Below are 72,089 nucleotides of genomic sequence, written 5' to 3' on the forward strand. Positions count from 1 at the left end.
TGACCAATCAGCTCTCTGGAAACAGTAAGTCACCATTCCTACTGGATCCCGATATGGACAAATATATAAATGGAAATCACAAAAAACGGAAAACTGTTAGGCTATTTTCGCATTAACAGACAGTAACAGTGCTGTTCGCAGGGCGACGTGTTTACAGACCAGTAGAATGACGTTGTTTTCCATGATAACTTATTCGGAGATATAGCAGGTAGGCTACTTACTTGACCATAATGGAAGTTACTGTTGCATATATTAATTGCGCTGACTTTATTTAATTGGGTTCCCGACAGTGTTTGGTTCAATGTAGGCTATTTCATATTCCATTACCGCAGCCCCGAAGAACATGAGGCCGACTTTATGAATAGAAAATCTTTTTACAGCCTCAGTGTGTCCACAAACTATTTTATCAATGAAAAATATGCCCACTGTGTCCTAATGACGGGGCAGTTCCTCCATTAATCTTCTCTAGCCTTGGAAGCAGAAACAACTTTTACTTTTCGCGGTTATGTTTTGTAGGCTAATGCTGACAGTTAGGCCTATTCATTATAAGAATTTGTTCTTCTTGAGAAAAGAACCCAATGTTAGTTGCTATCCATTTCTTTCCAATTGAAAATGTCAGCAGGAAATATTAGGGCTTATATCATCCTATAATTAGGTCTATTCTCTATGGCTTTTATTATTTGATTAGCCTATTTCATTATTTTCGCCTATTTTTAGACTATTATTTTATAGTTTTGCGCTTATAGGCCTATTCTATGTCCTTTTCCCCGCTGAATCATATTACTTTTGCTGTGCAACAATCTAATTTCCCCACGGGGATCAATAGTTTCATCTTATCTTATCCGAATTGTCTGATCTAGATCTGTCCATGTTGCATGTGATGGGCTATTTGTTACAAACCCCGCCTCTTTCATGTGAACTCGCTCATAGCTGGATAGGTTGACAGAGCCAGTTGATAACCGCTACGTGAGACCGGTTATCAGGATCGTCAATGTTAGGTTTAGTGAAGCCGGCTAACTCAAAGATACCCTGACTTTGTTGAACTTGCTTCGTAGTATAGGCCCCAGGGTACCATCCGACAAACACTGTAACATCAACAATTAATTAAATAAATTGTTCATGTGTTGATTGTTGAAGTCAAATAAGGAGCTTTGAACAAAACGGTACGATTCAACAGTAACATGTATACTGCAGCATATCGGTTCAGGTTCATAATTAGTCAGAGCACATACATGCACATGGAGTGTACAAAGTGACATGTATGAAAACAGGTGAGAGAGCCTTTTTATGCACAGGAAAATTAAAGATTGCATCCCCCCTATCTGAAAAAAAACATGTAAATATAGCAAAAATGGGCACCAATCCATTGTCCAAGAGGAACGGAAGGATAGCTGCTGCTACACATAACTGATACACAACATTCAGTGATTGTCAATAGTCAAGTCTCTCTCTTTCACGTGTTTCTCCCATATTTTAAGAGACATGGTTCAGTGCTACAATCTACAGTCTAAGACTCAGAGATACAGAAGACCAATTCCTTGTTTTGTTGCTCATATCCGGTTAGAGACTGAAAGGCTGAACCATTTCTTATCCTCTCTCCCACTTCTTGGGTCTCAAGTGACTCAATGTCAGATTAAATTTTCAAGTGTACGACAAGTTAGCTTCATCCTTCAGCCTCTCCTTAGAACAGCGAGATGAGAGAGAAATTTGGTTGCCGGGGTCATTACAGTTGTCACGTGTGGGAGATTATGGTGTGGAAAGCACTGTGAGTACTGGTCTTGCTTGACTTCCTCTTCCTCTTCAATCTCCTCCTCACCTCGTTCAAAAACCCAGTTGGTTTAGTTTATTTGTCAATTTTTAAAATACATGGTATAAATGCATTTTAAAGTGCAGTGAGATGTTTAAGAACTGTGCTGGTATTTTTCCTTTCATCCATCACATCCTCTCCCCCTCTTTGTCATTCCTGTTTTCACCTCACTATCACTTGGAATGGCATCAAAATGATCAACAAGTAAGCAGCACACAGCTAAGCCAAAGGGACGGCACTTTGTGTTCATCTCCCTCTTTGCTCCTGTCCTTTCTGTTTTATTGTTGTTGTAGTTTTTACAAAGGTGGAGTTTGGGTGGGAGCGTGCTGGAGGATGATGGGATAGCTCAGAGGTTGTTAAGCCTGTTCCACTCTGAACCCAGCCTCATTAAAACACACTAGTACAACTGTCGCATGGGAATCCAAAAGAAATAGGCGTATAACCAGCTTTGGGCCCCCGACCCGTAGTTTAAGAAACACCGGGAAAGCTTGCGCCTCCCTCAGCCGTAGCGAGGGTCCATGCCGGTCAGATGCTGGAGGTAGGCTGGTGGCTGGTAGCAAGGAGCCCGCGACGTCTCCATGAAGATCGTGGAGGAGGTGAGGCTTTTGCGGTCTTTTTTCAGCGTGTGTCTCCTCTGCCAGCGGCAGAGTAAGAGCTCCACCTGCTCTCTGAAGAAGCTGGTGGTCAGGGTGTAGAGGATGGGGTTCAGGGCACTGTTGATGGGGAGGATGAAGATGACGACCCAGCTGGAGATGGTGCCTGAGGGAGAGCAGGAGGGCGGAGATGTCAGTGACCGTGGAAAGGCCCAAAATGTAATAATTGACCATAATGTAATAACTGCCCATAATGAAATAAAGCCCATAACATAATAAAACATAATCAAATCTTGAACTTGTAACATAATACCTTTTTTGCCCATAATAATAAAAAACTTCTCACCTTATTGCTAGTTCATTACATTACAGGCCTGATAACAATATTTTTGCAAAAACCAGTAACATAATAATAGTCAAAAACATATTTTAATTACTGTATTCTTTTTGGTGTGTTGTGTGTTGTAGTTTATTTCATGCATAATTTCCAGAATTGTGATACTTTGAGAGGCTTTGTTGAATGCTTTGATTCTCTGTGCTACTCTCTGGTGCTAAGGAACACTTTATGATTCTTGTAACATGCTTTGTGGCTTTGTGATCATCGATGGTAATGTAATAAATGGTCAATAAAGTTATTACATTATGGGCAAAAAAGCTATTACGTTACGGGTTCAAGATTTTACGTTATTTCACGTTATTGGATTTTCATTGCATTATGGGCTTTATTAAATTTGATTTTTATTACATTATGGGCAGTTATTACGTTATAGTCAGTTGTTATGTTTTGGGCCTTTACAGACCCTTTTCATGCAGTAGATGTGTCTGGATTTAAGATGCTATTTATGATGCTATTCTGTGTGTATTCAGTACAGAGACTGTTATGTAATTAGAATTTCACAAGCTCACTGTACGTTGCTCTGGAAAAGGGCGCTATTAAATATGTAAAATGTAAATGCACATGTATACAGTATATCTGCACACTACAGTAGGCCTAAAAACGTAGGGTGTTGTTTTGTTTCTCACCAGGTATCTCAACCTCCAACAGCGAGAGGATTTTGACCAAAAATATGGGAATCCAGCAGAGGGCGTCAGAGAACACGATGAAGAAAAACCTGTTGGCCACAGCCACGTCTCTGTGCAGTCTGCTCCTCAGGTCCATGGCATTGATGCCGGTTTTGTAGATGGAGTAGAACATGCTGGAGTAGGAGAGGACGATCACCAGGAACGCCACCAGATTCAGACCTAAAGAGACACACATACTGTACATACATATAAATGCACATACAATAGACACATGCAAGCAGGTAAATACAGCTGCGCACCCTCAGACACACGCCCTCGGGCACGTGTATGCACTGTTTTTTTTGCACATTTATGCTCGAGTCACAATGTTAATTGCTTGAGAATTGACTTCCAAGTCTTTCTTTCTAAAGTCTTGACAAAAGACCTTGTGTTTGTGTAATTGACTTGGATTGAAAGTGATGAGATTTGTTCCACCAGACAACTGAATTTAAATTCTGTTTTCTGAATTTGTATTGAATGATTGAATTTATTGAAGTTGAAATGGTTTATAGAAATCAAACTCATGATGCTCTTACCAAGTTTGTATCCTATTAAAACAATATTGCATTGAAAAGACCTAGATATTTAGTTTTCTTGAATATATTGGACTCTTGATTTGTTCTAACTTGGTGTTCTCCATTTAGACTTGAGACTTGACATTAATGACATGGACTTGACTTGGTGTTCTACATTTAGACTAGGGACTCTGACTTGGTCACACCTTTGGCATGTACACACACACACACACACACACACACACACACACACACACACACACACACAAACTGTAGAAACTGAGTCAAATTGAGTCAAATTAAGTCATTAAAATGCAAAAACAGAGGCACCTCATGAATTGAATCCACATAATTCACATCATAAACTCCTAGTGATGTAAGTACTGGCAGCCTTTGAGGAAGAATATTAAGCTCATTCACAACAGTAATTCATTCATCGCTGCTCCCAGTCTGCTAATGTCCTGTTCCTCGGTGAGAACATGAAGTAATAAGCACTCGGACCAATCATTCATTGTTGTTCTTGAACCCTGGTGTGTGCTAAGTAACTTTCTAATGTGCCATGCTACTGGCTGGCACACAATGTTGTTGTGTAACACTGCTACTTAAATTGGGATCAGATTACTCCTGGAGCTTTGGAAACTGAAACAATATGTGCTGCATCATATTCTGCGGTACACTCCTGAGTTTTGCATACAAGTCATACAAGATTATTTTGATCCTTATGTGTTATAATATAGAAAGATCTGATCTGACTTCGTCCTCTCCCTCATGATTATAGAAGTCCTGAAGCAGGTAAAGCTGAGCATTTCATCTCAGTGTGCAATGTCTGATAATGCTACAGTGTTTTCCATCTTCAAATCATGACTGTTTCATCATATCATCACTACAAGAGGATTTCCCCTTCTCAGTCTCTCTATTTATATATATATATATATAGACATGGCTGTACACTGATCCTTGGAGCTCATCCTGAATTTTGCATTCTGAGTGCGAACCAATTTCTAGGAACATTACTGAAATTACAGTATCAATAATAAAACAATACATTTCTTTTCAATTTACCCAGGAAAATTCCTGTGGAATATCCTTTGGCGACGGGTTTCTCTTGCCTGTCGGAGTGCAGGGGAAAGCAGACCCCGTTGCGCCCGTAGTAGTTCCCAAACACGTCCTCATTCATAAGGGGCACAGCAGCAATAATGAACCCCAGCAGCCAGATAGAGGCCAGCACCACCTTGGAGTAGGACAGCAAACACAAGTCTATGTTAGGGCTCCTAACAGCAGGCTCTTCAAACCCCACAAGAAATATGATAATTTAAAGCAAAATTATGACTTTTTCTCATTATCTACACTTTCACTATTATTTAATTAACCAGAATTTACTGAAAACACATCAGCTTGGACTAACTCTAGCCCATTCTGAACTGATAAAGCAAACAGTAGGTGGCAGAGCTTTCTCAAAGATTGCTCTGTTTTGGCGCAGTCTGCCTGTCCCTTTCAGGAGCTGAATGTGCTGCTGATATATATTCTTTTTTCTTGTTTCTGTGTTTTTTTTTGCTCTGATAGAGCTCTGATAGAAACTTTATTCCTTGAGGTGTAAAAGTTTCACTCAAAATGTAAAATCTACGATACTGTGCCACCAGTATTTGGCATCTGATTTGGCAATCTGAAATGTGTCAAACAACAGTATGTTTCTGTGGCTGACTTAATCATGAAATTATCCAACTGTAATTTATTATGCAGAAGATATGATGAAGGGTGCAGTTATCTAAGTAATAATACATGAAACTGGAATTATGAACCCTCCCTGACCCAAAGCCCAGAAGATAAGTTATATGTTCCTAATTTTAGCTACAGCAGAGCAAGTTCACACAGTATTTGATACATCTGAGTGCATCGGCCGATGGCATTAATTTCAAAGGATAAGACAACTACGCCAGAGCAAATTAACATCCCGCCAGCCAATCAGAATTGAGTGTTCAGAGCCATGGTGTACCAGCACCACAGACAGTCTGTGTACTATGTTCCCTCTTGGCACTTTCAGATATAGCGATGGAAGGAGGATAATTTATCTTTCTTTGAAACCCTGGGAGCTGGAATCAAATACTCCACACTGTACTCCCGACATCTGAAGGAGAGTTTGCCCTACATCCTTAAATCACATTAAGAAGTATTAATGTGACATGGCATAGGAATAATCTATGTGTTGACAACTTTATTCTGGTGGTAAGGGCAAAAGCAGATTTGTATTGTTCACGGCGGCCCAAATCAGGCCTGATTGTTAACAAAATTATTGAAACAGCTGGCCCTAATTGACCCTTTAATAAGGTTACACATCCAATTACTTTGATTACTTTACACACCAAACAATTGAGAGAAACACCCGCCCTATGTAAACTGCTACAACCCACCAAAAATCTGACTAATTCAATGTGAAAAATTTGAAAACATGCATGAAACCTAACAGGGGGTGAATACTTTTTCACTGTATGTAGCTATATCAGGTAGAGGTACCACAGCAGGCTGTCTACAGTACAGTATTTCAAAGGAAAAATCAATCCTAAAACACAGCTAGCCTATTGGTGATGTACCTTGCATTTCTGGGCCAATTTTGTTGCTTGGCGGTGTATTTTTCTTATTCTGGATAACTAGCCAAACATAGATAATGGGATGTTATTTTCAGCACAGCTACTATGGAGTTTGATAGCAGAAAAATATCGGGTTTCAGTGTCAGCCAGGCTTCTTTCTAAACTCATCATTTTGTCAAAAGGCACTCTGAGAAATGTAGGAAATCACTAACTGAAGTGGAAGTAGACGAGGCAGATGGCAGAGGGAAAGTGGTTATCCCCAAAAAGTAAATTACAAACACTTCATCACAAAACAACTCCGGGAACACACTGAACACCACAGACTGATGATAAATAACAGTGTTAGAGTTGGTGGAATTCTGGTACCAGTCGCCGAAGGTCCGTTAATTTTCTGTGACCGGAGAAACACTGGCCCCCTCATTACCTCCTTTGTTGGGGCAGAAAAGTTGGCTGCCTGCTGAACTTTTGGATGACATCACTCGTCAGCAGCCAATAATATACTAGCAGCGCTATATGTCCCACCAGATAGCTCAAATTACCCACTTGACAGCAAGACGGCATAGTGGTTGCTAGTGATCTAAATACATTGTAGCCATTAGTGATAGAGGTTATTGTTAGTGGGTACTAAGTAGCATGACTCACCACAGTCTGGAGTTTGCCTGGCCGCAGGTTGCTGAAGGGAAAGACAATGACCAGGAACTTCTCCAGAGTCAGGTAGGTCAGCAGGAGAACAGACACCTGAGGGACGTCACCCACCATCAATCTTTATCAGGGTCCAGCTTGTTCAGCAGGATACTTGTTGCATCATTCTGACAAGGGATTCCACTGTTTTTTTTGTTTTTTTATGTGTATAGGCATCCTCCAAAATCAACAGAATATATCAACTGCACTTTTACAGACTAGATTAGTGTGTGTCTACATGCGTTAGAGCTGAACAATTAATTTGAACAAAAATCTAAATCTAATCTAATCAATATGAACTTCTGCAATTTCCAAATCGCAGAGGCTGCAATAAATTTCTTAAGGGAGAGGAGTGTCCACAATGGATTTAAACAAGGTGGTCATGAATCAAAACCTTTCATCATACTCAAACTTAGTAAATCCTGCACACTGGCATCAATTTTTTTTTTAACAAAATCATATTCCTTTAAACAATTTTAAAGCTCTAAAAAAACGTATGACAAGAAAAAGTTGTGATCATATGAATTGCAGTTGCAATTGCAATATTCTGTCAAATAATCACAATTTGATTTTGTGTCAATAGCGTTAACATGCCTGCATGCTTATTTGTGTGTGTGTCTGTGTCTGTGTGTGTGTGTGTAGTACATAAATGTATATTGGATTACCTCTGAGGAGAGCATGGCAAGGAATCCGATAGTCCGACACTCCACGCTCTCCATCCAGAGCAGAGCGTTACGGTTGTACTGCCCGCGGAATTTCACATCAAACACTCCGACGAAGAAAAGATACACACCCATGAGGCAGTCTGCACCTGAGAGCCGTGAGATAGAGACACACATGAGTTACGGTCCATCTACAGAGAGGAACGGTCTGTGTGGGAATGCCGTAGGGGGGCATTTCTCAGCTTGCGGCACTTGCTGTGGCAGCACCCGCAGTTTCTCACTTGAACACCCAGCACAGGCCTTTATTCCCACTTTCAGTGTCTAGCAGGAAAGAGCAATCACTTGTGTGGACACACACACACACATATACACACACACACATCTATGCCAGGAAACAGACAACACCTCTAATCTGTTAGCAACACCACTTACTAAGATGGGTAAGTGGGTTTGGAGTAGATAGAGTTACCTGTCATTTGTTTACAGTCTTAGATAACACCATGACTACTGAGTGATGAGACGGACAGGTTTGGCACAGAGAACAGCAATATGATGTCATTTATTTTAATGCAATTGAAATATAATTACTATTGTAAATAGTCTTAATAAAAAAATGTGTGGATGTGTGATTCTGTGAGTAGCTGTGTGGGTCAATCTTCATTATAAATAAAAAGCATTTTAATTAAGTGATTGTACATATTAAGACTTGATGAAGTACAAGCTTGTGTATTTAGTGATTGTAGGATACATACCTTTCTCTCATTTGGTCAATTCATTTTCATTATCTTGCACGCACAATTTCCTAATTCAAGGCAACAAATTAATTAATTAATTAATACTTAGTTGAATTTACTTGATTGCATCAATTTATTTAGTTTAAATCTGATATTTTGTTGAATAAATATATATTTATTCAGGCTTTTGATATTGCAGATTCTTTAATCAAGTTTTACTTCAGGTAAACAAGACTAGGTCAAAACCTAGTATATGGCTGGACCGTGTATGGGTGTGCCACGGCCGACCAATGGTGTAACTAACTCCGCTGTAGACTGTTAATAGCTATACAGAATAATAGTCCATACATCCATACAGATCTCCGTTCTAGCGCGTCCCATCTCCTCTCTCCACCGTTGTCCTCTCCACCGCCCACTTGGCCCGCATCGATCCGCCCAATCCAAGCCCCAGTGCTCTGGTACCCATCGGTGCCGAAAACACCGTTCGCCGGACACCCGGTCACGCATCGGCGTCAGGACCCCCGCCGAAATCTCGGCCGGACCACCGGGAACAAATCGGCGCCCAGCTATCAGCACTAACCCTAACCCGGCACCGTGCCCCCGGGAAACTCCGGGAAGCGTCGGCAGTAAGCCCTCGGCACGCCGAAACCGCCATGCTTGTCTGTGTCTCTCTCTCTCCGCCAACAGAACAGAGGGCTGTCAGGTGGACTGAGCTCGCGCATATGCATCGTAATAAACGGTATAATTGGATAGATTCTACTTTAGCTTCAGTTTCAGCTTCAGCTTACATGCATGATATTGGTCAGGCTGCTTACTGTGTGAGAGAAACGGGCTCCCGATCTCAGTGGAGAAACAAGATGGCGGAGAAAACGAAACTTAAATTTCTGGCTCTGTGAGCCTATGATGTGCCACGTGCCACAGCCGACCAATGGTGTAACTTCATCACTCAGTCAGTCAGTCAGTCAGTCAGTCAGTCAGTCAATCAGTGAGTGACAGACATTCGCGTTTATAGGGCTGGCCCTGCTGTTGCGGTCCAGCCAAAAACTCAAATCAGTTATGAAGGCATTGCCTTGTAATAATGGTGCAATACAAGGCATTATTGTTGGCAAGAAAAAACTGAAAAGGATATTGCTATGTCACTATGCAGACTTGAGGGATGTAATGCTTTATAAAGAATTTGTACGATGTACCACGTACCACGTCTATTACCTTATTATTATGTTTTTGCTTTTGCACAATTTGCACGCTCTTTATGTAAGTTAATGCTTCATTACCACAAAACATTTTTTTTTCCATACAGAACGGTTACTCCAACAGTCCACAGCTGGTCTATAAATGTCACTACAGGCATTTCAGAATTGCACAGTATTTTTACTTTGAGGACCAGTGCCTTAGATGTACAAGCGGTATTCTAGAAGTTCTATATTTGTACTTAATGTTACCTTTATTTTCTGAGAGTATATGGTGTGTAGAAGAGTACATGGTGTGTACCAACTCACAGCAAAGGACTTTGATGCAGGCGGCATGCAGGTTGTTCTCAGCTCGTATCAGTGACCTCATGCCAATGACAAAGATGTTTCCAAAGCAGGTAATGAAGGCCATGACCCAGACAGACACTCGCAGCACTATGTTCGCCAGCAGGTCCTCAAAGCTAGAGATGCCATCTGTGTTGGGCTTACAGGACCGGACATGGGGGGCGTAGGAGCAATACTGGAACTTCTTAAAGTAACTGGAGGGAAAGAGGGAACGAGGAGAAGGTAGAGGACGAGAAGGTGGCAGCAGGAGAAACATGTGAGAGAGAGATAGAGTAGGAAAAAGATGAGGGAGTGGGGGAGATAAAAGGTAAAGCGAATCTTGTTTGCTTATTTAACGATGACAGATGCTTGTGAGGATTGTGATTGTGACACTTGTGTAGACCTATACGTACATGTGGGAGAGGTTCTCCATAGGCAGAAACATCTTAGTCTGAATATCTGGGATCTCAATCCCCTCCAGCGCTCTGCAGAGAACACAGCACAGTTCATCAACAAGAGAACACACACACACACACACACACACACACACACACACACAAGCACACATATTGGTACCAAGGCGAACAGATGATAGAGGTACAATCTGCCCAATTTACATACAGACAATATGATGTTACAACACTGTATCCATGATTAATTTGTTTTTTTTGGGAAATGTGACACTTAGGGGGATGTCTGGTCGTTGCTAAAGAAACCGCAACACAGAAAGACAAATTACACTGCAGCTGAGCCTTTACAGCATCATGAAGAGGTTTAAGCCATCAGCTGTACACTTCAGAAAATAGAAAAGAACAAGAGGAGAAGCAAGAAAACAGAGCAGAGCTATGTGTCATCATGAACATTTTTATTCTGTTATACAGTGTTTCTGCCTTATAAAATCAAGATGTGGGAAGCTAGACTAGAGATTGCTGGCTAGCAAGTAGGACAATGTTACAAGCCCGCCTGCCACCCAGCAGAAATTTATCTTAAAAACTATAACCATGCATAGAATTTTTTCATCTTGCTTTTATTTCAAGATGAGTTCAACCAAGTTTTCATATTTTCACAGTGGTTTTGTGCTGTGGCGGGGTGGTGTGTGTGATACGTGTGTGTGATATGTGTGTACTCACAGAGACTGTAGATGGGTCAGGTGGCTAAAGTGGCCAGGGTGAATGTGAAGAAGGGGGTTGTGGGAAATATTTCTGCAACAAACAGGAAACAGATGATGGAAAATAGATGAAGCCCGGGTGAAATGTGACAGAAGCAGTTTACCGTTGGCTCTTATTCAGACTTGAGATAAGTGCATGTGCAGTGGGGATTTATCCGCAACATTGTGGTTTGGCATTCAGACTTCAGCCTCACCCATCCACCGGAACTCTTTTTTGAGTTTCCCCAAAAAGAGGCATTCCCCAACATCTCTGGGATTCTAACTTGCAATGTATTTTCTTTTCTATTATGCAATGTCTGCTCTGGAGAAAAGGTGTCGAAGGTACATCAGCCACTGTGTATTTTTGATTAGGCTTGCCTTCAATATCCAATACCATTCAATTGTTGTGTTTCACTTGTTCAAACTGAAAGGTTTAATAAACATAAAGAAAGCGATTCACTTGACCACACGTGAGCGACAGTACTAGTTTTTTATGCATTTTCAGAATCTGCTTTCGCACTTAAGCATTCGCTTAAGTGCGAAAAGTGTGATTTTCAGACCAGTTTTGCCATCCAATGGCAGTGAATGGAAAGAGGTAAAAAACGCAATTCTCCAATCCCCTCTACCGGAGCCCCAGAGCAAAAAATACCAGCGAATCAATGATTTGGGGGTTATATCATGGCCAGGAAGCTACACAACCCAAGGTACGACCAAAGTTCACCATCAGTTTAAAGGGAATCAGCTGCTCAGAGCGGCAATCAAAAACAAGTATCTTGTCTCACACAGTTTTTGTCTTGGTTGAAGGACACAGGCGCATGATTTATGTTCACCAACTCTGAACCGAGGCCTTCGTTCCTTAACAGGAAACAGCCTTTGATTAAGTTATTCGATCAACAAACAGGGGTTCAATGAAAGTTCAGTGACAAATCATTTGATAAAAAAATTAGTGAAAGGTTGGCTGAGTTTTGAGCACTCATTAAACATTAAACATCAAACATTAATTTACATCTGACTGGTGCATTTGTTGCATTTATTCAATCCTGTACTATTGGTTCATATGAAGGCATGTCAGGCGATGGATATCCCCAAGGCTTTTATGCATGGATTTGTCCCACTATTTGGTTTGACTGTTTGATTTAATGAAGCTATTTGTTTTTCACTTTGGCCACAGATAAAAGATGCAGAAGGACATAACCTCCATTTGACAAATTAGATTATAGTAAACAGCACTTTAGTAGGCAATATGAGAAGGCTGTTTGTTTTTAATGTTCGGGCACAAGGGATCTTCAAACCACACACTGCTTAAGTGCTTAACTGCTGATGCAGGCATCAAGTACACAGACTGAACAGCTTGCTGTAAACAGTATATATGGAATTTATAACAGATTTACAGATGGATGCTCTTTTCCAGCAACGCCCTGCAAAACTGACAAATCGTCACCTAATTTTGATCAACAGATATAGGACAAACAACATGAAGCATGGGCAAATAGACACTTATTCAATTGAACATTCTAATGATTGTATTCTACATTTTAACAACGATGTGTATGTTGACAGCCTTACATTTCCAGTTTCCAGTCTACTTTCCCTTTCCTAGTAGCTACTAAGCATTGTTTAAAGCATGTTGGAGGTGTTGAAAGTTACATTATATGGCAAGTGACAGCCCAAATAAAAATAGGCCAGTCACAGGAAGATTGTTGGTTTGAATCCCTAGACCAGCATTCAACATGAACAGCTGTCCAGGACAAATGGAAAAAACAGTGGCATATATTTTTCACTTGCCTGAATGGACAAGTAAAAAACACATGACGTGACAGGTTGTGAGCTTTGACAAGCCGCTCATCTGTGTTGGAGAATGAGAGGGAGGGAGAGTAAAAGGCTGAAAAAAATGAATGTCAATCCTGCCCTAAACTGTATGGTGTGAAGCCACTGGGATATGAGCTGACAGAGATGAAATGCCACCAGTGAAGAAATGCCACACAGTCGGTTGGTGTAGATGCCAAACCACATTTTGTTTACACGATACAAATAGTTTCTCCAGGAAATATTGATTAATATTATTTTATGGTAGACTGAAACAGACTGCAGTGCAGTTGTTTATTATGGACACCGTCTAACCAGAAACATCCCACAAATCATTAGGCTGAATAGAAAAACACACACATAAAACAAGGCATCAGTAAACATGTTGTGCCCCACAATTGATGAAGTAACTGTAGCCCTCTCTCGTAATTTTGAAAGCTGGACTGCAGCAGTGAGATGCATCACTTCCCCAAGTTTTGTCAGAATCAGATCAATGGTGTCTGAACTATAGACCACTCAAGTGTGTCGTCATTTTTCTGGCCAAATATAGAATTCCGGATCATAGCCAAAATTCCCCATTCATTCAAAAAACTCACAGGGTTTTAAAAGATCGTCCCTATTGGAGTCAGTGGTTGACACCGGCTTTCTTTCTTCCTTTCAGCGTGTGTTTCTCAGTAGAAATCCCTGTGTTGAGGACAGAATTTCAGAATTTTGAAGCCAAAATAAACCAAAATAAATCAAAAATTGTTTAACATTTCAGGAGGAACTTAAAAACATGTAATACATACCAAATGCAATCTTTGTCACATGCTAGGAATACTCCAAAGGGCTTGAGTCCTGATCACTGGGAAAAGAATTCTCCATTCAATTGCTCCACAGATGATCCGGAAATTTGATTTTTTTTTTTTTTAAATGACAAAAGTACTTGAGTGGTCTACTGCGTGTGACACATGGGGGAGCAAACCAACGATGTAGTGATCAGTGTAATTTTGAAAATGTGAGAATGCAGTGGTGAGAAACATCATTCCCTAATCATCCAAACAGTTTGCTTTTTTTTTACAATTCCTGAACAGAGCAATGAGACACATCATTCTTTTAAGTTTTGTGAAAGTCTACGCGACAGATGGACAGATGGATGGACCGGGGGAGACAAAGACAAAGACTGCGTGAAAAACAAACTCTTTATCTAATGTGTTCAGAAAACTATTCTCTACGTGATAGCAATTTTGGAAGGGATTCAATTTTCTCAGTTTATTCACTGCTGGAGACATTAACCTCCTCAGCTAAAGTCGTGTTCTCTGAATCCCACCTTAAACCTTGAGATCTCACACCTCAAATGCCCTAATCCCGTCTCAGGTATCATAATCCTCACATAATGAAGTACCTCCTCTCTTTCAGGTACTCACAGTTTGAGGAGGGACTTGGAGAGGCTCTGGAAGGTGTTTTTAGGCAGCTCTCTGATCCTGTTGCTGGATATGTCCCTAAGCAGAGTGACAGAGAGAGAGGAGGAGAGAGAGAGAGAGAGAGAGAGAGAGGTCATGCTGATTCTACAGACAAAAAGGAAGGCAACATACCTGCAAGTTCACTTCCCTTCACAGTTCAGTCATTCATAAAAGCGTGTATAACTACTACTTCATCTCCATACTTTCTATTGATAACTAACTGTCGATAAAACTGTTGGCCGTTAATGATGGGTTGTTATATAATTTTATAATTTTGTTATAACTGCTGGTTTCTTTTGCAGGGTTTTGGCAATCACAAATGTCATGCATCTTGGTCTTCACTGTTTACATTCACAAATAAATCTTTTCAGGAACAATAATATAGTTTTTTTTAATAACACCACATCCATTAAACCTCTATCCATTACCTTGACTCAACTATACAATGTACACGTCCACTTAAGGGACGTCTCTTGACTGGAGGCTGCAGGATACACAAAGAACAAGCTGCATCCCAAACTCACGCTAACATGCGTGTTGGTAGAAATGTTTTCTCTATAAACAAAAACTGTTTCTTCATTGAACACAACACTAGATTATCATTAGCTGGCTACTGGGGGAACTGTCCGGGGATTAATGCTGTCGACCATCAACCTCTGCCTGCAACTAAACTCTATAAATGATCATATTTGAAAATTAAGATAAAATTGTGAGCGTCATACAACATTCATTCATTCCTACAACTAGGATTACAGAAAGATCATTTACATAATCCACCAATCCAGAGGTAATCTGATCATATTAACACAGAGCTCTGACTTACTCAGGAACATTTTGTAGTGTGTACAGTAACTTTTATTAGATTTTACTAAGACTCTGGAAGTGTTTTATTCCTATCAATAAGTGACACAGCAGTTTTGCTTATCATATTTTAAATGAATTAGATGAAAACAAGCGCTTTTTCATGATTGTCCCTTTAAATTTACATTATTGCTGACTCAGTACCACAGCAAGTTTATAGTGCAACTAATTTGAATTTGGTTGTGAAAAACGCTCTCCATCCTCAGTATCAGCGATGGGAAATGCAGGTCCCACCACAAAAGACCATTTATTGTCAAAACAGACATTGCAATTTCCACTGCAATTCATTAAAGCAACTAAATAAACTGCCTCCAAAGGCTCTTATTAATGACTTTGCTTTCTGAGATTCAACTGGACGATTAAAACTGTTCCTAACTTAACTGAATTGATTATGTAAATAGAATGGGAATGATACAATAAAAGTTGGTTGCGACTCACAGCTCAGCCAGTTTCCACAGAGACTGGAAGGTGTTTTCAGGGACACTTCTGATCCTGTTGTCCATCAGTAAACTAGACGGGACAGAGTTGGTGTCAGAAATGATGCACAGTGGCAGTTCAAACCCCTGTGTGTAGATACAGGTGAATCCCTGCTGCAGCCTCGAATTGAATCTCATTTTTCCCTCAACTTCAGTGTTTTACCCATTATTTGCAATGTCTCAATACAGTATACAGCTACCAATTCCCACAGTTCTCCTTCTGGTCACGTTGACTCACACAGTATTTATTCAGGAACACCATGTCAGCTGATTAAAGTTATTCCCTGAAAAAAATACAAAAAGTTTCTATAAATGCGACTGCCACCGCTCAGTTTGCATTGATGGGTCGAGACGGCAGAATGACAAGGTTATCTGTAAATTGGATACCTGAGCAGAGCAAAACAAAGCTGCTTTATTAAATATATGATGACACACTGCACAAATTTAACACCTGTCATGGTTCTGCAGCACTAAAATGACAGAAATTAGCAGAAGGCTTAATAACATTGTCACTTCCCTCTGACTATCTGTGTAACCAACTGATTGATCCATGATTATATGATGACAAATGCCTGTAAAGCGGGAGATGAGACAGAGAAATGTCTGCCACAAAGGGACATGACACATTTGTTTTGTTTGTAAATGAAACGCATGCAGTTAAACAAAGACAAAGTCGCAGTGTGACAGGCAGACACACAGATCTACTTTTATTTTTTAATAGTTATTTTAGTGTAAACCAAGAATAAAGATGCAAAATGACAACTGACCAAAGACTGCTTTATTGTCTTAAAAGCAGGATCTGTTGTTGAATCTGTTCACCAACGTGTTAAATGTAAGTTTTCAGGCTATTTTCGTGGCCTCATTCAAATGAATGGGAAGTAAAAATCAGAATGTTTCAAACTCGCCCAGCTGCACCCAATCTTGGTGAGCAGATTATATTCTGGTTTTCATGGTGGTCAAGTGCCAAATAACTCCCATGCTAAAACTAAGTGGAATATTGCTTTAAGACTCTGAAGGCTCACCAAAGATATGCTGTGCAAGTGATCCAGGACTTGTACACAGCATGATTAAGCAAATTCTACTGAGATGCTCTCTGAAATTCAATATTTTAATTGGTGTGGCTACAAAAGCTAGTTCATAGGCCTCCAATTGCCTAAATCTGTCATAGCTGCAATACTGAAGCTGCAACAGCAAGTCTCTCAGGAATCTGACATTACCAAGTTCTCCATGTAATTCTCAGTTTTGAAGAGTTATTACCGATGTTTATCAGAGGCCAAAATCCAAGGAGTGTCCTTTAAGAAGCGTATAGCTGAGTGTTAGAGTAGCTGTGTTTCCATCGTCATATATTTATACAAATTATGATGTATCAAATTATTACGGCTGAATGGAAATGGAAAATTGTGATAAAGATTTCTTCAATATCAGGTGGACCCTGAGGTGGAAAGGTTTTTTGTTGGTCAAGAAATTCTGAGATAAATAGTGATGGAAACACATTTGTTGAATACATGATGATGTAGTGTACAGATTCAAACATTGCTGTTTTTTTATGAGGTGTTTAAGCATCATACTCACAGAACTTCAAGCTTACTGCAGGTCTTCAAGATGGAGTGGTTGAGAGTTTGAATCTGGTTTCCCTCGAGATCTCTGAGAGAAAAAGAGGGGGGGGGGGGGGGGCAATTAGCATGTACCACAAATCATAGTAACATGTGGTGTTTACAGGTGTGTGCATGTGCATTTGCATTTGTTTCAGTGAATGATCAGTGAAGTCTATCAAGATCATCAAGATGAAAGAGAGAGAGAGACAGAATGAGAGGGAGACAGAGAGAGAGAGAGAGAGAGAGAGAGAGAGAGAGAGAGAGAGAGAGAGAGAGGCTTTGACTGCTTTGGCATTACAGATAAGTGAAAGTGGAAATTAGCACTGATCAGGTGCATGCTAACGCAGAGTCATAAAAAGCTGCAGATGGCACCGGGGTCATTATCAGTCTGGTAGTCGTTCTCCAGTTTGCACTCGCTGAACAGAAATAGCTGGTCAGGCTGACCGATCGCTGTGACACCGGCTGAGGACACTTCACTCCTCATCTGCCCAGGAGAACCACTCATCTAATCCTCACATATTCAGCTCTGCAGCCATCTGCCACCTCCATCTATCAGCCTCACTCTTATTCTCTTCTACACTACCAGCCAAAAGTTTGGACACATAAATGTTTCTTTATTGTTACTATTTTTACTCTTTTTCACATTTGAGAATAATAGTAAAGACATCAAAACTATGAAATAACACAAATGGAATGGAATGACCAAAAAAGTGTTAAACAAATCAAAACTATCTTATATTTTAGATTCTTTAAAGTAGCCGCCTGTTGCCTTGATGGAAAGGCAAAGGCTTTGGAAAGAAATTCATACATAGGCATCAATTTCTTAATTATATTTGTCTAAGAAACAAATTTTAAGCAGTTAAGCATAAGCCTTTAGATCAAAATGGCTTTAACATAATAGTACATTCAATCAGGTGTGTCCAAACTTTTGACTGGTAGTGTATTTATACACACAGACACACAGACACACACTCACACACTCTCCGTCAGAGTAGACTCACAGCCAGTCCAAAGCAGGCATGTGTTGACAGAAGCTGGGATGAGAAAGGTGCTGCAGCGAGGTGTCCACCATGGATCTGAGGAGAGAGAAAAGACACTTATGAGGACAGACAGACAGACACACACACACACATACACATACACATAAACAAGGAGAGAATGAGTGTGGGACAAGGAGACAGAGACACAGACAGAGAGAGACAGAGTGAGAAATGTGCAGAGACTCCACTAGGTGACACAGTGTGGTAAACACACTGCAAATCTCGAAGGCAAAAGAACTGACACTTGTTTACCGGGGAGGAACAAAGCTGACAACGGTCATCGGTATATTAAGAAGGATATACTGTATAGGTCAGCAGAGCAGTGGCTAAACTACTAGACCAAAGACTCATTCATGTGCAAATGGATGATCTTTCTCCCTGGACGAATGTTGGCGTTCCATTTAACTTCAAAAAGTAAGACAGAAAATATAAATGTGAAAGACGAACAAACGAAAATGGTACAGAGGGATGCCATATCCGAGGGCAGCCCCTTCCGTTTAAAAACGTAACTTTCTTTCCAGGCTTAACTAAATCGAGCTAAATCTCTCTAGGAGCAGAGGAGCCAGTTACAGTCTGCACATCTCAAACCTCCCGCTGTTTTCAGATAAAAGAACTGGAGATAACCTTCATTATATCGGGTGGTAAACTAGATTTCAGGCACATGTGAGGAGAGGGGAATGCACCAGAGACGAGGGATTCTCCCCCGATGCCGCAGATGAATGGAGAAACCCATTTGCGGCAAAGTGATTGACACACGATCATTACCTAACAATTATTCCTGGAAGAGAGAAGCACACTTTTGAAGGAGCAGACAGAACGACGGTCCATTCACAAGGTATTTTCCTTTTAGAGCACAAGCATGAGAGGGAAATTTATTTGAAATGGATACAGAAAGAAAGGCTTATTGTTATGGATAGAGTAAAAAAAAAAATACAGAGAGGTTGAGTCGAGCAGAGAAAGAAAAACAGAGATGAGCAGAGGGCAGGCAGGTGTGAATGAGACAAACAGTGTCAAGGGACGTAAACAGAGATGTAAACAGAGACAAAGACTGGGAGAACAAAAGAGCGTAATCTTGCTATTGTATATATTTGAAGGTTGATCCCAAAAAAGGGCATTGAAGGAGAGATTGGAGAGAGGGAAGGAAAGTGAGAAAAGCAGCCAGAGAGAGAGAGAGAGAGATAGAGACAGACAAAGACAGATGAAGACAGAGAGAGGATGGGGGCAGTGATACCAAGTGTGCATGTGAATCTTTTGAGGGGAAAAAAGGAAAGGAGTAAAAAGATTAAAGTTAAATGCATTATTCATGAGGTAAAGAAAGAACTTTCACTGGCACCGATCCATTCTAATGTAAATAAGAAGACACAGGTCCACTGCTTTAGGAGTTATTTGCCAGTGAAATGTAAGGAAATTACATGAAATGAATGCACAAAATTACACTGCCAGGCGGTCTAAACTCTCGACCCCAAATGATTCACTCCAATGACCTCCTCATCACCTGCTCATTACAACAGAAATGGTTGAGCATGAAATGAGGCACAAAGATTACAAATATTGATTATCCAGAGTAAAACGGGAAGGAGATCAAGACATTTAATTCCTGTAAAATGTCTCAGTATTTGGAGGAAAATCTATGAGAGAAATTGGTGTGAAAAATTCCAATGTGCCTCACAGCTTGAAACTCTTCAACCATACTCGACACAAACACTGGCAAACCTATTTTTTGCTGCATTAAGCATAATGATACATAAAAGTAGATTAGAGGATTTTTTTTCATAATACTACTACTTGTGAAAGGGATTTCTACATATACGATATATGTTTAGAGAATAATTGGTTTATCATGTTTGTGAGTTTTAAGGTGGACAGCAACAAAACATTTTATGCAACGGAATTCATGTTTGAACTTTGTTTGAGGTCCTCATGTGTGTACAAGTAAAAAAAACAAAACAAAAAAGGAGAGTTTCATTCCAGAATGCTATTTCCAATTTTCCACTTGAATTCCATCTCAGAAACCGAAAAATATTGATGATTCCATCTTCAAAAATGTTTGCACTTTGTCTTCAGATCTCTTCAAGTAGATCAACTAAAATATTTGCTTTTCTATGAGTTTTCCTTTGAAGTCAGCAATCATTTTGTAAGAGCATGTGTCACTTTCTTTCAAAGTGTGGATCGTTTTTTTTGTTGAAAACGACAATTGGTGGCGCACTGCTGCAATCTCATAACTTCATTCAAATCGGCAGGGGCAGATACTGTTGCACTCGCTTTGGCATAAGAAATCAGTGACAGCCAGCACTCTGTATAGCGGATTATGACGGAAATAGTTTCTACTCACAGGTACATGAGGGACTGGAGCCCGATGAAGGTGTCATGAGATAAGCTCCTCAGCGGGTTATGATCCAACACCCTGCAAAAAAAGACTGTCTCACATTACAAACATCACACTGAACTTCACATCACATCATCTTGTTTGGGCCCAGTTGTCAAGGTGTTAGATGATTTTTTTTTTTCAGGTGATCGGTGTGTTTTAAAGATTTTTTTTTTATGAATTGTCTCCTTAGAAATTAGAACCACATTCTCTGGTATCAGAACAATAATCTCAAATTGGTCTTCTTTCATACACACTACAGCTAAATGTCAATTTACATGATTGCATTTTTTTGCAGGGGGGCACTAATGTGGGAGAACTTGTACTTGTACTTGGATAATTCAAACAATTATATAATAAAATCAAGGACTAGTAGTTGACTTGGAACATCTTTAATCCTTGACAGCCTTGTGAAGAAAATTTTACTTAATCAAATATAATTTATTAGTTGTAAATCAGTGTCCCAATGTCTATTTGGTGTGCATACTCTAAGCAAGGTTAAGATTGATGATTGACTAAAACAGGTTATGAGAGATTGTAATTGACTCCTGGTAGAATTGTTACTCTGTTCTGTTCTTATTAAGGAGAGAAGCTGTAATTTCACTTAGGTGTCTTGCCCCCTAATATCTATCTACACTTAATGGGTGTTATTCCTTGACTGTCTTGATTTAGGCAGATAGCAGTTTTGCTTATTGAAACATCTTCTCAGGGCAGAATCTGTTATGATTGGTCCAATCAGGCGACCAATCATAACAGTTTCTGCCCTGAGAAGACATTTCAATAAGCAAAACTCCTATCTGCTTGATTTAGTCCGGTTTGGACTCCCAAAAATCCTACAACATACATTAGTGGCATTTTTCTCATTTAACTCTAATTTTAGATTGGAGATGGAGTTGAAACCTTGTTGTTTGTTTTGTGGCCAAGCCAGTGCTGTTAATATCATCTGGAAATTGCAGAGGGACTATAGTTTCACTGTGTCAGGCACTCTTGTATACTGAGAAAAAATGTCTGGAGCCTTTCCACTAATACACTTTGCGTCTTATCTTATGAAGCAGCTTAGAAAACAGTAATAAAGTCCAATGATGGATAGTCCTTGAAGCAAAAAAGCACAATTAACTGCATCGAGTCCCTTTCACAGGTCTCTAAATAAGGCCGGGTAATGTTGTTGCTTTTTTTTTTTTTTTTGTCAAGTGAATCATTTCTCATTTATGATGCCGTGGAGACGATGCTATGACTAAACCAAAACCCAAAAGACCAAGAGTAATTTGGATAAAAAGGTCATACTCAGAGGATGTGAGTTATTCAGGGATTTCAAGACCTTAGCTTAAAGTTATGGAGGCCGTTGGTTATTGCTCCCTTGTAAAGAGCAAGTGCATTGGCTGACTTCCATATCATCGGGGTTGTTCTGGAGAGACTGGTCAAACTGAAGATGAGTCAGTGGCTCAGCTTTCTGATGAGCAGATGGATTCAGAAGGGACAGAACAAACGTATCAACAGATATCGACTGCTGTCCCCCACAGTGAAATTGGGGGGGGACAATGGATCGGTTTCTGTTGCTCTGCTCATTTGTCAGGTAGTTTATCCATTCATCCGTCACACACACCTCAGTTCACAGCTGACTGGGTTTTCACCAAGCTTTGGGGAATGATGCATCTGGTCACTGTGTTCTCACATTTACAAAATTACACTAATTAGCTGACTGAGCTTTTTTAAGTAATGGTGCATTTAGTTCTGAGCTATCTGTAATGGAACAAATCAGGAGCTAAGACTTTAAATCTAGCCTTAGACTTTGCTGTGTAGGATTGGAGGAAGTTGTACCAGGGGTTGTTTGTGTCCTTCATTGTCAGTAGTTTAAAAAGGAGCGTGCTTATTCGACGTACAGGTAAATAGAAATCTCTTGGGGATATACAGTAGGAAACACCACCTGGTTTCATCTACAAAACAAGCTGAATGGTATTTGTATCAAATTTCTTATGATTGCTTTTAAAAACAAAGTGAACCTGAGGTTTTGCCTTGGGTAATGTAATATCTCTCAACACAAACAGTAATATTATAAAGGAATATTATCATTATATACGTGTGCAAAGTCTTTTCTATTAGGATGAGGTGGTCAGATTTAATACGTTGAAATTTTATTTTAATTTACCAGAGGCAATCAGATCACAAGTAATTTGAATGAGGCATAAAGGACAACACCAATGAAATTCATAACATGAGTCACAGTTTGTTACCTAAATGTTATGATTAGTCATGCTTACCCTGCAGCATGCACCTTAGTGCGCCTTAATTAGTTTATATCAACAGAGCAGACTAGAATGGCTAACTCTTTTCAAACAGTGGTGTTCAGGATTATCTCCCACACATTCACTGGGCATGATAACAGCAGCACCACATATACACACCATAAACCTACTTATATGACAAGTGAACACCAACGTCATAAACACCCACTCTTTCACATCTGGTGCCACCAAGTCTAAAGTAAAAGAAAAAACCTTCATACTCTAACATATCATCGATACACCTTCGATACTCTAACATATCATCTCATATCATACTATATATCATCACTCTGTGATGTTCAATACATCCCAGGTGTTATTTTGAGATGAAGTGTTGCAATTTTCCCACTTTCCCTCAACCTGCCTCGTCTACCTCTACTTCAATTAGTGGTTTCCTATGTTTCCCATAATGCCTTTCAGCAACCCACAGAGAACAGGTGTGAACTTTAGTTGTGGGTTGTACATGACAATATTAAAGTTAACTTGATATTGAGTGTTGACTATTCTGTGGATATATTTTTTCAAATATTGAAACCAGTGGTTGTAAATTGTATATCCTTCCGTGTGCTTTTACTTGTTTGCTTTACAAGTTATTGAAGGTGGAAAAATAAATATCCACGGAATATCCAATATCAAGCTACCTTTACTCCGGTTTTGAGTGTAGGTGGAGAGAGCAATAGTGACAGCCATAACTGTTGTTGCCAGTCGCAAAAAAGTGAGCGTCGCACCCCTAATGCAAAATGCAACAAAATGCTTCTCCTACAATGGATTTCTCCCTGGTTGAACGTCGGTGCACAATGGTGAGTTTAGAAAGAAGCTCTTGACTCTTGACTGCTCTTTGACTGAAATTTTTCTCCTTTTAAACTCCATTGTAGTGGCTCTGGAAATATCTCCTTGTGACGGGCTGGGGCAGGTGACATCAAGCTCTCATTTCTATTGGATGAATTCCTTACATTGGAGAGACATGCTGAGCTTTTAGCTTTCATAAAACTGTCAATAAAAGTGACGTCAACAGCACTGCAGAAGGCCTTTAGCTTGCTACTGGACTTAGCTACTGGGTTAATGTAAAAATCTGGACCTATCATAAAATACACTTCCCCAAGCTTGCTTTTGCCCCAATTAGATCATCCGTTTTTGGTTTTATGGTACTCCTGAGTCACATGTGATTTCAGTGCACATGGAAACTAAGAGTCACCACAGGAAGCTGACTCTAATTTATGATTCATTATGGTTAAATTGAAATACAGCTCCCTTCCCCTGCTCCCAACCTATTAGATTTTAAGTGTACCTAGGGGTTTATTTTCGGGATGGACACACCCGTCCCTCCCACCTTCTAACCCACGAATTAAAGAAGAGAAGCTTGAGTTAGGGTTGGGGCTCAGGAGGCAGAGTGAGCACGCTCCCTTTTGAAAAGGAAATCCACGAACGAATTTCAACAAGCCTACAAGGACTTTCTAAAATAGGCATGTATGTCTTCTAGACAGCAAAATAAAAAAACAATATTAAAAGAAAACAGACTGACTGCCCCATACAGATACATCATGACTACCAGAAACACCTATCAGCATCTATTCTGGGAACAGTGGGCTCAAAACACACAGAGTTAGGATTACAAACGTGTATCTCTCTCTATCTCTCTCTCTCTCTGTGTGTGTGTGTGTGAGAGAGAGAGAGAGAGAGAGAGAGAGAGAGAGAGTGTGTGTGTGTGTGTGTGAGAGAGAGAGAGAGAGAGAGAGAGAGAGAGAGAGAGAGAGAGAGAGAGAGAGAGAGAGCACACATGTACACAGTCAAGCAGTGTCTCTCCATGTATGTTCCTATATGACCAATGTAATTATACTGATACCACAATCATTTGTGATTTGCACACATACTCTCGTATATTGGCATGATATAAGAGTGTATTGATGTGTGTGTGTGTGTGTGTGTGTGTGTGTGTGCGCGCGCTACTCACAACCACTGTAATTGATGGAGATCCCCGAACACACCAGGACTAAGGCAGGATATCAAGTTCTTACTAAGAAACCTGGGAGGATGACCGACAGGGAGAGAAAGGGGGGAAGGTTGAGGATGCATCTAATTTCTAATCTAGTTTCTCTAACTCTCAAAGACACAACTGAGAGCTGGATGAGAAACTGACACAACTAATCCTTTTGCAGTCAGTTCTAGCCTTCCCTTCACAGACACTAAAACAAGTAGCATTCTGTTCTCTTTGCTAAATCTCTTAATGCAAATTCACAGTGTGCAACGGTTATCTCAACTTCATAAGGAGCATGCTCATTTATAGATATACAGAACACAATTACACTACATGTCAGTAGCTGATCTGCTGTTTAACGGCAACAAACTGGCTAAAGCACCAACAGACAATCATACAAGCCAGAGGGATAGCTGGAGTTTTTTTTAATTTGTTTACGTCTACTGCTTAGTGAAGTAATTAATGAAGAGTGGAGTGATGCATGAATGATTTTATAAGATAATTACACTAAATATTGTTTAATAGGGCAGTAACATAATCCAAAGTACAGTATATACAGTAGTTTTAAAGTCAGTTATAGACTGCCAAATCTAGAATTCTCTCAGTCTGTGGCAAAGTCCTGTACAACTTAGTGGTTCTGTTTACATAACCTTATATCTTACGCCATCTTATATCTTATATTTCATATAGTCTTGGGTCGACACTTGTAAACAACATCTCAAAACCCAGAAACCCAGATAAGATCAACCGTGGTTAAGATGTCTCACTTACTCTGATATTAGATGGGTTACTGTGGCATGTAAGCATCTTACTACTTTCACTTTTGGTTTTTACTATCTGTGCAATCTGACTCGCACAGCGTTATGGGGATATTTTATATATATGTAATGTCAACAAAAAACTTGGCAGTAAGCAGTACTTACTATTACTATTATGATCATAATTTCTTTCTCCTGTATCAAAACAAACAAACTATTGCTCACTCAAAGAGGGAGAGGGGAGCTGCCGGCTACACCTTTTCTTACTTTTTTGCCACTGTTTTTTTTTGTTCCAGCTGTGGGCGGGACATCACAGGTGGAATATTCTGCTAACTGGTTTATTCATAGTAACAGGTAGAGTCACAAAGTATCAGAAGTGCCATGTATATAGCTTAAGACTCACATATAGTCAATAACTGTGGCATTATCACTGCCAGCGTTAAGGGTTTCATTCCTGCTGGGGATTTTATATCTTGCTATCAGTCTCAGTAGTGTTATGACGGCTGTCAGATCCTCGTTATATATTTTGTCGTTTTTTAAATCTCTCTGTGAAGCTCCTTGAACTCCATCTTTTGTATAGGACGTGCTTTATAAATTAATAAATAGGATAGATTGATTGCTCTCTGTCCATTCTCCATTCCAGGCAGCCAGAAAGATAAGCGTGTCAGACATTGATGAAAGTAAGAAAGTAAGAATGTGAAAGTAAGAATAAAGTGAACTGAAGGAAAAATATGCATATAGCTTTTAAAACAGGGACCACTACCTCTTCATTATTGAGGTAAGCAGGGTACTCACAACTTGTTTAGCTTATACAGGCCACTGAAGGCATGTCTGGATATGGTCTGGAGGCTGTTGTTCTGCAGGAACCTGTGAACAGCAAAAAAAACAAATACAAAACAGGAATTTATAATAAGGAATATAATAAATTGCTCTTTCATTTGCAACTCTACCACTCTATCCCTTCTCTCTCTCTCTCTCTCTCTCTCTCTCTAATAATAGGCTGTAATTTCATCATCCACTACCTGGTCTTTTCTTTCTCTTTTTCCACTCCACTAAGAAAGACAAGATAATACTCATCAGCATATTCTCCCCATCTAGACACAAATAAGACTCCTCCTGCAGGGTACAACCAATTGTTAAGATGCAAATTACGACAGTTAAAAACACATTATTAGCAAATGACCATTGACCCGTTGTGCTGGTGCGGATAGTTGTGTGAACTTTAAGACTTTCCATCAACTTTAGGACTGCGAGGCTGTGTTTGTGAATATGTATGTGTCCCCTATTATCGTTTCGACAGCGAAAGCCGTTTTATGAAAATGACTTGTCATTGTCCATGTTATTGTTCTGTTCTGTGGTGCCGGGTATGCCAGGATAGATCAGCCTTGATCTTGTCTTGTTCTTTGTTTTGTTTCCTTGTGTTTTATTTTGTATGTATACTGTGTTGCATCATTTTGTTTTGTGATTGATTGTTAATCAGTTAAATCTATGTAGGCTCGTTCTCTGTAAAGTCCTTTGAGACATGCTTTGTGATGATGTACAGAATAAACAAACACTTGTGAAGCAACTGTTTGATCACATTTTAACTTAGTCAATCACTTGAAAAAATGGGTTTTAATGTCATATTCAAGTTAGTGACCAAGAGCAAGAAAAAAACAAAAAACAAAGTGCCTATTTGATGCATCTCTAACTCTAACCCTGAACCCAACAGACTATGTAACTCTAACCCTGACCTTAGCCTAACTCCCAACCTAAGATCAACCCTAGCCCAGACACTGAATAACTGTAGACACTGAATAACTTTTCAGACAAATATGAGTATCACTTGTAACTCAGTAGACGTTTTAGTGGCACATTATAGTCACTTGATAGGAAGTTGAGTATTAATATTGGACTAACCCAAAGTCTCATGAGACTCCACAAAGAACCACTTGACACACAGCAGAGGGTGATTACCTCAAATTGATTTTGTTTCTAAAGGGAGCCGCATCCTGGCACCTCCAGGCCGCACGGAACAGCTAAAACCAACCGCTTGGCTCTCCCCGCCCTGCGGCAACCTGCATCACTCCAGCTGGCCTCAAATCCCCCTATTCTACTGTTGTACTCATTGTAAGTCACTGTGGATAAGAGCATCACCTAAAGTGCAATGTGTGTGTGTGTGTGTGTGTGTGCCAGAATGTGTAGATTGGGTAGCCAGAAAACGTATGGCTATCCAATGTTTTGCTGCCAGGAGAGCGGAGAGCAGTTATGCTATGAAATCCCCATAATTTGACACCTCTGTAGCCTTAACAATTCACCCTCTATACGTTTTATGGTGTATTTCCCTTATGGCTGCAAGACCTTATTAACATAAACTGATGATCCATTTGAAGTAGTTAATTAGTTAATCACATTGCAGGGTGTGTATATTCCTAAACAAACTCAGGTTTCATATACAATGCCATTTTTATCAGGCTCAGCAAGAAAAGAAAAGAAAACATGACCTGCATTTTCAATACAATCTCTTTCTTCCTCTGATGTAGCATCTTCCCTGTTTCTAGAGCTAATAGTAATGAAATATCTACTAGTCTAAGCTCCCAAAGGCAAGTTTGCTCCAAAGCCTGGAAACCCTGATGCCAAAATCCTGTTCACCTTCGTACACTGTCATGTAACATCAATCTGTGATGCTCAATGCATTCCAGGAGTTATTTCATGATGAAGTGTTCATCATGTAGTGTTTTGGGGCACCCACTTCCCCTCAACTTGCCTCGTTTTCTTCTACTTCAGTTAGTGATTTCCCAAAATGCCTACTGACAAACCCAGGAGAAGGGGCATGAGCTTCTTGCATCCAGCTGTTGGTTTTATGCTTGGTATGGAGATTTGAGAAAGTTGGATCCATATCTTAGGTTTAATCTGTCAAGCAAACATTGATAAAAAACTACAAACACTGCCTATAAATTTGGTGAAGCTGTTAGGTGAAGTGGCTTCAAGGCTATAGATGCCATGGTAATAACAGAATGACCAAGGATAGTCTGGAGATCTCGTAATTGCTGTGTCACAGGTGACACATGCATTTCACGGCTTATGATACAGTACTTTTAACACCTCAAGCGGAAATACAGGAGAGATGGACGACAAGCGCAGCAGCAGGCTGACATCACTGTTACCAAGTTACAAGAGTTTGCTACACTGCTGGAGTCCCACAAAACTAAAAACATATTTATTTTGTTAGGCAAAAGACTGACATTTTTTCATAGCTTTCACATTCATGCAAATTTGGGTGGTCAAAATTTAGCCACTGATGGTTAGCTTTTTGGATCTGCAACCAAACCATCTGAGAGCAGATCTTCCCTACAAAACCCAGTACCAGCAAAGATTTATTATTTATTCTGAAAACCATGAAGTCAAGTTATAGATGGTGAAATATGCATGCTATAAACAGAATAATAGATGCCTACGGAAGAGGATTAGGGCCACATGTGAAAAATGTATTTCAGTTCTGAGTTTAAAGTCAGAATTATAAAGAATTTTAAAGACTTTATTCTCAGAACTCAAATACATTTTTCAGATGTGGCCCTAATCCTCTTCCGTAGATGCCTAATGTAAGCACAATATGAATACATTTGGCACCAAAAGATTCCTTTGATGTGGGAGTGCTACATTGTTTGCTTTGCATACAGTGTGAAGGAAAAGGGAAAATGCCTCCTTAACAACAAGCTTTGTCATTTTGTCCTTTTTATCAAACAAAAAGAGCAAAAAGTCAGCCAAGATAGCTTTGTGTGGAAAAGTAACTGCCTGTGATTCAGAAACCTGTGGACCCCACTGACTCAATTGATTTTTAATTCAGCCTGGCATCACATTTTCATCAGCGATGGTTGAGGGCATCCTGCCACATCAACAACGTGTCTAGGTATGTTGTTTTGATTTCCAACCAAACAACTCTACTTTTGTGTTATCTGCCCAGGGGTCAATGTTCCAGAGGTGTCATGCCTGACTCTGCTGTTGTTTTTCAAAACTAAGCCATGTGGCAATACACGTTTGGGGGAAACTGTATTTTCTCTTGGCCACACAGCAGATTTTCTAGGGTTAAGAACAGTTGATTTTAGAGCGACAGTTAATTGGAGTTGACAAGTGTTGACTGGAGAGTTGTTTGTTAACTCACAGAGCTGATATAGCTCTTCACGGCTGATAAAGCTGTTCAAAGCTATAATAAAAGCTATAATAAAACATAAACATAAACACATCACACGTCCTAATGTGGATTGTTACACTCAAGAGTTGAATTGACTGATGATACTGCTGTGGACCCTTCCAAGAAACCCATTTTTCCAACATTTTATTGTTGTTGTTGCAGAAAAAAACCTAACTGCAATTTTTATGTTTCTCTTTTACATAATTAATCGCTTGCATAGTCATTTGTGTCTTGACTGACTTTCACGACCCTTGGTGCCTGCATTATTTAACAGCATCCAACAGATTTAGAAATGTTAGTTTGTGGGTACTTAAATCCAAATGCACGCACTCTCATTCATATGTAGCCTACACAAATCTACAATGTTTGTTATTTATAACCAGAAACAAGTGTACTGGCAGGGCATGCAACAGCTTTTAAATCAAGGAAAAAACGTCACCATAAGCATTTGTTGATCTCTCTGTGTATACAGCTTTGTATGCAGTATTGTAGCATGGTGTTCCCACTGATCAACAATCAACCATAGAACAGAATGATATAGGACAGACATCAGGAAGAGCAAGACACACAAAAACAGATTAAACAAACAGACATAACAGCCTTCTTTTATATAATGGTTACCAATGCATGTGTACTGTCTGAAAATTATCCTTCAAGGTAGCGCATATACATAAGAATAAAAACTGGAGACGCCAGAATATTTGGTAATTTGCTCCCTGGTTACATCATTTAACATCATTACAGTTTTGATAAGACTTATCAGCATGGTTAGAACGTGTCTTTGACCAATCAGATGCTTTGCTTAAACTACAGTGTCCGTTACATAAACATCTCTTAATCAATTTGTCGGCCTCAGCCTACACAGCTGCAGAGGAAGTTGCACAAGAAAAACAGACACACACACACTCATAAAATATTTTTCCAAGCGCACAAGCTTCTGTCCGACGGAGAGAGTTACTGCATCAAAGTGAAATCATGTCTCCTTCGAAGACAGAAGAAGAGAAACATTCATCCTGGCAGCAGCACAGTTCTCAGTCAGCAGCTATTATATCTTCAGTGAGTTATGGGACAGAATTACAGGAATTGCGATCCCAGAGATAAAAAAAAAAAAAAAAGATGGTACAGGCGAAATAGGACATCATTCCACTCTTTTACTGGACATTTCAAAAACAATCAACAATGAAAGCTAGGATATGGTGATGTGGCAGCACATACTGTAATAAATTTTAAGCCTGAATCTTATTTTGCATTTGATTTCAGTGACTGGAAAACAAATCTAATTTCGTTTTTTTTTTTTTTCTGGATACAAAGGATCTATCTTTCTGGATAATTAAACTGGATATAAGAACAACTTTTAATGGCAACATATTTGGAGTTGAATGTGAATTTAAAGTGAGCATCCAGTAATTCATTTATATTCATTAATTTAATCTATCTATCTGGCTAACTTTCTAGCTATTCTGTGGATTCATTCATTCAATATTCTATGTTAGCTATTTCCTTTATTTCTTTATTACCTGTACTTGACATACTTTACTTCTTTGGTATTGTCCGTCAATTGCTGCTGTGGCACCTGAATTTCCCCAAGGGGATCAATAAAGTGCTATCTTATCTTATCTTATCCATTCATTCATCATCATGTTTGTTTGTTTGTTTACTGTTGTATTACTGTTGTCTCCTTAGGCCACCGTACATGAAATCCCCCTCTAGCTCTAACAGAGTCATCCTGTCAGACAAACTGGGAGTCACAGTCTCTGAATGTGCAGGAAGAAGGCATCGATTTAATCCCCACTGATCAGTACGAGTTCGGGAAACGCAAGCAAGTCTGCTCCAGTTTCCTTAATAAGCTCCACTAAGTTCTAATCACGTGGCATCAAGTAGTGCCATAAATGTCAAGTCTTGAGTACTGCTGACTCTCACACAGTTCCTTGGACAATTTTTCAGAGCATTTACTGAATGATGACAATGGGTTGGGTAGACTGAAGCAACCGAATGTGTACTGTATGTTGTAAGCGTGCGGAAAGCAACTCCACAGATATTACTCACAGTCTCTCTAGGGCAGAGTATTCTGAGAAGACACTGTCGGACAAGACTCGGATCTCATTGCTCCTCAGGGACCTGCAACAGAAACCATGAAATGAAATAAAACACGCCACACATTTCTGCTAAATAGACAGAGTGCACATACACTCAGCGGTACAGGGAAGGGATCAGAACAGACTTGAACCCCCCAAAGGTCCTTCTGTCCTGCGCTCTGGAAAGGTTACAGCACAGGAAGATAATAAAGGCGTAGCATAAACTTAAAATGGAGGTAATGAGCAATAAAACACAAGTGATGATAAAACTTAAAACACATTCCATCAGGCAAGTGCAAATAAAGACAGCAGTAAATCTTCAGCAAACAGGCACCAACTGTCACCGACTGTCATTGAAAGTTAAAGATAAAAATACAACAGTTCTTTAACAAGATTGTAAAAATTAACCCTTCCATCTGCAAATGGCATTCGGATACAGACAACTCCATGGAATACACTAATAAATTCCATTTAAACACGGATTTACAAGGGATAAAAGAAGAAGAAGAGAAGAAAAAACAACAATGCCTAAAAAGCAAGGCCATTAAAACAGATTCATCAGGGAAACATGACCAGTAGAAACAAAAAGCAAGCCTATTAAATGGGTCTTGAGTCTTGAGACCTTTTAAAAGAAGAAAAAAAAAGAATAGGAAACTTAATTTCTTCTGACAGGTAATTCCAAAGTCTTGCAATGCTCCTGCTCACAGGGTATTGGAGTAATATAATTAGATGGTGGACCATATTTTCCTGTAAACGTGGTCAATCAAATATTATCAGGTCAGAAAGATAGCCAGTGCAGAGGAGGTAAAGAAAAAGTAAAAAAAGCAAAAAAAAAACAGATATACATTTTTCAGAGGTCATTAGCACTTAGATAGTCAATCAGGTGTGTATAAAGATTTTTTTCTAACTCTTAAGGTAGGACTGCAAGTTTAGAAAAAGGCAAAGTACTTTTCTCCTCTAGATTTCTTCTCTAGATTCGTTTGCAAAGTACTGAAGAATTCAGATAAGCTCCCTATTTTTTAAAACAAGGTTGAACAAGTGCCTATTTAAAATTAGGGGACAAGAAGGTAAGGAATAGTTAAGAGAATGATTAGGCAAATGGACCCCATAACCTTGAGAACAGGTAGAAGATACAATATTATGCAGACTTTCTGCTCAAGTAGTATTAGTATTCAAATAGCTTAAGGAAGAGTACTGCAGGAAAGATCATGTCAAATATAGAGGGGGAACATCGAGGGCTTGGCGCTGGAGGGGTGGAAGTAGGTTTTGACAAATTTTAACAGGAGAGCCAAAATGAAAAAGTAGACCTAACTTTGATCAACTGTTGCAAATATCTAGATCTCCTAAAGAGCTCTTACATGATATATATATATCTGCCCAAAATGCCAGTTATGCCTGTCTGGCTCCAAGCCCTTGATGTGATTTCTACTGCTGTAAAACTTTTCAGTAAAAAATAACATGAGCACAGCACCATTTATTTAGGACAGAGCATTTACTACACTGATTATGGTCTGGGATTATGGGATCAAACTGGAGATATATTTTTTCTCTTGAATTCTTAATGTTGTCCTATTGCATCAAGTCCTTCATATTGCTCTTGTTGAGTGAAAACCTTGTATCTAAAAAATTTTAACTTTTAAGGAACTAAGTAAATCAGCCTTGTTTTCAGCTTGAAGCCCATTAATTTCTTCAGTTTATCCACTTGGTTTTCAAATGGTTTCATAAGCCGAAGAGGCTGTAAAACTTTCCAAACCCATGCAGGACCATGAAATTGCTCAATTAAAGTTTTCATATAAATAACACCAAAATTGGAATCACAAGGTTTTCAGCCCACAGTGACAATATGCTGTTAGGGATCATGTGAAGTGCTAGACATTCCATTGCATTCAGTTGTTCCTGCAATCGCTCTTCATGTTGTTGATCGTTTATTCAGGATTTAACTCTTGTTTTTGTTTTCTCTTCACTTTAACAGGCGCCATAATGTCCAAGGTGTCCATGCAAACCATGTATCACTTGACTTATAAAATAATTAGCCTACATGTGAATCTGAGTGATTGTCTATATTAAAGGAGAAAAAAAAAATATTTGCAGTATTTGTAATAGCCGTAACTTGGTGGTTTTCATGTTTTAATTTCACACCCCATTGGATAAACTCATAAATACATGGTGGTCAAGCTAAAAACAAGGCTGTTTCTCTTAGTTCCTGAAAAGTTTACAGCTTGGCAATACAAGGTTTTCACATGACGCTGACAGTGACGATATGCAAATGTCAGAAACACCCAAATCCTTGGGGTGCCCTGGTGGCTCACCGAGTAGGGCGTGTACCATAAGGCTCAGTCCTTCCCGCAGCGACCCGCGTTCAAATCCAGCCCGTGGTCCTTTGCTGCATGTCCTCCCCTCGCTCTCTCTCCCATACCTTCCTGTCTTTCTCTCAAATAAAGCATAAAATGCCAAAAATAAATCTTTAAGAAACGCCCAAATCCTAATGCCACCCAGGAACAATATGTAATATTACATAAAGGTCAAATGCGTGCCTATGATTAGGACTTTTGGCAGACTGCAAAAGATTAAATGCCTCACTGAAGTCCAGGGATTCTTGTGCTAGCCCATGATGAAGGCAGCAGATGTGATTATTCAAGTCACCTTGAATTTGAACAACTTTGCTGTATTTAGCCATAGACTAAGAAAGGAGGCTGGGCATTTCAATAATGTCCTATTTGGTTGCAGGGTGATTAATCAATACAAAGAGAATAGGAAGCTGCTTATTGAAAGTAAAGATAAAACATTCAAAGGATGAGAGCTCCCTAACACATGCAGCACTACACCTAAGGGTGATTTTATAGATAACCACTCCTCCACTATAGTCATTTAGGACAGTTGGGTTGGCTTCATTAAGTGAGGCATAATAGTTAGGGTACCGTATAAGCAATTTTCAGTCAACTTGAGGAAATCAATGGACCAAGAGATCATTACAGATAAATGACTTGTTGCAACAGAGCAATCAATAGTTTGAACTTCCTTACTGAGATAGGCCAAAATGGAAGGGAATGGATACTAGCTTGTTCAGATTCATGCTATAAAGCAGTGATTCTCAACTCTTTTCATAACAAGGCCCTAATTTAGTCCACAGTAGAGCCACAGACCCCCATTTAAAATTAAATGCATTAAATTAAATAATGCTGAAGTTTAACAATTCATCAGTTTGCTGCGGACCCCCTGGAACCCCCTCAAAGACCCCTGGTGGTCCCTGGACCCCGTGCTGAGAACCACTGTTATAAGGCGTCAAACTAGACGCACAGAGGTCGAGGAGCTAACATGGGTCTGAATGGTAAAAATGGGAAAGGGAAACACAGAAAGGGGGGGCAGTGGGAGAGGATGAATCAGGAGAAGCCGTGCAACACTAGTCACGAGTCCTGGGGGGAGAGTCAATGGCACAAGGCTGAACAGTGTAGGTGTATGAGTTAGGCTTTGTAATAAGTGGGAGATAAGTCAACCGCTGAAACACCACAACCCATGTTCCAGTCTGAGGGAGAGAGTGCCACTGTAGCCGGGGTAAAAAACCTCTCTGTTCAGGAAGCCACACTGGCCCCACAGGGAGGGCCAGCAGTCCACAAAGTGGCTCTTGTTGTGACACAAACTGGCAGACAACCAGCTGTATTGCAAAAAAAAAAAATCCTTCTATTTCTCTCTTTTAGTTTAATTATTTTGTTTTGAAAATGTTTAATAAATCCAAGGGTCGTAGAATTTTCTCAACCCGTAGAGCAACCAAGAAATCCTTGCACATAAAACAAAACTCACACAACAATATCCTACATACAGGATGACATTTCTAATTTGTTTTTCCTTGGCTGTTATTTCTAGAATTGTCTGAGAATTGTCCTGAGAAACTCATCTGGAAGGTGATCACATATGTTAGGGTACGGCTTGATTAGAAGATCTGGAAGACAGATTTATGTTAGGTTTTGGTATTTGTTTCAACTGATGCATATTAGGGATAGAAATTTCAATAAATCTTGCTTTTGATGAAATGATGTCACCTGCTAACCCACTAGCTGGTTACTCTGTACCTTTGGAGAACACACTGGCATGCATCAATACACACAAGCATACACACACACACACACTCAAAAGACGGTGGCACTTACAGCCAGGTAACATTGGGAGAGAGTTGAGGAACGTCCCGCAGGTTGACCTCCACACACTCCACCTCTGTCTGTATACAGTCACAACTCTCTGGATACACCTGCAATACTACACATGTGCACATGGACGTGCACGCACACACACACACGCACACACACACACACACACACACACACACACACACACACACACACACACACACACACACACACACACACACACACACACACACAAATTAATATATAACCTTCAAATGGCATTTATGGATTTTTACGATAGAGGCTTATCACAAAATGTTTAGAGTAGTTCCCAGTGGTTATGTGGGACACTCCACCATCCCACCAAAAGCAAAAGAAGTCATAACGTTATCACCTCTTCCTCCATGACAAAACAAAGAAAATGCTGTATATTGCACTGGCAGTGGCTTATTATACTGTACAGTAAGTTATAAAACAGGGGAAAAAATCAGGGAGGAAGAGGTGATGACGTTACAATCTTTCCTTTTATCGTCACTCGTCCAGCATGGAGGTGTGTCCCTCAACAGTAGGAAACTCTCACAAAACATTCTGTAACAAGCCTGTACTGATAAAGCTGTGGACACACACACACACACACACAGGACAAAACTGCGTACTGACACACATACAAGCATATAGACACACACATGCACACTTACAACACTCATCCAGGAAGGAAAGGTCCACAGGATTGGCTTTCTGAAATGTTCGACCAAATAAGTCTGCCCATCCGATGTTGTCCCCTGCAAAACCAAACAAGGGAGAATTATCTGCACATCCTGCTAGATAAAATGCATTTGGAAGAACACACAGTTACAGTAGATGCTGTTGATTCTTTATCAGCTCTAAACAGGGAAATGTGTAATACAAGATAAACTGTATTTGAAATCTCTAAACTATTATCCCCAGCATAGGGGCATTTCGGGGGTACATTGTTCCAAAATACAGTGTTCTCTCTCATTAATCATTGCACACAAAAGCATTGATGGAAGCAATGTCTTTGCAACTTGATATACTTGTATAATTTATAAGCTCAGACAGATTTTGGACTGGCACCCTAAGAGGTCAAATTTTAATTAAAAAAAAAGAAACATGGCTCACAGGAGACTACAGAAGAGAAGCTGAAAACACAATTTCTCTGACTAGCTGAGCTGCTGCTGGACCAAGCCGGACTCTTTAGCGCCATGTGCACAAGAAAATAATAAAAGGCCCCACTATACATGGTGCAATAGTCTCCCATCCGTCTTTTCACTGCTAAGATAACAAAAGTGTTTGCTTTCAACAACATAACCAAACATTGAATTGAATTAAATTAAATTAAATTAAATTAAATTAAATTAAATTAAATTAAATTAAATTAAAGTACTTATTGCTAGTGCCACATTGTGCTACATTGCTTGACTTTGCTTATTAAACATTACCCAAAATGAATGAACTAACACAGCAGCCTGTGTATTGTAGTAGCATAAAAGTGCCTTTTACTGCCCTGGCTCACATTATTTGATAATAACTTTTTACACAGCACCAAAAATGAATGAATAAATGGACTTGAATGAATGAAAACAGCAGCCTGTGTGTTAAATAAATGGTACACGCTGAGTGCCATCACATTAAACTATTGCTTTTCTAAACATAACACAAAATGAATGGGTATTTCTTGAGAATAATAAGATAAATTGATTTCTGAAACATTAACTTTTGTCAGTGCTGACATTTTCCTCTTGATAACACAGTTAGAGCTACTCACACTCAATGTCAGCACTGCTGTTGCTGCCTGTTAACAGTATGATCAATGCGTGGTGATATCTTTGACAAGGCAAACACTGTGTCATCCTCAATTCTCAGTCTTGCTATGATTTAGTTTTCAGGGCTGTCGAGGCTGAGATGGCAGCTTCACATAAATATGAAGTGCTGAATGGTGTGACGTTATTTATACTCAGACCAGAGTGTCTCCAGAGTGGAATCAAACAGTAAGTCTATGAGCTCTTCCATGAGTTTGGATGAGTTGGTGGCTGGAAGCTGTGTTGGAAGCTTAAATGTCCTCAGTGAAGAGCTTGCTAATCCACTGATAAGAAGCCTGCTCCTGTGAGAGTGGAGGAGAGTAACTGTTTAACCTCTGCAGCATCTTTGACAGGTGCACAGTTAACATGTCAGCGACTCCAGATGAGCCACATGTTTTCTGCAGTTTGTTTTCTTTTGAACGCCTCGATCCGTTCACGCTGGGTAATGCTGTTTGTGTTTCCACCCGGCATTGTTCCGATGACCTTATTTGTTTCACTGAATATGTCTGCAAAGCTAAGTCGAGAGAACCACTTCAAAAAGTCTGCTAGATCAGGCGTCTTTTCTGACAGAAGGCTACACAGCTCCTCCCTCAGACAAAACTAATCCATCAGCATCCGACCACAGGACAGCCACCGCACCTCTGTGTGCAAGAGCAGTTTAAGGCTGTGAGTAACCTGGAGTTTGTGGCTCTGGTTTGGACAAAGATAACAATGTTCACAGCGATTATCCAAAACTTCATCTAGGCTTCGTTCCATGTCCTTCGCAGCAAGTTCACCTCCGTGGAGAAAGAAGTCCATAAAAGTCGCACACAGAGCGACCTTTATCATCCTTTGAACTACCCCAGAGTGTCTGCCCTTCATGGTCGCGGCTCCGTCTGTGCACACTTCAATGCAGTTAGTCCAGTTTATTCTATTGGATTTCATAAAATTATCCAGTGCTTCAAACAGATCTTTTGCAGGTGCTGTTTGCTTTCCTTAGTTCTTTTCAAAACAAAAAAGATCCTCCTCCTTTATTTCCTTTTCCCATTCATTGTTCATTGTGAGAGCCGCTCAGTCAGCACACTGTACTCTTCTGTCCTCAGACTCACCTGAGACGTAGCAACTCACAGTGTCGTCTGATATCGGAACTTTTTGATTAATTGCTTGGATGTCTCTTTTCTCTATCTCAGTTGCCCATGCATAATCAACTCTTCCCCAGTAGCATGAGTCTTTTTGTGCACAGCTATTTTCTGGGCCACAGTATAGGATATATTTTGTACATGCCATGTTTTGTCTGTAAATGTCTGATCTACTTGGAGGGCGTCATAAGGCATCACAGCACTTGAGAGCAGACGACACTTTGTGGCTGAGCTGAGCCTCTGCTCCCGGGAAACCATAGTTATAACAATCATCATATTTTCAACGTTTTGTCTGTCCAGCTGAGCATTTGTGCCTTTTATTGCTGACTGTGGCCTCAGCACTGTGCGTTGGCCCAGGGACTGCTGCATTCTCATTCTTCGATGAAGCACTAACTGAAGATGTTGTTGGCTGATCTCTGTGTTTCTGGATTAGCAGACACTTGTTTGGATGGTCGAGTTAAAAACGTATCTATTCTGTGTATCGTGAAGGAGAAACATTGCCAAATGTAGCTTTGTGCATGTGACATGGAAATTAGGCTATGTTGATCAATTAAAATACTGGTGGGATTAATGGTCACTGCATTAGATAATTCATATCATTATATGTAAATTTGAGCTGATGTGTGTTAATTATCTGGTCTAATTTTTTCTGACTTTTTCTGACTGAATGGCCAATTTTACAGCTGTTTTTGGGGGCGTTGATAGCAACCAATGACAAGACCCACCAGCTGTGCAGCCAGTGGCAGGAAATGTGTTGGGCATTTTTGGGGAAAAAAATAAAAACTAATGAATGTTCATCATCTATTTTACCACCTTATATGTAGATTTGGACTGCTGTGTGTTAAATTTTGGGTAAAAAATCATTTTTGATTTGATGTTTATTGCTGTCCTTTCGATATTTTCCCATCACCTTGCGGCCCCCCGTTGAGAAACACTGCTCTAGCTAACGTCACTGACTTAAACACAAGAGATGAGCACATTCAATGGTGGTGGAGGCTGTAGCATGTGTGTGTGTGTGAGCCAATGCTACTCTGAAACCCACATATGAAATCAAATCATAGATGGCATAATAACACTATAATAACACTGTAATGAACAGACAAACAACTACCTTTGTGACAATATGCACAAATGTGTTTCTAAAAGATATGGGAGATCTGGGAGTTTCATATCTTCTGTATTACAGTACAGCATATACAGCAACCTCTGTCTATATGACCTGTAACCTTTCTTTTCAGTGGTGGATATCCTAATTGGCAATGAAACTCACCACTCTTTCTTTAAAGCAGGAGTTGGTAAGTTTTCAAGAAATCACTGTTTGTTTGGACATCTTTCCCACATTGTTGCAGTCTTCTGATACTACCAGTTTTTGCAGTATAGGCCTTCTATTTGCAGCTCAAAGATATGTAAAAGCGAATATGTGTATTCCATGTTAAACATAGTTTTACAGTGGCACAATGGCGCTTGCATTCTTAACCAAGCTACAAATAAACTGTGTGATAATGATTAGTCCCAATGGCAGAAAAAGTTAAAAGCTTCAAGCTGCATTTTTTGTGTCTGCAGGTGGGCATGTGGCCTGAATGATCTCTCTCAATAACTGATGATGTTTTAGAGAATGTCTAAGTCTTAAAATATTACAAACTACAGCTTTGATGACATTATTATAACTTAGAACCAAATGACAGCATTACCCTTTATTTTTCCAATCAGCAGTACAAATGAGTTTCAACTGCAAAACAACCTCAAACAAATTCACATTCACTATGCATCACCATACATTTGCATTTGCACAGACAGACACACACACACACACACACACACACACTTACCGCAGTGACGCTCATCAGCTCCGTTGGGACAATCTTTGTGTCCATTACACTGCAGAGCCTGAGGGAGGCACACACTGATGTTCCCACAGGGGAACTGTCCCAGGGGGCAATCAGCCTCTACCTCTGCCCTGCTGGCCACCATCGCTGCTGCTACAGGGAGAGAGGGGAGAGAAAGGGAAGGAGAGGGGAAAGAGAGAAGAAAGGTAAAAGAGTGGGAGCTAATTAGAGTGTGAAGAGATAGAGAAAGAAGCACTGTCTCCTTAGAGTTCAATAGCACTGAATTTCAGTACTCAAACGTTTCTTCCAGTCAGAAATATGTGGAAAGAATGTGATGTGACACCAAGTCATACAAATATCCAGTTCAACCAAGACATACAAAAGGTGAATATAAACTATCAACTTAGAGGCATTTTCAGGGGATGTGGGTACATTTCTTCTGTCCAAATCAGTTATCACTGCTTTAAAATGAAGCTCATTTGTGTGCAAAACACAGTCAGGCATAAGGCTCTTCAGCTGGCCCAAAGAGCTATTTTCTGCTGTGTAGTCATTTCAGCCAGCTGTCTCTCTGGACCTCGACTGGCTTGCAACACAAACCAAAATCGCTATTCACATCTGGTGAGGGTGGGGGGGGACATGCAGCCTTCTCTTCTCTTTATTGCCTTCTTTCTACTGACAGGCTATATGAATAGACTTCGAGAAGCTCTTTCTCCTATACTTGGCTATTTTCTTTTCTAGCTAATTAATGCTGTGTCTTCCATGACATTTTCCATGACAAGTCAAAACTGGTGAGGCACAGAAGCACTGAGAGTAAGAACATGGAAGATATAGAGAAGTGTGAGTGGGGAAGAGTATATGTATAGGTTTAGTTTTGTGAGTGTCTGTGTACGTGTGTGCGTGCATGTACAGGTATATGTGACTGACATGAAAAGAGAGCCCAAGAGCCGAGTGTGTTTACATGCAAACCAGGGTTCAAGTTATGTGGGAGCCAGTGGGAGCTGAGCTCCAATAAGGAGCATAAAATCATACATCTGTGGGGGTCGCAACCATTATTTTAATCACAAATAATGCATTTTTCAATCTAATGAGTATTATTTACGTTAACAAGATAAATAGGCTAAAAGAAACATGTTTTCCAAAAGAACTACGTACGTACGTAAAAAAAGTGGGCTGCTGTGTGTGTGTGAAAGTCTTGGACCATGTAATGAGAAGTGAAGTCTCTCTCTCTCTCTCTCTCTCTCTCTCTCTCTCTCTCTCTCTCTCTCTCTCTCCCTCTCTCCCTCTCTCTCTCTCTAAAAGCGCACCCGTTAGGCTATTATTACCTCTGCCGAGGAGGTTATGTTTTCGGTGCCGTCTGTTTGTTTGTCTGTTAGCAGGATTACGTAAAAACTACTGACCCGATTTTCCTGAAACTTCGTGGAAGGGTGTAGCATGGGCCAAGGAAGAACCCATTACATTTTGGAGCGGATCCGGATCCGACTCACGAACAAGCAATAATAGCACGAACGTTGGCGGAGGTCTGCGCTCTCCGACTGCCCTTCTAGTTTATTTATTTATTTGTCTCCGCCCCTAACGTTAGTTATTTTAGAGACCCCACAAAGCTCAGATTATAACTCGAACCCAGATAATAACTAACATCTCCAATATCATATCCAGCATATTGATATTTATATATGTCTTCATAGACTGATCGAGAAGATTCCTCTATAGTTTAATAGTTCTTTCTTTAATAGATTAGAGTTCTTTCATTGACTCGATCTTGAGGCCCTGGGAAGACAAAGGGCCTCAAAGCAACCCACACTCAACTGGATATAGTAAGCTTAGAGAAATCTCACTACTGAAGGACCCATGTACAATGTGAAGAACAGTTGCAAGAATTGAAAATTGTTGCTACCTTTTCCCAATAATTTCCCATTTTTCTTTTCTTAAAGTTATTCTCTTACATTACCTTCTAACAAAGAAGAATTTGTTAAATTCCTCCTATTCGTTGTCAGTGAGAAGCTGTAGTATGAGTGTGGTGCTTGGCTCTCTGGTTTCCAGGAGAGAGTTGTTGACTATAAGAATGGCATGTACTTGTCTTGAAATGGCTTAAACTGAGTAATAATCCCCTTTGAACTGAACTGTTTCCTTTATATTAATTTAGCTGCAGTGGCTGCCCACAACTGGAAAACTGAAAAATGTAAATACAAAGACAATTCAGAAAATAAATATGTATAAACAATTACAATTTCAACTACTATTGTCTTTATATCAAGAAAGAGATATCCAAATAAGTGCCCTTCTTTAACTGCAATCTCTAATGAAACTGATCATGAAATGGATCTAAGAGTGAACCTGGGTCTCAAAACAGAAAATACCATCGTCACCCACATCTACAAAAAACTACAGGAACACTGATATAACCTCAGCTAAAAGTCATTTTGACTTACCTATACGCTTAAAGACGTTTTGCATAATTTTCATATGAATATATATTTCTCTCAATTTTGATTGGGTAACATATCTATTATGAGCAAATGAGAGCATTAGTAGAAACAAATACAGAATGTGGACAATCCCATGGTGTATATAGACCAACTTAATTAGCGCTTTATTTGAATATGATCTCATCTCTCTGGGTCCCTAGTTGATCAGCTGCCTTCATCTCTTCTATTAGGAATACAGTGACCTTAGGCTACTTGACTTCCTAATGTTAGCATAGTACATACATACATAAAAGTAGGCCTACTGATACATATACATATACTGCTGATACAATAAAGTATTGCTTATACAACACTGTGCTTATTAAGTGAAATGCCAGAGGATGCTATATCTATATCACCATATATCAGGGTATCACAGCAGTTCATGAAGGACCCAGAAGTATCTTTTCCCAAAGGGAGACATCATCTAAATGAATTCACATACAAGAAGAGGATTATGGGATCTGAGTGAAAAATTGATGCTAAAATGCTAAAATGTATAGTTAAAAGTATAAAACATCCTTTTATTAATTTGGTACTGATAAAGGAAGAACAGTCTTGATTCATAGGAAATTATTTTTTACCAAACTGTGACAAAGTTTGATAATGCCCAATGAAATGTCAAACCCTGATTTGCCTCAATTTGAATCTTAAAGAGCCACAGTGCTGCAGTGCCAAGGTAAAGAGTAACATCTCTGTAATTCAGAATGAAATGTCTTCAATTTGTTAATACCACACAAGAAGTGCCATCATAAAAATCCAAGAGAAGAACATGACTTTGTACATACAGTACTGTGCAAAAGTCTTAGGCACTCTAGATTTTTTATATAAATTTAGAAGTCTTAGATGTTTATTTGTTTTCTGCATTAGTGTGCCAGTAGACTAAACCTTTCATTTCATTAGTTTTGAAAGCATCTTCGCTTTATGGATATCTTTGACATATGCCTAAGACTTTTGCACAGTACTGTATATAAGAAGGGAAGGTTTTTCAACATAGATTATGTCATGCATCCCCTTGTTCTTCACCAAGATAAAACCATTCTTTACTCATGTAAAGACCCACGTTGTTAAATTTGAACAAATCAGCCATTATGTACAAGGGCAGTAGCAGCTCACATGATGGTAGCAGATAACAGAAATGGTACAGCACAAACAACATGCATTTTACTGCTTGATTTCGGTAAAGAAACAGAAATCTTGGGCATAATTGTGTGGCAAAAAGGGAAAGTAATAGAAACAGTGAGCTAGTGTTCCTTCTATTGAATAGGTAATCAGCATATATTTCAACAGGTTTGCTAAGGTTAAAATTCACTGGGACTGAAGATGTGCAATACTTCCATTCATCTGGGATGGGGGACAAAATAAACACTTACTATAAACACTTAGATTCTCTGAAGGAATTACTTGCAGGTGGAAAATAAGCATTTGGCATCTTTTTCACACACACATTTTTTTTGCAACTCCAATCAGAGGAACAGGGTGATCCTGCCACTCCTGCCCACCATTTGCCAGAGGGGACCGGGAGGGAAGAGAGAGGGAAATGGGAGAGGAAAGAAAAAGAAAAGAAGCAAAAAAGCATAGAAAAAGGAAAAAATACTTAGATAAGAACACTAAAATAGTCGAATATGTGGGTTGCCGGAAAACAGAAGATCCTGAGGGGCCCGAGAACTGCCCATGACTCACTCATTGATAAGATTATTTTTTTTGTAGGAAGGCTTGGCATTGATATATAACACTTATGCGCACACTTCCACATTCATGCAGTCACGACACCAAGTCACACTCCCACATGTGCACATGTGTTTGCCCATGCACGCACACACACACACACACACACACACACACACACACAATGTTAATGGCGCATTAAACTTGGCGGGAGAGTACTGTGATAAGTCTCTGCTTGGCAGCTGTGGCACTGCTGAGTCACAGAATCAATGCCCTTCTTAAATTCACTGCATTGTCTCCTTCATCAGCCCTTTGATGGACGGGTGATCTGTCCAAGACATTTCCCTGCCTTCCACCCAATGTATTCTGGGACAGGATCCAGCCCCGCCCCCCATGACCCTGAATAGGAAAAGGCAGGTAAAGCCACTGAACAAATGAATGCCTTCATCTCCTTCAGCAGCCTTGAAATGTGGACCCCACTGGGATGGACTATGGTACCATTTAGTGTTTCAAAAACAGTCAAACATCAACCTAGTGAGAGATTGGGAATGAGAATTAAAAGTATTCTAAGTAGTATGGACAAAAGGACACCTTAGTGTAAAAGACGAAGGCCTGCAGTGGCTTTGTACTTGTGCACAGGCTTGCAGGCCTAACAAAGTCAAACTTTTTACACACCAAAACCCACTGAGTGACCGTCTAAAATAAAATATCACAAGATTGGTTGTGTTTCCTCCTCTGGTTCATTATCATTGTTTACATCTCAGCGTCAACATCTTGTGGTCAACACTTTCAAATTAATTGTTCCGTGGCTAGACTATTTTCCAGCAAAAGATATAATAAACTGCTTTGTTGCTCTTTCTCCACAACCATGTTGTTATTCTTGTTCTCTGAGTTTGGGTCACTGCTATTTCTGGTTTCCCCAGATATCATTAAGCTCATAAATCGTCCACCGACTCCACTGGAGTGGAATGTAAATAAACAAAGCAAAGCCGCACTGAGTATACATACATTTGCTTCACGGTATTCGACTGTGTTTGTATTTCAGTTAATTTTGACTTCATTGTTAGTATACTGTGCACCTTACACTCTTTTCCAGTCATTGACCAATTCACCGACCCTCTTATCCACCTCTCTCTCTCTCTCTCTCTCTCTCTCTCTCTCTCTCTCTCTATCTCTCTCTCACGCTCTCTGTGATGACTGAAGATATTCTGTTTACAGCCCTTACAACTCAGCATCTCCTTGATCCATTTTTCAGTCACCCAGGGTGTGTGATTCAGAAATCTGTGTGAATCAGAATGGATTTTAACATTTTGTAATACTGCGGCGGTGAGTCTAGCAAAACACGGAAACAAAAAATACAGGTGTGTATTTATGTGTGGGGAGCAACTTTACTTTGTAAATTAGTGTTGGTACATTCTCCCTCTCATAAGCTCAGCCAACAACAACAGACTGATTGTGCTGTGGATAAATTTGCGTCCGAGGCAACCCTAACAAATTAACATCATGCTGCCTGTCGGAAATATCTGAATCAGCCGCCCACATATACACTTCAGACAGAGGGGATGTGCCAATTATCATATTGTAGAAAATACAAATATCTAGATTTTACTTCGATTCATTTTTGAGTTACGAGGCAGGTGTTCAGTCTCTTTCAGAATCTGCAGGTGGGGCTTTGGGAGGAGGTGTGAAGAAGATGAAGGTGTGTAAAGATCTTGGATATCACTCTTACACCAAACTATATGAAGCATGCATTTGTCCTTTACTAAATTATGCCTCTGGCATTTGGGGATTTAAAGATCATACCCAATGCCATGTAATCCAGAACAGAGCCATTCGTAGTTTCCTGGGTGTACACAGGCTTACCCCACTTCTAGCCATTAATGGTGATATGGGCTGGGAGCCATGTGGAATAAGGCATAAGGGAAACATGTTGCGGTTGTGGAATAGAAACTAGAAGAAAGAAAATATGATATTACTATACTGCATGGTGTTTGTGGAATTTAGTAAGTCTTAACTGGCAGTTTCATTTCGTGGATGGTAGGGAGCATCATCTGTACCTGTTTTATTTAACAGTCTGTATAAATGTTTATAGCAGGCTAATTACTATAACTCACTCATGAAATATGCTGGGCAGATTTCTGCTGCTGCAAGCCAAATTACACCCAGCGCTCCAGTGTCGTTCTTTTGATACCAAATTGTTGTAATTTACACACACTATACTGCAGTAACTGTAAGCAGTAGAACAGTAACTCTAACCTGCATACGTTTGGCTATGCCTACAGGTGAATGAACAATGTTATGTGAGTAGTTGGGCAGGGGGTTATGTGTGTGTGTGTGTGTGTGTGTGTCTAAGAGGGTGTGGGCAATCCACAATCTCGCCTTTGGCAGCAAAAAAAGGCCAGAGCCGGGCCTGCTTTCTCTCTCAGTAAATTACCGTCCTATTCCGCTAATAACAGCACTCAGTACCCAGCAGGAACCTGGTCGCTCACTTATTCTTTCTTCCTGTTCTTGTAGCACACACTGAAGACAAAGCTCTCATCAAAGTTCACCCACATTCTTTTCTGTTCTCTCTACTCTCTTTCATTATCTCGCTCGCTCTCTCACTCTACGTTCCCTGCTGTCTCTTCTCTCTTCCTCTTCTCTCTCTGATTTAACACTACCACCAAGCTTTGAGGAGTCAAATGAAGAAAATGTCACACTGGAAACAAATGTTATGTAAATGACTATCAGCAAGTTGCCCTTACCTCAATAATAATGAAGGTTTGGGAACACCTGGGGCAAAAGTACCTGACTGATATTCAACTAGACCAGCACCAGTTTGGGAGAATAACTCAGTGGAAGACACATTTTACAGTCCTCTTTGTGGATTAAAGTTCCGCATTTAATACAATCGTTCCCCAGAGGCTCTTTGGCGATGTCCTGCTGGACTGTAGACTTTTTACAGGACAGGAAGCAAGTGGTGAGAATTCATGATAAGTTCTCCAAGCCTTGCACTCTTAACACTGCTGCGCCTCAAGGATGTTGCCCTTTCTCCTTTCCTATACTCCTTGTATAATGATTTTTGCACAGATTTTGAGTGTGCGGATGCCTTTTTCAGGTCTATAATTGTCCAGGTCCAGCACCCCAACCAAGCCTTATACCGAGTGAGCATGTGTCTTTTCTTCAGTTTGACTATATTCTTTGTATACCGATGACTGTACAGCTCTTGATGATTCACATCTCTCTCACAGCACTCACATCGTTCCATAACAGGACTTCCCTTGCCTCTTTGATTTAAGGAGTTGGATGTGCTATCTAAACATCGTTAAAGTATCAAAACACACGGTCGCCAGCTAAATCACAAATCACAACCCATATTAGCAAACCAAGCCTCTAAACGAGCCATTTGGACTTTCTGAACTTTGTGGCAGGTAGAAGATTTTAAATTTCTAGGCACAACGATTGCTGCTAACTTGAAATGGGGGAGTAGTGTTCAAATTTATGTGAAAAAAAAGCACCTCAGAGGTTATATGTTCTGAGGCATTTTAAGAAATTGTGTGTACACCATGGTTCAGTTTTATAGGTCAGTCCTTTTTCTAGACAGTGTGGTATGGCAGTCTGACCTCCTTGGAGAGGAAACGACTGGAGAGAGCGGTCCAGATTGCATCCTGGATGACAGGTTGCACTCCTCCGCCTCTCACCTGTGCTTTTCGTTGTGTTCTAACCTTTCCCTGAAGCTATTCAGGCTCTGAACAGTTAATGGTCTAAATTTACAGGACCCTAGCTAGGGGTGAATGATGAATGAATGCACTCTTACACTTTAGAAACACACACAGGCTATTTTATGCTATTTATGATCTTAGCCTCTTTTTATGCTATTTATTATGTTTCAAGTCATTGAAACATAATATAATAAATAAATAAATAAATAATGAGGGTTTTTTTTATGAGTTCACCAAGACAAAAGCCTAACAACCTTTGGCTGTAATGGCAATAAAGTTGACTTTTGTACATGAGGAGATTATTTCAGCTATTGTAAACTGTGAAAATTTAAATTTCACTGTGTGTTTTGTGTCTGATACATTGCATTGGAAAAACACTAAACAGTGACGTTGCAAAAGGAAGAAAAGAAATATGGGTAATGCAGAGTCCAATTAGAGTCCAATTATTTGGGTGAATATTTGAATTAAATAAATCAGAAGGTAAATAAGTGTTATTCTTCATTTATCTGGCCTATTTTTGATCCAGCCGGAACGTATCTTATATCTCATCATTGGCGGGGAATTGTAATTGAGGGAATACCTCATCATTGGCGGGGGAAGAGTAAAAATGGAGCGGTGGCTATCAGGTTGCAAAAGGAAAGCTGATAATGGAGAATCAACCTCCACAAGCGAATCATCAGAAGATCAAAATGAATCCGTGAAAACAAAAAGGACTGGTAGAAAGTATTCAAGTGAGTACCTATCGCTGGGATTTACAATTTACAATATTGGGTTGGATATTGTGAAATTTTATGTATAAGCGTTTTATTATCCAGTGTCAAACAGCCAGGATACAGGCTTAACAATTCACTATTTGCACTTAATTTCGTACATTTGTTGCTTTACAAATTGTTACGTGTATGTGGATGGATTATTAATTTGCACTGCATTGCCATATGCCACATGTTCTGTTTATGAAATAAAAAATATACAGGGAAATTGTTGTGAAGTTGTGATTAAAGGGTTGGGTGGGCTGCGGAAGATTTTCAGATTTCAAATTGGGCCGTGGCAAGTTTGGGAATGGCTGAGCTATATAATGGATTTAGCATTATTAAACTGCACTAACTCAATTCTAAATTCTAAATATGCACTCAAAATAAAACTGTTAATGTCAAGCAGCTCAGTGGCTCCTATGCATGGTTATTATGGATTATCAGGGAGGAGGGACAACGGAATATGACTTTGTATGACTTTGACTTTGTCATCAAGGAAAAGTCTCTGCTGGCAACTATGTTCTATCGCCTCTCTGTCTTCCAACTCTTTCTGATAAACAGCTTCATCACGTCATTCCTCATTCCGTGACTGAGAGAAAGACCAAAGGATAATAATTCTCTCTCTACAACTTCATCTTTTGTTAATGAGTCAGACCAATTAAGTATTTAATATGTTGTGAATTCTGAGTTCTGTGCATCTAGTCACTTTAAGACAGTATTTTAGCAAGTTAACATGCAATGTTTGGTATGGATGACAAGACAACAAAAACCTTTATAACAAAGCAGCGCTTAATGGAAACAGATAAATTCAGAGATAACATAGTAAAGTTACTGTATCATGGGAATCTTAGTAGGATAGTCTGGATTCATTGAGTAATGCAGAAGAGGAACATCTGCTCTATCAATTTTAAAGCCACAGTAAACAATAATAAACGCTCAAGCAAACATTTGCCTTGCACTGACTCCTTTAGAGGCAATCAGGTCGAGGGTTTTAAATACAAAGCATTTGTGTATAAAATCAGTTGTTTGATATATTGAACCCTGGGGCTGCAATTTAATACTATTACTTTATGCACATTGCTGCCGTGAAATATACTCTGATATGAATTCAGGTATGTTCAAGGCTTTCCATAAATATTCAAAGTTGTTCACTGCCTGTGTGGGATAAAACATATTACCAAAGTGGCACATCGCACCTCAAGTTGGGTGGCACAGTGTTCGCAAAATCCACAGTTTTTCATAACATTTTAAAAGCCAGTGGGAGCTGTGCTAGTTTGTCTCAGAAGTGTGTGACCTAAGTGACTACTGCTAACTGTAATGTGGTGACTGTGGTTCGTAGGCAACAATTCTCTGAACACAAAGCACTCATGATGTTCTAAAAGGCTACTCTTGGTTAGTCTAACAGGCCTCTGCTTCTAGCTACAAAAACAAAACACTTTGAAACAAGTTGAAGTTCTGCTTTGATCTCGGTCTCTTTAGCTGTCTCTCTCCCCAGTCATCTCTCATCAGCTTCTTTCTCTTATTTAAAGTTTTATTCTTTACACATTGTGAGATGAACACATGCAGTGACTTTGAACACAGCAAGAAGAAAATAAGTACTTTGTCTGAGACTGGCATTGCATAGTGAGCATAGTTGTGCTTGTATGCATGAGTTCCCGACCTTGCATCCATGTGTACACCAGCACACACACACAGACAGACAGACAGACACACACACACACACACACACACACACACACACACACACACACACATGTCTGAGATGTGCAGGATCACCAACAAAACATACACAGCAAACTGTCCAGGGTTAATAAATCGTTTTTTTCAGGGTCAATAATTCGGTGTTGACAAGTGTTAACTGAAGAGTTGTTTGTCCACTCAAAGCATGGATGTATTAAAGAGCTGATATGGCTCTGGGCCAGCTGTTTAAACTATCTAAAAGTGTTAATTTAACACTGGTTTTCACACTTTCAGAGTTAAATTATCACTGACGATTTTGTTGCGTATCCAAGAGTGATTTATGTTTACTCCTTAGGCTGAAATACTTAAATTTGTCTATTCTCTGTGATTTAACGCTGCATCTTTATCTCTGTCATCAAGCTGGAATTAGAGGAGTGTTCATAGCAAAAAAGTTGATATGAAAATCAGCAGAAACATTATTATTTACTAAAATGTAAAGCCTGGTGAAGCTTATAAAGACTAGAGAAGAAAGAAGGCAATTAGGAAGGAATGCAGGGATGTTCCTCTTTGCATCAGGATTTTACTAGTTACGAGAGGCTCTGCAATGACTTTCAACATCAAGATGGCCATTTCACTGTGGGGATAGCAGACGTTTTTTAGCCTTAAGGTTAAAAAAACAAATCCTGGATTAAGATCCTTCGAATCTCTTGGAAAACCTTGGAAAGTGAACACTAATGCTCTGTCGTCCCACAAAAAATATCATCAAGGTTCCCTTAAAGTGATAATATGCAACTTTTTCAGTTCATAAAAGCTTTTATATTTGCTGGTTTAAACACCTGTGATCAAGTACATCTTTCTAGGGGAAAAAAACATCTGCCGCACAGAGAGTGATGAGGTTCACTTCTCTGGCTGAAGCAACAGCAGCTTGGAATAAACAGAAGAAGATTTAGCAGGTTTAGAGTTAGCATGAGCAGCAATAGCCACCATGACTGATCAGATAAAGAAGAGAGTGCCACCCACACAAACTCAAACTTCATCAACAGAAAATCCAAGGGAAAAGAAACAGATTAATCGCTCAGAGGAAGACAGGTGTGCTGAAAAGGAAAGTGAGTTCTGAGGAAAACTAGAGCATTGGCATTGCCTTCCAAAGATTTAAAACACTCCAACATGAGAAGGGACTGTGGAGTAATGCAGATGTGGCTCTTTCATCTATCATTTTAACGTTCAAACTCTCCAGTAGAGAAGCTCAGTGGCCAACAGCAGAAGACTGTGGTTGTACTGGGAATCCCCCCGACGGCAAATAGATGTAACTGTGAAATATGAATTAAATATGAATTATGATTATTTGCAGGAACACCAAGAAGTGGAGCTCCCTCTTTTGTGGTGGAGCCATCGCTCTATACTCAGTGATGAGTCCTTTGTCCTCACCGCTCACATGCTGCGAAGTGCTGTGATCAACTCTTTCTCATCATAAAATGCAGATGAGCCAGTGTGACAACACAGACAAGACAGTCGCTTCTCTAACCCGCACACTCCTTCTCTCCCCCTGCATCTTAATGATCTTAAATTAATGAAGAATTGGATTTAGCCGGCATACTGCTAGAAATGATTCCCTTATGCCTGAAACCCTTCAGCATGTGTGGAAAATCTCCTCCCACTTTAACCTTCCTCTACCTGCCTCACTGCTTCCTGGATGGGCGGAGCCTCAGAAACAATATAGGCAGCCAGCTCACCTGTGGCAAACATTTGAGAACAAAGAAGCTGGCTGGCCTCATGTGGATGCCGCATCCCTCCAATAGTTTGATCTCTGTATATGATATGTAAGTTTCCTTTGGTTTGAAATGCATTTATAGCAGCTTTAGTAGTTTATGATTTATTTGCTGTACTGACTAAGTTTCAGTAGTGGTAAAGTTATTTCTTCATTCCTAGGTTTACATAGTAATTGTGTTTGAAGTTAAATTACCTTCGTTGGATTATTAATTATTGAAATTAGGAATTATGATGTCTAGATTAATACCCTTTATCCCTTTTTCTTCTGTTATCAGATAAACCAGTTTAAACTATCCCATAATAAAAGATTGGACTGGAACTCCTGCCTTTGCTCATCTGTCCTAACAGACAATCCATTGAGTTGGTGATATTCCTGGAACCAGACTATCCTTAAGAGATCAGTATTCCTTCAAGCTAAATATTCCTCAGCATGCATTACATAGTTTCATGTGCCAAAACACTTGATGCGCATTTTGTCATTGTAGTCACTGATACAGAAACGATTATTGATACAGAAATGATTTCTCTTTGAATGTGATATGCCATGTTTGGTAGAAATTTTGGGATAAATTGATTTCTGTGCTTTATTAACAGGTACAAGGGAATGTTGGTAATGGAATCAAATTCAGATTTGAACCAAGAAAATCATTGAAGTGCGAAAGCCAATTTGCATAGCTTCCACCTCAGACAGCAATATGCACTGAACAAAAATATAAATGCAACACTTGTTTTTGCTCCCATTTTTCATGAGTTGAAATAAAAGATCTAAGACTTTTTCTAGGCACACAGAAGGCTTATTTCTCTCACATTTTGTTCTCAAATTTGTTTAAATCCGTGTTTGTGAGCACTTCTCCTTTGCCAAGATAATCCATCCACCTGGCAGGTGTGGCATATCAAGATGCTGATTAACCAGCATGATTATTGCACAGGTGTGCCTTGGGCTGGTCACAATAAAAGGCCACTCTAAAATGTGCAGTTTTATCACACAACACAATGCCATAGATGTCGCAAGTTTTGAGGGAGCGTGCAATTGGCATGCTGACTGCAGGAATGTCCACCAGAGCTGTTGCCCGTGAATTGAATGTTCATTTCATTTCATTACCATAAGCCGTCTCCAATGTTTCAGAGAATTTGGCAGTACATCTAACCGGCCTCACAACCACAGACACTCTGTCGCTCAGATCCAAGCAGTCAAGCAAGAGCCCACCCAGCCAAGAAAGCCAACAGCAGATTCAGGTGGAGTCTGCAGAAGAAGCCAACCAGAACGCAAGATAGACTCCCTCTTCTCTCCCTGGCGGGACGGAGGGAGAACTCACTTCCTTCAGCTTCAATCACTGAATGATTTTGACAAAAGCCTTGATCACAAATTGGCCCCTTAGCAAAGCTTCAGTCTCTTACCTTGGTTCCGCATCACCAATCCCCAAAATGGCTACAGTGGAGCCCCAAACCTGATGGTGATTATGCTTTATCACAAATATAATATTCTTGGCACATTTCCTTCCCTTTGTTACAGTCGACTGGGCAAGTAGGTAGAAAAAGACGGCAAGCTTCTGAAGAGCCTCTAGTCTGTGAATGACGTCCCTTACATCAAGATTACAGGGTGTGTCAAATAGAAACACCAAACTAAAGCACTATTACCTACATGAATGAAGGTAATAAAAACATTTCTGTTGGCCCACTGACTATCAACGATATGTAAATCCACATGTAGGCTACCTTTGCTGACCTGAGACTGAATCCTGATGGAAGATTTGTTCCTGTGTCTCTCCTGTTCTGCAGCCACCAGTTGTCTCATTATGGGAAAATGCTTAAGTGAGTGGACAGCCCACTCTCCTGCAAAAAAAGAACTTGATCGTATTTAAAGTTAATCTGCGTAGGATTTCTGTATCATTGTTACAAAGCATGTGGTTGGGCATATAGGTCGCTTAACACTCATGACATTTTGGACCTCTGAATGAATTAAGATGAGTGCTTGCTAAAGAGGGATACAAAGTAGCAACTGGAAAAGGGCTGCAGATGGATTCTAGGATATCTAACAAAAGACAGGAATTTAATGTTGCATGCTTATTTGCCTTCCTTTCTGCCTTTGCCAGTCTACCAGAAGGTTATTTTTATTTGGATTTAAATTAGCATCAAGCCACATTCAGCCAAAGAATTGCCACATTGAACAAAACAAAAGCCATAACAGGGCCTTGGGCTTGGGTCTATTTTTAACCTAGTGTTTATTTCCTAGAATCAGAATGTGCGATCACAACTGATTTCACAGACATAACTGAGAAAATCCTCCATCTTTGATTCATGAAGAATTAGCTACAAACAGGTGAAGAAGTTGGAGAGCTGAAGCAGAGGCTGGAACAGCACAACACAAGTCCTATCCTGTGATTCTTATCATCCTTTGCACCCTCTGTGTCAAAAATAACAAAACACACACACACACACCATTCCCTCCCTTCCTGCACAAAAGAAAAAAGAATCTGATAAAGCACAGGCTAGAAGACAGAGGAAGTGTCAGTGTGCATGTCTGATATGAATTAATAAGTTATGAATTAGGTATTTCATCTTGTAATATTAAATTACACCCCCCCCCCACACACACACACACACACACACACCACCCAGCTGTCTCCGTCAACTCCACCAAGTGACAGTTTGAGATGTGACAAAAACTAATTTATGATCAGAGAGCAGAGCGAATGCCATCAGAATTACATTTACAGAGCACATACACATGCAGGTTTGCATTAATATACTTGTGGGGACTTTCCATTGTGACCTTAACCCTTATTATAACCTGATCCTAATTCTAACTTTAACTCTAAACTCAAGCCCTAACCCTAGAAAATGTGAGGATCGGCAAAATGTCCTCACTTTGAAGGAGTTTTTGTAATCTTTCTATCCTTGTGAGGACATTTGGTCCCACAGACACACATTCACACGTGCGCGCACACACACACACACACACACACACACACACACAAACAAATACTTACACTATTTTACAAGTCTATTCCACACCAATTTCACCCCAAACTGCGCAGAGCTTTCCATCTGGGCTATTCTCCAAAACATGACCGACTGCTGTCCCAACTCAAATCGCTACTTGGTGTTGACAAAATCATTTCCCTCTAAGCAGGGCCAAGGCTATCTTTAGTTTAACCTCAGCATGCAGCCCTCAGGTGTGAAGTTTGGGTTGTTGTTACACTCACATTTTGACTGCAGTGTAACCCATATGTCTAGAGGAGGACTGACTCTTCCACTGAGGATGTCAAAGTTCAGTCAAATCCAGAACCTACACTTTACCTATAAGTAAAATGGGCTAAGATTACAATGTATCCATAGACCAGAACGAAACTGCTGTAATCCATGTGTTTTGGCAAAGAAATCCTTGGTATTGATTACTGTATGTGTGTGCAATTGCCTGCAACGAGCATATTGACTACTGTGAGCCTGTAAACCACCAGTGTGTGACAGAGATATTTGATTGCACAAAGCAGATCAACCCTTAAGAAAAATAGTTATAATCCTATAATGAAAGATTTAAATATGACAGTAAAACTTTAAGACTTTGGGAATGTTATAGTGATACAATAAGAGATGAAAAGAAAATGCCATGAAGAATGTAAAGATCACTATTAAGACACTAATGAGTGCCACAGATACACTCCAAGTCCATAGGAATATTACAGGAATACTATGGCGATTTTTCGTGAAGGAACCCAAATGTGTCTACATTTGCTGTTTATAACGCACCCATCCTATCTTTTTATATGTATATATTTTTTTGTTTACCTCTGATCTCCGTATGGGTCAAGTGGATGAGCAAACAGATGAGTGATATGTGCATCTCGGGGCTCAGAAGTTTTCCTGCGCTCATGGTCCGGTTAAACGTCCACGGTTAGAAATCCCGTGCGGAACCTGCCAGTGGACAAATATGCCAGGATTGGTCGCAGTCAGTCCGATGTCAGACCATTGACGACAAAAAATAAAGCAAACTAAGCCATTGGATAAAGCAATAGAAGTAAGATCGAGTCTGTGCGCAAAAACAGCGGCATCGGCGGAGTCTGTGGACTCTCCAAAACCAAACTCAGCTAGCTCGCGGTATCTCTCTCTCTCTCTCTCTCTCTCTCTCTCTCACACACACACACACACACACACACACACACACACACACACTCATATATATTTGATACAAACTGGCTTTTTCCTTGGTTTACTGTTATGCACATTATGTTTTCATGTGACTGTACAGTCAAACCAGTTTTAATAAAGTGCTTCTAAAATACAGTTCTCTCTCTCTCTCTCTCTCTCTCGCACACACACACACACACACACACACACACACACACACACACACGCACAACCCAAGTCCACCACTAACAACTCTCTAAATAGCAGCCGAGATCAGAATGATTGACCTATGGGAATGCTGTGTGTGAAGCATAGTAAAATATTTGCAGAGGTTGCAGTCACTTGCCCTATCTAGCGAAATGCGACGTAACACTGACACACTGCCATGTGCCATGATGTTTCGCTCACCTTCAGGCAGAGAGGAGCAGCTAATTAAAGACGTCAGCTGGTGTATTTAGTATTTGGTTGGAGGGAAAATCAGACTCCAGGCACGTGATTGGACACACTGCCCTACACCCACTTGACACCTGGCCAGAGGCTTGACGGCACAAGTTATTGGAGCTGTCAACTCTAAAACAGGCATATAGGCTTCACAAGTTATTTTTTATAAGGAACGAAAAATCATTAGTAGGCTTCTTCATGGTATTTTTTTTTTTTTTAAATCTCCTATATGGCAATGATTTTCAACGCCCAGCTGGTTTTCATTTTCAGTTCAATTAAATAAACTTTATTCATACTGAGGGGCAATGAGATTCTGGGCACTCATCACACAAATTATTGTCTGATTAGATTTTTGCCATCTAATCAGGAACTATTTTACACCTGGATGCAAGGTGAATACAATTAGGTCTAACTAGTTGGTAGGACGGACCAGCAGTACTTTGTCCCAAAACCCACTGTCCTGGTGTATTTCTGTAATATCTCTATAGCAGGGGTGTCAAACCATGTGCCATGGAGGGCTGAGAGTCTGCAGCTTTGCATTCCAACCAAATACAGCAACTGATTTCACTGATCAGTTCCTCCTCCCTGGTTGAAGATGTGCTAACCAGTGAAATCACTGTAGTCTGTGGTTGGAATGAAAACTTGCATGTCACCACCTGTTGTACTGTGTAAGGTGAGATCACCTGGCACCAAAGATCAGCAAATCAACACTAATTCACAAAGGGCAGAAAGTTGCTGCTGCACCGCTCTTCATGGATTGAAACTTTCAAGCATGTTGTACTTCTGGCCACATCGCAGTCAGTGATGTCAAAACAAGTTTTTTGCCTTTGACAGCTGATTGAAAACACCTGCTTTGCTATCATTGATTGGGGTGTGGTTTTTATTTTATATGATTTAGTGTTGATTTCCTCCCTTGGAGAAGCAAGTGCAGGAGACACTGACTGAGGCACTGATGGATACCTTGTGAAGGCACGGTTAAATATAGATGGCTGCTGCCAGTTGCCATACATCCCTCCCTTTATTTTGCGCCTCAGCCTTGGAACACCCACAAATTCATATGCAATTAGGCCAAAGCGCAAACAGTGCACCTACATCAACCCATGATTTCAAGTTTTGGTATTACATGTAGTACCAAATATGCACAAACATGAAAAGAACAAACAAGAATTATTTATAACCTTTAGAATCTTTAGTAGATAGTGAACTTTGACATTTATTTTGCATTTAGTTTAGATGCAAATGTGAGATCCTTTCATAATGTGACTGAGTTGTCCTGGATGCTGTAATATGTTGTGTTGCCAACTGCCTCCTGTATTTCATTGCACATGTCGTGCAGATCCTGTGTGATAAGCTCTCTCTGCAGTTGGTTTACACAAAGAAATCCAAACAGTCCTCCAATCTAGTGATAAAAGGATACTGTGTGTGTGTGAGGAGATGAGGAGAGAGGAGATGTGGGGACTCAACACATTTTCGCCCATGCAGAGACTTCTGAGCTACCATTCAGGAAGAATTTGATGCCATATTTAAGATTGATGTATAAAAAATCCATGAGAAGTGATATTTACTACTCAAACTACACTAAAAAGCACAAGTACACAAAAAATCCACTCAATTATAATTACAAGAGTAAATATAATGTATTACTTTTATTACCCTTTTATTTTTCCCATAACTCAAACTTACTGTGTCATATCTTCCATTATGTCCTCTATTGAAATACTGTGTGGCGTCCTTTGTAGCCTTGCTGGTTAACTAATGAGCCTCAGCCAAATGGTAGTAGAAAACTGGATGGGTTGGGAAACACATTGCATCTGATCAGTATCAGTGAATACATCAGATGGCTCAAAAGAGCTAAAGAGATCAGTGAAAACAACAACAGGCACCGACTGTTACCTCAGACAGAATTAACATAGAGAGTGAAAGCAGCCAAACCAACTTTAACGAACTTTCACTTTATTGCCATCGCCATCTGTGATCTGGAATATATTTGGAGGTACACACATGAACGCAGGCCCACACACACACACACATGTACGCATGCACACACGCATGCACACACGCACACACACACACACACACACACACACACACACACACACACACACACACAAACACAGTGGATAAACAGACTAAACTGGTGCATTGTACTTGAATACATCTCAGAAGTGTGTAATCTTTCACTTGTGGTTAAAGGCATAAACAGAAACAAACATGTAAACCAATGTTTATTTATGATGAGGTATTAGGGAGCTGAAATGGGAAACTATTTGGCTCTTTCTTGTGAAAGAGGGAGAAAGAGAGAACAGTTGCATTGATCAGCATCTGTTCATCATAATGAACTTCAAAGAGCAGAAGATCATGCTAATCGCTTATTATCCATGATTCAAAAGACTACCTCATTCATCCTTTGTCTGAATGTAAAGCACGTAGGCGCAGTGGAATTCAGTTCAGCTCTGAAGGATATTAGCTTTTGATCAAATGGATTTGAAACCCTTTACAATCTATTTCAGCAGTGTGTCCACTCATCACCAGCCTGATGTAAGCAGAATGATTTTAACCCTGCCAAAATAAACAAACAACACATTTCACATGCCTCCATTTAGAAACGTAGTTCTGACCATGACATGATACAAATCTGATATGTACATGATGTCAAAGGTTGCATCCTACATGAGCTATTCCATGTTTCTTGTAATGCCCTTGTACATAGTGTAAATGGTGGAGGGCTGCAAGCTGTTTACGTGCAGCACTGATAAGAAGTGACCAGAGTGAGAAGCATGATGACATGGTGACATGGATTTATCAGCTATCACAGCACAGGTTCATGCTGATGCTGTTGCAGCAGAGATAAAGCTTTCAACGGCCTCAAATTTCTTTGTCCACTTTGATTTTGGACTATTTCCTTGAGACGGTCTTTCATCCTTTTTTTGCACAAGTTTGGTTTGGTTTAATTTGCTTACTGTTTTACCCCACAAGTGAGGTAGAACTAGCACCGCAAAATAAAATAAAACTAAAATGAATTTAAATCGTAAAACTATCACAACTCAGTGAAAACTCACCTCTGTTGTGTCTTTTATTGCCATGAGAAACATCTTGATAAACTACTGAAACATCAACAGGCAATAAAAGACACAGCAGAGGTGAATTTTGTGTGAATCTTCATTTGTTTTCTATTGGTGATTTAATGGGGCTCTGGGACTAGCACCATTTCGAAGAATGCCTACTTTGTGCACGTTCCATATTCATCATAAGAGTGTGAGGACTGGAATGAATGTGGCCAGATGGGGTGTAAATGAAGATGTAAAAATAAATCTTATCCTCCATAATCCTGCACAGTCCTCCTGAGGGGCAGGAATCTAAGGTTATTAGTTTTCATCATCATTTCAGTTTGGAAAAAGACGGCACTTTTCGTGGCACTTCTTCTGAGGCCGGTATTGGGCAGATTGTTTGACAAAGATAATATGGGCTCATTACTGGTTGCCTGCCAAAGCAAAAGTGTTGCTGAATGCTAAAAAGTGAAAGCAATCAGTTAGACATTATTGTGGCATGTGTTTTGCAGAACATTTATAGTTTAGAAATCCACTTCTGTGATGCCTATTTACTGTGCAAGGTTCACCAACTAAGCACTAACTGTGTCTTTCACACCATCTGTCCTTCAGAGGGAAACCCTAACAGTGCACAGCACAGACAAGAGCTTCACCACTCTCGTCGGGTCAAGGTGGCTGTAAAGAAATGATAAGCAAAAAGAGGTCATTTTGCCATTGTAGGTGCTAAACTACTTACCACAGCCTCTAAAACCCCCAAAAGGTTTTCCATTGATGCCTCATGGGCTTGTTTGTGCCATCAAAAAGGAGTGGAGGGAGCAGTCAGTTGCATATGGCTTTCAGTTCGTCTGCACTATTAAAAAGGGTTGGAAACTGTGGAGGTTGAAGTAATATTTGTATATTGCTGTTTTCTCATTTCAGCCAATTCATAGTAACAATTAATTCATCCAAAATATAGGTTTAATGCTCAAGAAAGTGACAGTAATCAAATTAAACACTTAAGGGCAAGGGTGAGATAGCGATACATCATTTTGTTGTGATAAAATACTTATATATAGTTAAACAATTAAAGCTGGTGTGAAAAACAACTTCCATTTCAGGAACAACACTGCAACCAACATTGCAATTGGTTATCTTATTCATCGCTGACGTGACCAAAATAAGAAATATTTGCAGAGGCAGAGGCAGCACCACAAAAAGATTCTGCAAGAGATGAGGCCGCGGGTCCCAAACCATTACTGCACTTTCCCTTAAGACAGCTATGAAAACAAAGCTATTCTGAACCTTTTGGTTGGTATTCTGTGAACAGTATTCTGTGAAAGGGAAGCTTTTTGGTATGCATGAAGATTATTTGGTAAAAAATGGGTATGTTTATCAATACCGATGTAAAAATCAGAAGAAAACGGCCAATTTATCAATACCGATGTAAAAATCAGAAGAAAACGGCCAATTTAAAAAGCATAAATAAGTAAGAAAGCAAGAACAAGGCAAGCACCTTGTATGTAAATGTTCTCATTCAGAAAGCAGCTGCACATCCAAATGAGATACCTGAGAAGAAATTGGCTGTGGTGTATTGGGGCCTTTACCTCCAGCAAGGTCTGACTCTTATGGACCAGCATGAAACAGATACAAACCTTAACTCTGGAATATATGACGCTTCTGAAGCTCTAGACGAGAAATCGCTGATGCCATCAGCATCATAAGTTCAGTTTTCTCACTTGCTTAGTTATTAAAACATATATAGTACTTTCAAACAGAAGTTATTTATACACTTATTTGTCCACCTTGTAATGGTCCACGAATACATCTTTATCAGGTAATCTCACATAGGTTTTGTAGAGCAAAAATCTGTCCAAGTTAATATGTCAACCAGGTATTCAGGCTCTCAAGTGCCCCAATAAATGTTCTGTGCACTGCAAGACTTGACACTCTTCCTCTTTCAAAGCTCATTAGAAATCGACATTTAGAGGATAAAAATTCCCAGGTGCCTAACATCTGAAGTTAATATTTCACTTGACCAAACATACTCTAGCTCAGTGGTTCTCACTCACCATCTAATCCAGGATTATTTTACACCTGGGACACTAGGTGAATGCAATTAACTAGCTAGTGCAATAGAAAAGCAGCAGACTCTGGGTCCTGAGGACCTGGACTGAAAACCACTGCTGTAGCTGATACAGATCAAATCATGTGCCTCCTCCACAAGTTTTGTGGAAGAAAGTACAGAGAAATAAAATAGGAGAAACAAGTTCTTAAACGGAAAGAGAAAACATGCAATCAGCCTTGACTGCTCAGTCCAACCTTATTGCCTCAAATATACGTACATAAGAAAGAAAGAACGAAAAAAATTAAGAAAATACTTAAACAATCCCAAGGATAAAGGTTGGTGCCATACAAGGACACAAACATTTGCATCTCAAAGACACAAACAAATCTATCATGGAAACTCAATAGAATTGAGACAAATATCTACCACGCAAGCAGGGATTGTGTTTTTGAATCTAGTGGCTAAGTGCATTGAAGATTTTCTGAACTGACTTTCAGAGGAAGCTTTTGAAGGAATCAGCCAGTCTGAACAAACTTCTCGGGTCAAAGAAAGAGTAAGACTAAGAACGGGCCGTGCCCAACAGAGGGAGAGCGAAATAAAGAGCAAAAGACATAAAGAGCGAAAGAAATAAAGAGCGAAAGAAAGAGCGAAAGTAAGAAAGAGCGAAAAATAGAAAGAAACAAACAAAGAAACAAAGAAACAGAAACAAACAAATAAACAGACAAACAGACAATTTTTTTAGATTTAATGAAACTTGAATCTTTAATGAAATTAATCTTAAAAACAACAGCGGACAAAATGACCTCAGTAAATCCCACAGCTGTCTGAATGCCTGAGCAGACAGCAGGTTCAGTTCTGACGTGTCGAGGTCTGACAGACCCGCAGCGTTCAGCTCCTCCTGCCCGATAAGCCCTGAAGCAGCAGCCCTCCACAGCAGCACACACATTAACTCCCTCAAGCAGAACCTGCAGGTGTTTCTGTGCTGCCTGGAGCCACAAAAATGCAGCTTCACTCTCAAGATCAGATGTTCAGGCTACTGGATCCAGACTGATAAAACACCCGCCTCCTCACCAATTAGCTCTTCTGTGGAAAAATGGTATCACATTCCTGTGACTTGAGCCTGTGGACTTTATAGAATAACCTTTCTTGCAAAAATTCCATCTACAAGGCCTGTTATGAACAAAAACATTGCACTGAAATGAATGAGACAAGTAATAAAAAGAACTCTACAGGGAGAAACTACTGGGTTAACAGATAGTAAGATACTAAGATAGTAACAGATAATTCGCAGGGAAACAGTGTTTAGAGACTTGCAGAACCACTTTGCTTTCCATGATGATTTATTAGATCAGCGATATGATACATGTCTGTAGGGCCATTTGCCCACTCTTGCTATAAAACAGGGATTTCTATCAAATAGCAGGTAGGTTACATTAGTTGAGTATCGTTATCAATAATGAATGAAATGTACTGTTGCATGTTAAATTGGCTGAAATTCTTCCATATGATTCCCGAGGATGATTTGAAGCAGTAGATTGCATATTCCATCACATCATCCGCAGTCCCATCTAAACATGAGACAGACTTAGTGAATAGAGAATCTTATTACAGACTCAACATGATGACACAAAATTGTACCAGTGAAAAGTATAAAGTACTGTGCCTTAATGACTGGGCAGTGATAAGCCTATTTACTTCTGCACTACTTCTTACTAGCCTACTGCATTTCCACAATCTGCAATTTTCCTCCAGCAATCCTCTCCAGCCTTGGCAGCAGCAACAGTGTTATTTTTCCCTGTTATATTTTTTGTATTGCTCAGATTTAGGGCTATTCATCATAAAACTTTGTTCTTCTTGAGAGAAATAAGATAAATGTTGGTAATCCATTTTCCCCCTCCTCCCAACATGCTGAAATTGTTGGCAGCATGTTTACATAATCCCACAAATTTTCATTGTCTACTTTATTGCTTCTCCTGCTTCATTCTTTTTTTTTTTCCTGTCTATTTATTTATTTTATTGTATTGCATTTCATTTTCGCAGCTGAATCATATTACTTGTCCACAGGGACCACACTCCACTAGAGGAGACTCAGTCCAATCTTGATAATAATCAGTTGTGATGGCCAAATCGTGGCAAGTTATTATCAGCACTCGCCTTCTGTATGAAACTTGTGGAAGCAGCCAGATTGATCTACTTTAAGCTGTCAGTCATATACCCTCCAAGTTCTTACAGTAGTTACCTGTAACTCAAAACCAAAGTATACTCCTAGCAACTTGAGCCTCTCCTATCTCCTACTATCTGCAAACAGAGAAACTAGCCTTCTTATCCCTAATTCAGGTGCATATGTTACGGTAATATATAACATATCGCGTGGGGGATGTGGGGTGAAAATTTAAATAAAGTCCACACATTTCCCGCTTAATATGAGGGGAAAAACTGGAAATCAGCAACAAAAGGATCTCTCACTGCCTTTTGGCCCTGTACAGTACATCCGTGGCACGGTGATTACACGGCGTGTCTGCCCTCCACTGGGCTACAGTTCTGCACATGAATGTCTTTTGATGAATAACTGACTCAGATTAGTCAAGTGCCGCTGATACGACACAGATCTATTACCAGTTTTTGGACGGATCCTTTTAAAGTGTAAGCCTAACCGTGACAGGGAAGCATGTTCCGGCACACGTTCATCATTTTACACATGGGTGACGTGTTCGGTAGAGCACCCGCTTACCTCTAAAATAAATCAGACATCAATTTCTTCATTCAGTTTTATCAATCTTAATCATTCTTCTTCTTATTCACAATATTTTTTTTTCTCCATTATAATATCTGTTAGGGATGGGACGATTCGATACACGATATGGGGTTCAAAATTCAATATGACCACAATACGATGTAATAAATAAAAGTTCAATGACTCTGCAGAATTATGTTTATTTCTGAGCCACAATCAATGGCATTGGCTTGCTAAAATGTAAACAACAATTTAAAAATGTCATTACAAAGTGCAAATAATATAATTTCAGTGGAGAGTTTGTGCTTGAGCTAATATTGGAATCATTTTTTCCCCATGATATGTATTGTCACAGTTTTGTATTGCGCTATATTGAATTTCGATATATCGTCCCATCCCTAATATCTGTAACAAATAATAAATCTTTGGTCATCCTGCCAGTTTGCCGTGTGTCAACATCTTGGCCGAACTAGATGGACGTTTATCGCATCAACCAACCACAGAACAGAATATGTACATTTTTCCTATTCCCACATTTACTGTGACTCATGTAGCCTTTGGATACGGTGGCCGAGAGAGCTCAACGCACTGCAACTTAAGAAAACACATGCAAATAGACAAAACACAAGCAAATTAAGAAAACATCTTCATCAATTTGACAACACATGCGCTGCAAATACACACAACACAACCAAATAGAGATGTGAACAGAAATATTGAATTGATCGTATTCAACTGCTGCTCCAGACTTCTCAAACAGAGCTGCCATTTAAATGACATTTAAACTGTGGCCGAAATTTACCTAAACCCTTATGTGATCTGAATGTGAAACAAGTGTCATACTGCCAGTATTGCTCATACACATGTGCTGCGTCTCTCTCTCTCCCTCTCTCTCTCTCTCTCCCACCTCTTTCTCTCTCCCTCTCTGTTCCTCTCTCCATCTTTTTGTGTCGTTTATGTGTTTTTGAGAAATGAATGAGAGGAGTCATATCCCACTGATTCCATTCTTCTTGTCTCGCTCTCCTGCTGATCTTGGGGTCTTCTGTACAGAGTGCAGGGGAGAGAGAGCTTCACTCCAGGGAGTGAAGCTCTCTCTCTCTCTCTCTCATCAGCATTTTGGGTTTGAATCACTGATGTATTTATTGAGAAGGAGGCTCCAAGTACAGTGGCCAAGAGAGCTCAACGCACTGCAACTTAAGAAAACACATGCGAATAGACAAGAGAGAGAGTGAGAGAGAGAGAGAGAGAGAGAGAGAGAGAGAGAGAGAGAGAGAGAGAGAGAGAGAGAGAGAGAGAGAGAGAGAGACTCACTCCCTGGGAGGCCGAGCCTTGGAGCGCTCCATTGTGATCCAGAGTGTGCGCTCTGTACAGAAGACCCCAAGATCAGCAGGAGAGCGAGAGAAGAAGAATGGAATCAGTGGGATATGACTCCTCTCATTCATTTCTCAATAACACATAAACGCACATAAACAATACAAAAAGATGGAGAGAGGAACAGAGAGGGAGAGAGAAAGAGAGAGAGAGAGAAAGAGAGACGCAGCACATGTGTATCAGCAATACTGGCAGTATGACAGTTGTTTCTCATTCAGATCATGTAAGGGTTTAGGTACATTTCGGCCACAGTTTAAATGTCATTAACAGCTCTGTTTGAGAAGTCTGGAGCAGCAGTCGAATACGATCAATTCAATATTTCTGTTCACATCTCTGTAGCCACATGGATCACAGATGTCTCTTGATAACGCCTCACTCTTTGCACTTTCTTTCATGGTAAAACCCCAACATTTAACCTACTTTTCTCTAATCAATGTTATTAACAGGCATACTTGGTGTATCACTATGAGAAGTTGCAGCGCTGACTTTTGACTTTCCAACCAAAGGACCTTTCCTCTCTGTGCCTTGGATACTCTTACACTGTTATGTATCATCAATGTTCAATGTTCAATGCATTCCAAGAGTTATTTTGTGATGAAGTACTTTACTTTTTTGTTTTACCCACTTTCCCTCAATCTGTAAGAATCTAGTTTTCACTTGTTCTAATAATGTTAAAGTGTTTTAGGGTGGATTTTGTATCGCTTGATGGTTCTAATTGGGCTCATTAATATTTCACTCTATCCTGCCACAATTTATACTTGCTATACGGCTCCAGGTAAATTAGACTCAGGTGACTGGGGAGATTAGTTTGACCAGTGTGAGCTCATTGCCTGTCATCATGTCTGTGAAGTCTTTCTGCAAGATATTGGGGCTACAGTCTTGATATCAGTGTATAATGCTTACAAGTCAAGCAGAATTTAAGCATGAAGTGTATCACAAAAGTTTACAATTATTTTAATGAGTCCATATGAGGCTGAGGCTATTCTAGATGTTGGCTATTGGCTGGATCTAACCTGTGACCTTCTGGTTACAAGACAGAGTCTCTAACCACCAGGTTTCCCTCCCCTTCCCACAAATTTCTTTCTCTCTCTGATGCTTCTATTATCTGTACATACTGTGTATTTTTAAAATACCTTTTAACTCTGCAATGCAGGAACAAGATAATGTCTTTTATTATTAATCAACTCAGTAATGAAAAATATGTGTAGCAACAAAGAACAATAAGAGTGAGAGGAGAAGATATTCAATTAGACATGTCCAACATGCTGCACTGATGCTGTGATAATAAGCTGCGTGTTCGGCTACATGGGAGCTGTGCCAAGCAAGCTTTTTGACAAGGAATAACACACGGCCCCACTGTAGCGCACAGTGCGGTGCTGCTCTGGGAGACACGGAAAGGAGAAAAGAACAGAGAAAAGCAAGAGAAAAGAACAAGCTACCTTTACCTCCCACTAAACCACCCATTACACACACACACACCCCCCTCATATCTTTAATTTGTTATGTGTTCTCTCTTGTTTTGATCGACTGATCTGTAAAGTGTGTTAGTGTTCAAACTGCCTCAAAAATAACAAATTTGTAACCAAGTCAACTTCGCTCAAATCCCGAGTCTAAATGTAGATTCAAGTCCAAGTCAAGTCCATGTCATAATGACAAGACCCAAGTCAAAATGTACAACACCAAGTCAAGTCAGAACAAATCAAGAGTCCAGTATCAATTTAAATCTTAAAGAAAACAAATTAGCTATGACTTTTTCAATGCAATATCGTTTCAATAGGATAAAAACTTGGTAAGAGCATCATGTGTTTGATTTCTATAATCATTTTCAACTTCAATAAATTCAATCATTCCATACAAATATAGAAAACTGATTTAAACTCAATTGTCTGGTGGAACAAATCTCATAACTTTCAAAGTCATTTACACAAACACAAGATCTTTACAAACCTTTTCAAGTCATCAAAGTGCCAGTCAAAGTCACGTCCCAAGTCACCAGAACTTAAGCCAAGTCTCAAGTATTCTCTTCATGCAGCAAGTCAAGTCTCAAGCAATTAAAACTGTGACTTGAGTGTGACTCGAGTCCAAGTGATGTGACTCGAGTCCCCACCTCTGATAAATAAATATGACTTGACAGCCGGCCAGCAGTGAGGTCGTTTGTCGGTCCTGTGTAGCTCAAAGGATGAAGCGTGCCACTGACACTGTGACGGTTAGGCGTATTAGACTATCACTGGACACCCAAATGCAAAAAAAATTATCCACTCATGCAATGTCAGTGGTTCAATTTGCCTCCAAATGGCATTCTGGTGTCTGTGATGGGCAGAGAGCAGAGGCACTGCAGGTAGTGAGCAGGTAGAGGAGGGATTAGATGAGCCACGGCATTAGCTGAGCTCAAGGTATTCATTAAGGAAGTAGCAGAGCCTTACAAAATAAGAACACCCTGATCCTTTTCCTCCTCTCAGCTGTCCATTCCCTTCACCCCCTTCTTTTCTCTCTCTCTCTCTCTCTCTCTCTCTCACACACACACACACACCCACACAAAACTTCTCCATTCCCCTCTCCTCACTCTTCTTCCACAGATTACAGCCTGCTCTCTCGCGCCTATCGGCTTTCTCTGCCATCAAAATGGTTATTCTCCTTTCTTTTACAGCTAATCCCATTCATTCATCCTTTCTTTCACACATTTCCCTCTTTTGTTTTCTTTTCGCTCTATTTTCTGTTGGTGATGCACACAGAATTAGTTACACATGAACGTCCAGCTTATTAAGATTCATGGCACTGTCGGTGACACTGATGGTTCACTAAGATCCTAAATCGTATTCACAAATAGAAATTTCAAATAAAAGCGATGCCCTCCATACTGCCGAGTGTGGAGAATCATCAAATGCAGTATTTTCATATGTCGGCACACTTGTTTCTGTCTAAAACTAGATTCAATTGAACCAGATAGATACTGTAGATAGATAGATAGATAGATAGATAGATAGATAGATAGATAGATAGATAGATAGATAGATCTCTCTGCCACATTATGTTTCTCTTTGTCTCATCAGTTTTCTCATGTTGTCATCCATGTTTCTGTCCGTTCCACTGTTTGTCCCGGTACCTATTGCAGGCTCAGCCGTCACAGTGGGGGATCCCTCTTTGACTTGGCCCACCAAAGGTTTCTTCCATTTTTTCCTAATAAGGTTTTCTTGGAAATTTTTCCTTGTATGCTTTGAGGGTCTAAGGATAAATAGGTTGTTATGTCTTGCTAAAACTTGCTGTTGTGAGTCTTTGTTTTGCTTCCACAAGTTTGTGTTACATCGTTTTGTTGATGAGTTAGATCTAGTTAGGCTCGTTGTCTGTAAAGTCCTTTGAGACATGCTTGTGATGAAGGGCGATATAAATAAACTTGAACTTGAACTTGATAATTCAATTCATATTTGAAGCCACTGCTGGGGTGTTTGTGAAACACCCCAGCAGTGTATCAAGTGGGGGCAGCATAGGCTACCACAGTCATGGATTAGGGCTTTAAAGGTTAATTCCTGTTTTATTCATGTGACATTCGGATGATTATTTGGCCTGAGAGTAAAAGAAACAGAGCAAAATGATTTGTTCTCTGGTAATCACCATGCAAACATCAGCTAAATATTGCCATTGCTAACACTTTGTTAATGGGATCATAGGGATAATTGCAAAACATTGCATATTTTCTGGCACAAATAATTTCATGCTCCAGTGATTTACATTAATTTAGTATTAGCAGTAGCTCAATTTTGCATGACTGTAACCAGTGCAGTGTAGGTGTCACATTTTTAGGTAAACAACACATTTGGGAGCAAAACTGTTTATTTACTCCCCTCATTCTCTGCTTGTTAAATAGGCCTGAATTTCTTCCATTAGGTTCCTGCTGTCCTTTCTGTGGGAAAGATGGGGATGCCCTTGCAAGAGGCAAAAAACACATATCTCAGACATAAATCTGCTTCCCTTTACATCACATGACAATATCACACTCTCTTGTCTTTTCCTTACAACTAGTAGGAACATAACCTGAACTACAGTGACTTCTTGTTATAAAGTCTCTCATCTTAACTAATCCAACTGAATAACTAGGCCAATTTCTATCACTTAGTTTATGGAGGAAAGAATCAACTAAGTATCATTTGAAACACACACACACACACACACACACACACACACAACACACACACACACACAAGTAACTTAACCATGTACACTTACGCCAATCTCAGAACCCATCGTCTATCGGTCTGACGACGATTAGACTCTGGGGGTGACGGCCAATATTTTGGGGTTTCCAGTGGAGCCAGCGGACATCTGGGCCAAGACTTCCTCTTCCGTGCGCCGGTCATTGTTTACAGTCCGATTAGCAACTTGAGACACGAGAGTCGAACGTTTCTCCACACAATACACAAACATCGATACTTTTTGAAGGTGTTTTAGGTCCAGACGACATTTCGGCTAATCTCTATAAACAGATATCTGCATATGAGACGTCGTCTCTCAACTCCAACTCGATTCCCGCGTCTCAAGTTGCTAATCGGACTGTAAACAATGACCGGCGCACAGAAGAGGAAGTCTTGGCCCGGATGTCCGCTGGCTCCACCGGAAACCCCGAAATATTGGCCGTGGCCCCCAGAGTCTAATTGTCGTCAGACCGATACACGATGGGTTCTGAGATTGCACTTATGCTGGAACTTTTCACTGAACTTAGTTTTAAACTACTTAAGACATTTCAGAACAAAGTGACCCAAAAGATGTCAGTGGTTTGCTTCCTTTCACGGTTGCAACAGGCATAATAAGATTCTGCACGGCAATCCAAAACAAGCCCCTAACAGATGCACAGATTGCATATCAATTTTGCATCTAAATGAATAAAAAGAGCACAATGTGTCCTTTATAACTGAATTAAGAGTCTGATCAGAACTCGTAGCAGATGAGTGGCTCATGGCAAGTCTGCTAATTACTCTTTCATTGTTCCTCAGCCTCTTCTGCTGCTGAGATGAAGTTTGGTTTCAACCTCAGAACACAGTGTGTCTTTGCCATGTCAACAGAGAGTTTGTGCTGGTGAAACACTGCTGACTGATGGAGAGAGACAGAGATGGAGCTGAGGCAGAAGTGAAGAAGACATGGTAAGAGGAAAGGGAAGGTTACAACGGAGAGGACAGGCTGGGGAACATGAGGAAAGGTGACGCTTAATTAGCCTCCCATATAATAACAACCACCATGGCTCAATCAATCAAAGCTCTCCTGGCAT

The 72,089-nt window shown here is 39.9% G+C and overlaps 1 protein-coding gene across 1 annotated transcript; it reads right to left on the reverse strand.

Annotated features, from left to right (window-relative positions):
- Positions 1 to 2,306: 2,306 nt before the first annotated feature.
- On the reverse strand, positions 2,307 to 41,176 carry rxfp2a (relaxin family peptide receptor 2a). The gene is made up of 19 exons (XM_071531151.1): positions 41,035 to 41,176; positions 36,966 to 37,049; positions 36,292 to 36,397; positions 32,118 to 32,189; positions 26,696 to 26,767; positions 25,119 to 25,190; positions 20,853 to 20,924; positions 18,482 to 18,556; positions 17,458 to 17,529; positions 15,848 to 15,919; positions 14,513 to 14,587; positions 11,284 to 11,355; positions 10,567 to 10,638; positions 10,139 to 10,368; positions 7,909 to 8,054; positions 7,205 to 7,300; positions 5,040 to 5,208; positions 3,424 to 3,642; positions 2,307 to 2,566 (listed from the first exon to the last, which is right to left on the reverse strand). Exons 1-19 carry the CDS (start codon positions 41,174 to 41,176, stop codon positions 2,307 to 2,309), a joined length of 2,178 nt encoding a protein of 725 aa, XP_071387252.1.
- Between the last annotated feature and the right edge of the window lie 30,913 nt (positions 41,177 to 72,089).

Source organism: Centroberyx affinis, unplaced genomic scaffold (assembly GCF_046629955.1).
Source record: "Centroberyx affinis isolate AG114_WGS23_722 - 3 ecotype Tasmania unplaced genomic scaffold, CSIRO-AGI_Caff_v1 ptg002045l_1, whole genome shotgun sequence".
Lineage (NCBI taxonomy): Eukaryota > Metazoa > Chordata > Actinopteri > Beryciformes > Berycidae > Centroberyx > Centroberyx affinis.

Coding starts and splice junctions, on each gene's coding strand:
- rxfp2a (XM_071531151.1), bottom strand. CDS start 41,176: ATGGTGGCCAGCAGGGCAGAGGTAGAGGCTGATTGCCCCCTGGGACAG. Junction 37,050..41,034: donor AGCTGATGAGCGTCACTGCG/GTAAGTGTGTGT, acceptor TTGGTTTTGCAG/GGGACAACATCGGATGGGCA. Junction 26,768..32,117: donor TACTCTGCCCTAGAGAGACT/GTGAGTAATATC, acceptor TGCTGTTCACAG/GTTCCTGCAGAACAACAGCC.